The 70,828-nt window shown below is 44.1% G+C and overlaps 1 protein-coding gene and 1 long non-coding RNA gene across 2 annotated transcripts; one reads left to right on the top strand and one right to left on the bottom strand.

Moving 5' to 3' along the window:
• Positions 1-16,665: 16,665 nt before the first annotated feature.
• On the bottom strand, positions 16,666-60,326 carry LOC135517702 (zinc finger SWIM domain-containing protein 6-like). Its single transcript, XM_064942229.1, has 14 exons — positions 59,820-60,326; positions 31,130-31,486; positions 30,595-30,743; positions 30,118-30,268; positions 25,286-25,456; positions 24,355-24,546; positions 24,072-24,218; positions 23,840-23,986; positions 21,632-21,892; positions 21,116-21,251; positions 20,358-20,515; positions 20,039-20,202; positions 19,877-19,958; positions 16,666-19,757 (listed from the first exon to the last, which is right to left on the bottom strand). Exons 1-14 carry the CDS (start codon positions 60,244-60,246, stop codon positions 18,895-18,897), a joined length of 3,405 nt encoding a protein of 1,134 aa, XP_064798301.1. The 5' UTR covers positions 60,247-60,326; the 3' UTR covers positions 16,666-18,894.
• On the top strand, positions 42,664-46,314 carry LOC135518595 (uncharacterized). The gene is made up of 3 exons (XR_010452181.1): positions 42,664-43,112; positions 43,272-43,337; positions 45,532-46,314. It is a non-coding gene; the product is annotated as an uncharacterized LOC135518595 (long non-coding RNA).
• Positions 60,327-70,828: the final 10,502 nt, after the last annotated feature.

Here is a 70,828-nt window from a genome sequence, read left to right as displayed (position 1 = left end):
GTGATAAAACCAAGGTGTGGTGGAATGTATTCTGCCACTGTGTCTTCTTATTGTCTCGGCCTCAGGCCTATATATCATGGTCGGTAGGCACATGAAATAACAGGTTATAGAGCAGAGCAAACAATGCAATTATCACAACACATACACAAAAGAATGTGGACACCTGCTCATCGAATATCTCATTCCAAAAATGATGGGCATTAATATGGAGTTGATTCCCCCCCCTTTGCTGCTATAACAACCTCGACTCTTCTGGGAGGCTTTTCACTAGATGCTCTAACATTGCTGCGGGACTTGCTTCCATTTAGCCACAATAGCATTAGTGAGGTGAGGCCACTGGTGTTGGACGATTAGGCCTGGCTCACAGTCGGCATTCCAATTCCTCCCAAAGGTGTTCAATGGGGTTATGGTCAGGGCTCTGTTTAGGCCAGTCAAATTCTTCCACACCGATCTCGACAAACCATTTCTGTATGGACATCACATTGTGCACGAAGGCATTGTCATGCTGAAACTGTTGCAACAAAGTTGGAAGCTCAGAATCGTCTGGAATGTCATTGTATGCTGTAGCGTTAAGATTTCCCTTCACTGGAACTAAGGAGCCTGAACCATGAAAAACAGCCCCAGACCATTATTCCTCCTCCACCAAACTTTACAATTGGCACTATGCATCTCCTGGCATCCAACAAACCCAGATTCGTCCGTTGGACTGCCAGATATTGAAGCATATTCATCACTCCAGAGAATGCGTTTCCACTGCTCCAGAGTCCAATGGCGCCAAGCTTTACACCACTCCAGCATCTTGTGATGCTTGCTGTTGCACATGGTGATCTTATTCTTGTGTGCGTCTGCTCGGCCATGGAAACCCATTTCATGAAGCTCCCGATGAACAGTTCTTGTGCTGATGTTGCTTCCAGAACTCGGCAGTGAGTGTTGCAACCGAGGACAGCGGTCCCGTTCTGTGAGCTTGTGTGGCCTACCACTTCACGGCTGAGCCGCTGTTGCTCCTAGATGTTTCCACTTCACAATAATAGCACTTACAGATGACCAGGGCAGCTCTAGCAGGGCATAAATTTGACAAACAGTTGTTAGAAAGGTGCCATTCTATAACGGTGCCACGTTGAAAGTCACTGAGCTCTTCAGTAAGGCCATTCTACTACCAATGTTTGTCTATGGAGATTGCATGTCAGTGTGCTCAATTTTATACACCTGTCAGCAACGTGTGTGGCTGAAATAGACAAATCCACTAATTTTAAGGGGTGTCCACATGCTTTTGTATACAGTGCCTTTGAAAAGTATTCAGACCCCTTGACATTTTCCACATTTTGTTACGTTACAGCCTTATTCTAAAATAGATTACAAAAAAATCCTCATCAATCTACACACATGACAAAGCAAAAACAGGTTTTTATAGATTTTTGCAAATCTACAGTACCAGTACCATTTTTGCAAATCTACAGTACCAGTACACCTACTCATTCCATGGTTTTCTTTATTTTTACTATTTTCTACATTGTAGAATACTAGTGAAGACTTCAAAATTATGAAAAAACATATGGAATCATGGAGTAACCAAAAAAGTGTTAAAGAAATACAAATATATTTTATATTTGAGATTCTTCAAAGTAGCCACCCTTTGCCTTGATGACAGCTTTGCACACTCAGGAATGTGACCAAGAACCTGAAGGCCACTCTGACAAAGTTCCTCTGTGGAGATGGGAGAACCTTCCAGAAAGACAACCATCTCTGCAGCACTCCACCAATCAGGCCTTTATCGTAGTGGCCAGATGGAAGCTACTCCTCAATAAAAGGCACACGACAGCTTGCTTGGAGTTTGCCAAAATGCACCTGAAGGACAAGATTCTCTGGTCTGATGAAACCAAGATTGAACTATTTGGCATGAATGCCAAGCGTCACGTCTGGAGGAAACCTGGCACCATCCCTACGGTGAAGGATGGTGGTGGCAGCATCATGCTGTAGGGATGTTTTTCAGCAGCAGGGACTGGGAGACTAGTCAGGATCGAGGGAAAGATGAATGGAGCAAAGTACCAAGAGATCCTTTGTAAAAATCTGCTCCAGAGCACTCAGGACCTCAGACTGGGACAAAAGTTCACGTTCCAACAGGACAAGGACCCTAAGCACACAGCAAAGACAATGCAGGAGTGGTCTCTGAATGTCCTTGAGTTCCCAGCCAGAGCCGCAGCAACACTCCCCATCCAACATAACGGAGCTTGAGAGGAGCTGCACAGAATAATAGGAGAAACTCCCCAAACACAGGTGTGCCAAGCTTGTATCCTCGTACCCAAGAAGACTCAAGGCTGTATTCGTTGCCAAAGGTGCTTCAACAAAGTTCTGAGTTAAGGGTCTGAATACTTATGTAAATATGATATTTTCATTTTAAATAATAATGCAAAAAAAATATGCTTTTGCTTTGTCATTATGTGGTAATGTGAGTGTAAAACCGATTTAATCAATTTTAGAATAAGGCTGTAACGTATCAAAATGTGGAAAAAGTCAAGGTATCTGAATACTTTCTGAATGCACTCTATATAGCGTAGGTTGTAATATTATTAGCCCGAGCCACTTAGTTATCACTTTTGCCTTATGGCAAGGTGCTCCATTATGCTGGAAAAGGCATTGTTCGTCACCAAACTTTTCCTGGATGGTTGGGAGAAGTTGCTCTCAGAGGATGTGTTGGTACCATTCTTTATTCATGGCTGTGTTCTTAGGCAAAATTGTGAGTGAGCCCACTCCCTTGGCTGAGAAGCAACTCCAGACATGAATGGTCTCAGGATCAGGACCATTTACTGTTGGCATGACACAGGACTGATGGTAGCGCTCACCCTGTCTCCTCCGGACAAGCGTTTTTCCAGATGTCCCAAACAATCGGAAAGGGAATTCATCATAGAAAATGTCTTTAGTCCTCAGCAGTCCAATCCTTGTAACTTTTGCAGAATATCAGTCTGCCCCTGATGTTTTTCCTGGAGAGAAGTGGCTTCTTGCTGCCCTTCTTGACACCAGGCCATCCTCCAAAAGTCATCGCCTCACTGTGCGTGCAGATGCACTCACACCTGCCTGTTGCCATTCTTGTGCAAGCTCTGCACTGGTGATGCCCCGATCCCGCAGCAGGTCCTGGTGCTTGCTGGACTTTCTTGGGCGCCCTGAAGCCTTCTTCACAACAATTGAACCGCTCTCCTTGAAGTTCTTGATGATCCGATAAATGGTTGATTTTGGTAAAATCATACTGGCAGCAATATCCTTGCCTGTGAAGCCCTTTTTGTGCAAAGCAATGGTGACGGCACGTGTTTCCTTGCAGGTAACCATGATTGACAGAGGAAGAACAATGATTCCAAGCACCACCCTCCATTTGAAGCTTCTAGTCTGTTATTCAAACTCAATCAGCATGACAGAGTGATCTCCAGCCTTGTCCTCCTCAACACTCACACCTGTGTTAAGGAGAGAATCACTGACATGATGTCAGCTGGTCCTTTTGTGGCAGGGCTGAAATGCAGTGGAAATGTTGTTTGGGGATTCAGTTAATGTGCATGGCAAAGAGGGACTTTGCAATTAATTGCAATTCATCTGATCCCGCTTCATAACATTCTGGAGTATATGCAAATTGCCATCATACAAACTGAGGCAGCAGACTTTGTGAAAATTAATGTTTGTGTCATTCTCAAAACTTTTGGCCACGACTGCACACCTGCCTCATCTAAGCCTATTATTTTAGGGTGTTGCTATAGGCCAGCAAGTGCTAACAAGTTAGTATTTAGATAATGTGTGTGAAATGCTTAATAGTGTGTGATGTTAACATAAAGGTCTATTTTGTGGGTGACCTGAACATTGACTGCTTAGCAACTGTCCTCTGAAGATGAAGCTTCTAACTGTGACTAATGGCTGTAATATGACCCAGATTATCTCTCAACCAACTAGAGTGGATACCAATTGTCAGGACCCGGTTACGAACCTGGGTCTTCGGAGTGAGAAACAGTCACTTAACCAACTGAGCCACGAATAGTCAGCAGAACCCAGAAGATGAGGCAGACACAGCAGTACTTAAGACGGTGTATTTAATAAAGTAAAAAGGAGAAGTCCTTCAATACAAAAATGGTAAATCCAAAAGGTGGTAGGAATAGCACAAAAAAGCCTTAAGAGATACTCAAAAACAAAAACAGAATTCCACAAGAGCATCCACCGGAATCGACAAGAATACACAGAACACTAGGGCTGGGTGCTAACATACAAACACAGAGCACAAAACTGAGGGAAACTAAGGGTTTAAATACAATCAGGGTAAACGAGGCACAGGTGCAAATAATAATGGGGAACAAGGGAAAAAACATAAGGTCAAAAAGCACAATGGGGGCATCTAGTGACCAAAACCCGGAACAACCCTGGCCAAATCCTGACACCAATAGTGTTGGATTTGTGCCAAAACAATAGCAATTCCCATTGGCTGTAGTGATCATAACAATGAGGCAATATCAAGGAAAGTCAAAGTGCCAAAGGTTGGGTCCAAAGTCATTTATAAGAGGTCATACAAAATGTTCTCAGGACTTTTGTATAAGGTGTAAAAAATGTATGTTGGTGTGATGTGTATGAGGAAGTGAATACAGATGTAAAATGATTCATGCCAATTGTTGACAAGCATGCACCAGGTAACTGTGAGAACTGTTCGAGCCCTCTGAATTGATGATTCATTTAAACATTTTATGGTTCAAGCAAATTATGCAAAACAGGAGCGCGATGAGCCAAGTAAAGCCCCCCCCGGCCAAACCCTCCCCTAACCCGGACGATGCGGGGCCAATTGTGCGCCGCCCTATGGGACTCCCGTTCACGGTCGGTTGTGACGCAGCCTGGGATCAAACCCAGGTCTGTACTGATGCCTCAAGCACTGCGATGTAGTGCTTTAGACTGCTGCGCCTCTTGAGAGGCTAGAAACTGGCTACCCTATATTTAACTGATATCGCAGTGTAATAGGTAACTGCTGTTTGACATAACAAAAAATATATATATATTCCCAGTGCTGAGTTAGTAGTGTAACTGACATGTAACTTAACTAATGCATTACATGTTTCATCCCCTCTCGACTGAAGTTCTGTCTGAAGTGAAAAAACTAGCTAGCTAAACTAGTAGCTACCATAACCTGTTCTACTCTAGCCTCTAGCTATCTGTCAGGTAGCAGTGTCTAACAGCTCTTGTGTGCATGAAAATGTTTTGTAGCCTTTGTTTTGTCCCGTTTCAACAGAAGTAAATTAACTTGGCTAGTTTTTACTAACTTTAGTTATTATTTTTGCCTCAATCACACTAGACATGAGTCAAACGATGAAACCAGCGGCCATACAGCACATTGTGAGTTTGTATTATTTAGTATAGCAATGTAACATTATTGATCTGTTATATCCCTAGCTAATTCCCTACTTTCCCCACTGAGACGGTATAAACAGCTCTACAGGCTTCACTGTCATAGTGCACAGTCAATACACAACATTATGCAGGAACAGATGGTGACAGGTGTCCCTGCAGGGTCAGACAGCCAGGGAAGACCAGTCTATGGAGCGCAGGTGAATTTTGCAGTATATTATAACAACCAGTGAATGGATACAAAGTTCCAATCTTGAGTTGATGGGTAGGCTACTGGGATCTGGGAATTATTTCAAATATCGAACCATTGATTCTATTCTTAGATAATGTAATGTAAAAACATGGATGTCATAAGGTGAATTCACCAATTTGTAAGTCGCTCTGGATAAGAGCGTCTGCCAAATGACTTAAATGTAAATGTAAATATACACCAAAGTAATGCTTTGTCATGCATCATCTGAGCAGGAGCAGATGGTAACAGGGGTCTCATCAGGGTCAGGCAGCCACAGAAGAGCAGTCTGTGACGGAGCTGAGGTGAACTTTTGTAGATGCAACACTTTATTCTCTCTGTGTGGTGAACACAGGACAAGTCAGAAGCTTCAAAGATTGAAACGATTTCAAGACAGTCTAACAAACCTCTAAAGTTGACTTCAAAACTGTATTAAGGGTTGATAGAGGCTTCCCCCGATGACACAAAACATGTAAAAGAAAGGGGCAGGGCTGGGCGATCCAGCAATATTGTGTGCAAGTAAAAAGAGCTCTAAAGTCTTGCCGAGACTCATAATGTCTTGCCAAGACCAGCGGAGTAAAAAACTCATCATTATCAGATTCCATTCAGTCAGCGAATAAAACTGCTTCGCCAGGCCAAATATATACACTCCTTTCTTGAAACATTAATATTGTAATGACCTGGCTAGATCATAAAGGAATAATTGTCCAGACAGAGGGTTGAGTTTACGAATTTCCGGTTTGTTAATAACCTCTTGAAACTAGGGGGCACTATTTTCATTTTTGGAAAAATAACATTCCCAAAGTAAACCGCCTATTTCTCAGGACCAGATGCTAGAATATGCATATAATTGACAGCTTAGGATAGAAAACACTCTAAAGTTTCCAAAACTGTCAAAATATTGTCTGTGAGTAATAACAGAACTGATATTGCAGGCGAAAACCTAAGAAAAATCCAATCAGGAAGTGACTCATGTTTTGAAACCTATGCACCCCTATTGGCCACTGAAAGGGATATCAACCAAATTCCTTTTTCTACCTATTCCCTAAGGTGTCTACAGCATTGTGACGTAGTTTCACGCCTTTATGTTGAAGAATGAGCGTAAACGACTACATTGCGTAAGTGGCCAGCTGAGGGCTCTCAGAGTGATTCTTGCGTAAAAGACAGAGGTAGTCATTTTTCCTCTCGCTCCTACTGAAAAGCCAATTTTCCCGGTTGATATATTATCGAATAGATATTTGAAAAACACTGAGGATTGATTATAAAAAACGTTTGCCATGTTTCTATCGATATTATGGATATAATTTGAATTTTTTGGGGCATTGTCGTGACCGCTATTTCCGGTGGATTTCTCAACACAGCGTGACAAACAAACGGAGGAATTTTGGGTATAAAATTATCTTTATGGAACAAAAGGAACATTTGCTGTTTAACTGGGAGTCTCGTCAGTGAAAACCTCCGAAGATCATGAAAGGTAAACGGTTAATTTGATTGCTTTTCTGATTTTTGTGACCAAGCTTCCTGCTGCTAGCTGGACATAATGCTATGCTAGGCTATCGATAAACTTACACAAACGCTTGTCTTGCTTTGGCTGTAAAGCATAATTTCAAAATCTGAGATGACAGGGTGATTAACAAAAGGCTAAGCTGTGTTTCACTATATTTCACTAGTGATTTCATGAATATGAATATTTTCTAGTAATATTTTTTGACCGTTGCGCTGTGCTAATTAGTGTAGTTGATGACAATTCTCCCGGATCCGGGATGGGTAGTTCTAAGATTAACCCAACTCCACACAGGCTATGGTTTGGCCGTAGCCCACGCCAAATAAATGAAAGACACCCTATAAAACAACTGTGACCTTGTCTTGTGGAGACCAGATGTAAGAGACAGAACAATGGATAAACATTGTCTTAACTTGCAATGCTCCACCCCACACACGCCACTCCACCAACCACCATGACGCCCGGCATCAGAACATTCCAGGCATTCCCGTGATTGGCAGATAGCAGGTTGATTGGCATGTTGGACCCCATGAACACTGGGCACTGGTAAGTACAACACAACCAACTAATAGCATAACACATAACACACAGCCCTCCCACCACAAAGGGAACAAACATAGTCTCTGAAGCAACCCGGCTGTCTGGAGCCTTGTCTGCGGCACCCGGGAGGGGGTCCTGGAGAATGTCATTGCTAGAGAGGGGAATTGTGGGGGTCCCTGGGATTTGGGGAGAAGAGGCCCATCTGTATGGGGTTAACCTGTCCCGGTGCAGTGCCACTTTTCTTCCCCTGGGAGAAAGCTGCACCAGGTAAACAACCTCCCCTACCCTCTCCAGAACGCTGCAGGGCCCCACCCAGTAGCTGTCCAACATCGGGCATCTGCCTTTCTTTCTTAGGGGGCTGTAGACCCAGACCAGCTCCCCAGCCACAAAGTGCCTTTCCCGGGTGTGCACATCATAGTTTCTCTTCTGCCTCACACCTGCATTCACCAGCTGCTCTCTGGCGAAGGTGTGGGCTGTCTCCAGGCGGTCCTGGAGTCACCTGGCATACTCCGTCCCCGGGGAAACATGAGGGCTATCTAAAGCATGAGAGCTGCCTGAAGGGCCCTTTCTCGCTGTGCAGTTGTCACAGTGGCGGCAAAAGTCCTCCACATCCCTCTTGTGCTGCCCCCAGTAAAAGCTCAGACGGAGGCAGCGGAGTGTTCTTGTGACCCAAAAGTGTCCCACCCCCCCATGAGTGCTCTGGAGCACAACCTCCCACAGTGCTTTTGGGACCACCACCTGCCACCTCTCCTCTCCCGTAGCTGACTCTAATCATTTAAGGTTCGCTGTTGCAATTGCCTGTAAACACACAGTCCAGTTCAAGGAGAATGATGGCAGGATCGTGTGGCAAATACTTGTAGCTCTGATTGGCTATTGCGCACCGGTCTGTGACAGACTCCGTTCCTGGACAAGACAGATGTTTTCATTCGGTTTTATTTACTGCAGTGTCTAATTGTCCAAAATGCATGGCCGCTTTCCCGCTCTATATTGCTAAAGAATTTTCACACATTTCTATTAACCTTTATTTAACTAGGCAAGTCAGTTAAGAACAAATTCTTATTTACAATGACGGCCTAGGAACAAATGCCTTAGTATACGTAATTCCTAAACATTCTAAGAATTTATGAAAATGTGAAAATGACCATAAGTGGTTGCTTGTCAGAGACTTTTTTTTAAATGTCATATTCTTCCTGGATGTGTATATGAACAGATTTGAATAAAATGGCATGTTTCTAAAATGCTGTCAGTTCCACTTTAAATGCAACAATGTTTCACGCACATAAGTTATTTTCAAAAAGATGGCTAACAACAGCAAGCAAAGCTGCAATAAAAAAAAACAGTTTCACTCACCATATGTTGATCATTTGAAACTTGACTTCTTTTTCAAAGTTATTCTTGAAAAGGGAGAAGCTAACAAATTAGCAACAACATCCTCTTTGATAACACCTGCTGCAGCGGCTGCAAACTAGCCGACAACCAAAGCTAGCTAACTAGACCGTGGGGAAACTACTGCTCGCTGTTGCTCAGTTGGCCTTTAAGGCAGAAGTTTCCAAATGTTTTTGTAAAAAAAACGGTCCCGTTCATTAAGTCAAAATTTGATTGGTTGATTCCATTGTCACTCCCAAGATTTTGCCCTAATACAGTTGAATGGCAGATGTCTTTATCTAGCTTCTGATGGCCTAGCCAATGGCTGATCCAGCTAGCTAGATTTATCTTCCCAGAGACCCGTAAAGAAAAATCCTGACTGGATTTTTTTCTCCCTTTAGTGTAAATCAGAATATCATTGAAAATAATAATAATAAAATAATTATGTTATAATAACTATTTCATAAATCCTTAGTCCTCTGAAGGCGTAGTAGGCCCTCATTGTCCCCCACTGTGTTTGGGTTAGTAATCATGAAAGTCTAAATCCATATGTTGTCCTGAAATATGAACACAGAAATACTGGACATTTTGAACTCTTATTATGGTGGTGATTTGACAAAATTACAATCATGGTCTTGAAATGGACTATGGATAATCCTGAATAAATCGTGAATAATGATGAGTGAGAAAGTTAGACGCACAAATATCATACCCCCAAGACGTGCTGACCTCTCAACAATACAATGGCAGGGGAGGTTAGCGTTTTTGTGGAGGTATGATATTTGTGCACCTATAACTTTCTCACTCATCATTATTCACGATTTATTCAGGATTATCCGTAAGCATGGTAGCGTCCACAGTAATTTAGAAGTGTTTCGAAACATATTCTATTCTTATTTACAATAAGTGACCCCAAAATGAACCTAAAAATGTCATTAACCCCCGCCAGGTTATATCCCCTCCACTTCTAAAACCAAAGTTGCACCCCTGACTATTTTACTCGTAAAGTGGAAAATCTCAAGTGAAATGACAACATTGAACCATCATATTTTTGTATTAAAGATCTAATAATGAAAGTGAAGGATTGCTGTTTTGAATTTGGTCAAGTTTGTGTGGGAGAGGTGAATTTTTTTGTTTGTTATAGACCACCTTGTAGTGGCTTGATAGACCACCTTGTAGGCCACCTTGATGGGAAACTATTGAGAATGATATCAGACTGTATTTCCACCGCTATTTGCTAGATCCTTAACCAAAGCCTAAAGGAGTCTGGGTCCACAGGCGTGGAAGGAAGCTAAAGTAATTCCAATACCTAAAAATAGTAAAGCACCCTTTGCCGGATCTAAAAGCCGCCCAATCAGTTTGCCACCTGTTCTTAGTAATCTGATGGAGAGAATTGTGTTTGACCAAATACAATGCTATTTGTCAGAGAACAAATTAACTACTGACTTTCAGCATGCATTTAGAGAAGGCCACTCACTCAGACAGATGATTGGTTACTGCACTGACTCATACAGAAGATTGATTAAAGAATAACACCAATAAGATGATAGTGTGAGCTGTATTGTTAGATTTCAGGGCAGCCTTTGATGCTACTGATTATAAATTGTTGTCGAAGAAACTCACTTGCTATGGCTTTTCAGCACCTGCCATCACAGGGTTGGATAGGTATTTATCCAATAGAACCCTGAGAGTGTTTTTCAATGGAAGCTTCTCTAACATCAGATATGTACAGTGTGGTGTCCCTCAGAGCAGTTGCTTTGCAAAGTTCCTCTTCTCTATTTTTACTAATGATTTGCCACTGGTCTGACACAAAGCTAGAATGACTATGGACTGCGGATGATTTCACACTTCATGTCAGCACCCAAAGCCAGTGAGCTCACGGATAAGGAGTTACCGTCAGTATCCGAATGGGTGATTAATAATAAACGGGTCTTAAGTTCATCTAAAATGAAAGCATTGTATTGGGTTGAAAACATTCTCTAAGGCCTAAACCTCAGCTGGAGTTGTGCATAAAGGGTGTGGCCATTGAGCAGGTTGAGGAAGCTAAACTCCGAGGTAAAACATTGGATGGTCAATTATCACGGTCTAGTCACATTGACAAAGTTGTTGCGTGTTTTTGACACAAATATCAACCGTACTGGTTGTTCAGGCTCTGGTCTTGTCAATTGCAGACTTAGCCAAACTAACTAACATCAACAAGATGCCAGTCTTTCCTGGTTGACGGGAGATGAACTGCTTCGCCTAACACTATTTTTGTTGTTGTATTGTATGTACTATTTATGTATTTGATTGTTTGTATATAGTTGTATTTGAAATTGACTGTCCTTGTTGTTGAAAAAACATGTATGTTATGGCTTTTCAACCTCTGCCATATAGTGGATTCAGAACTATCTATCTAAAAGAACAGAGGGGTTTCTTTAATGGAAGCTTCTCTAATGTCAAACATGTCAAGTGGGGTGTACCTGTAGGCCCTCTACTCGTTTCTATTTATACCAATGACCTGCCACTGGCATTAAACAAGCATGTGTGTCCATGTATGCTGATGATTCAACCATTTATGCATCAGCAACCACAGCTAATGAAGTCACTGAAACCCTTAACAAAGAGTTGCAGTCTGTTTTGGAATAGATGGCCAGTAATAAACTGGTCTTGAACATCTCTGAAATAAGAGCAATGTATTTGGTACAAATCGTTCCTTAATTAAGTTCTAGACCTCAGCTGAATCTGGTAATGAATGGTGTGGCTGTTGAACAAGTTGAGGAGACTAAATTACTTGGCGTTACCTTAGATTGTTAACTGTCATGGTCAAAACATATAGATTCAATGGTTGCACAGATGGGGAGAGGTCTAGTCGTAATAAGGAGATGCTCTACTTTTTTGACACCACATTCCAAAAAGAAAGTCCTGCAGGCTCTAGTTTTGTCTAATCTTGATTATTGTCCAGTCATGTGGTCCAGTGATGCAAGTAAAGACCTAGTTAAGCTGCAGCTGGCCCAGAACAGAGCGACACGTTCTGCTCTTCACTGTAATCAGATGACTGATATAAATACTATGCATGCCAGTCTCTCTTGGCTAAGAGTTGAGGAGAGTCTGACTGCATCACTTCTTCTTTTTATAAGAGACATTAATAGTCAACTTACACACACACACTTATCCCACCAGACATGCCACCAGGGGTCTTTCCACAGTCCCCAAATCCAGAACAAATTCAAGAAAACATACAGTATTATATAGAGCCCTTATTACATGGAACTTCCATCTCATATTGCTCAAATAAACAGCAAACCTGGTTGCAAAAACCCAGATAAAGCAACACCTCGCGGCACAACGCCTCTCCCCGTTGTTCTGTATTATGTCATTCTGTATTATGTTTCATGTTTTTTGTGGACCCCCAGAAGAATAGCTGCTCCTTCTGCAAACGCGAATGTGGATCTGAATAAACCAATCCTCTCATGTTCTCTCACTGGTTCTTTGTTTACATACTGTGTCTGATGGTGAGGTGTGTGTGTGTGTGTGTGTGTGTCTGTGAAGACTTAACACAGCCTAGTACCACCGCATCTAATGACATAAATTAGCATGACGGACACGGTGCATTAAGCCAATGGGATTGTGAATAGGATGGCGTCGCTCCCGGCTCTGACGCGGATTATAAGGAAGGCTGCAGAAACATTACGTCTCTCTATTCAACACATACACACTAAACAGCAGTATGTAGACTCTGCCGCTCACCACTGATACAGGGTCAGATGTCCCCCCCCCCCCCATCTACCTAATGGTTAGGGTTGTGGGTAAGGGAATCTGATCCTAGATCTGCGGTTAAGGCCAATGTCAATCTTGAGCCACCCTACAAATAATGGGGGTACTAAGGACAGGAGGGGAATTCTGCAGCATCGTTCATTGACATGCACAATCAGATTATCAGGACATAATATATTCCAAGGACCGGCCCGGAGTGTGATGGATGGTTGGTGCAGTCTAATCTCCACCAAGGTGCTTTGTCCAGCGCCATATTTCTTCCCTCCCTTCTGGGAGAGAAGGATGGGAGGAAGGGAAGTACAACTCAACTCATTACTTCAGGGGCTTGTGGGTTTAAGTACTTTTTTCAGGGTTGAATCCTAACCTCAGTTATGTACCAAAACTAAACTACTTAAAACTTTTGTGTAACTAAGTGGGAAAATGGGACATCCACACCGGACCAGAAATTGATTGACCTTGTGACCATTCTCCTGTACCATGACAAGAACACTCTTAGAAATGAATGAATAAAGGAAGCTCAAATCCATCCTTCGAAGGAGCGAGACATTGATTAGAGAGTAAGCCGTGTTGTCGTTGTACCAGGAGAACTATGAAGGTTTAAGCTACAGGAACAGAGAAGGAGCTCTACCCAAGCATTCACGAATGTAAAGAGTTCACAAGATTGGTCTATGTTCACTAAAATCAAACACAATGCAGATCCTTTTATACACACAGACAGGAATCACGCTCTAAAGCGAGTGCGTCAATCGGACAATACCACTTTAGAATATTGAGGTGAGAATTGTGGGAATAACATAGGTAGAATCAATTGGGTCAAGCAAACTAAGCCCATTGATAAAAAATAAATAGATCCATATTAAATGACAAAAGATCACACTTTTGAACAATCATCAAATATGCTGCTTTTAATGTTGTTTTTTTGGCTGGTATGTAAAATTGCTCTAAGCTCCTAGTGGTGCATGCAAGATTAGAACAGCTTCTCTTTTCTACCTGCAGTATCCTATAAGAACGGTCAAGGTCAAATAATGCCTTTGTTGGGAGGGATTATTGAAAGAAGGTAACATACCAACAGCCACGTTGTACAAACAAACAACTGTCTGAACATGCAGCACAGCTCCAGTAACGGAGGTACCAGTCTAGCAGTCGAGGCTCCATTTCACCTTTGCTAATATGCTCTTCGACCTCCTTCTAGAATGTTGTGTGTTTAAGGGCCTGCTGCCTGTCTCCCGATAAAGGATCAAAGTCTACCACCCGTACAACAAATCACAGAGCAAGAGATGTCTATCCACACAGGACTTTTACAAGATAGGAAGTGGAATGCAGACATCCACCAGTGCTGTGGCCGTTGGACTGAAATGGATACCGAGTCTCTTTCCTCTGGCGTCTGGACAGTCTCTGTGGTGTGGTAAAGGTGTAGTATAAAGTTGTCCCTTGACAGACTGATCTCTCTGACCAGCTGTTGCTGGAGCAGGAAGGAGACGCGTCGCTATGAGAGACAGGATGGGGAGTGATTGATGGGTGTGATGGCAAACACAGTATATTAACCAATTGGATGAGATTAATTAGTGCTGGGCTGGAACACAAATGTGGGCTCCTTCAGGATCCCCCAGAAATAGATTGTGAAACAGATTAGTTCTCAGTACTGAGGAGGTGGGTGGTGATATTACCTTAGCTGTAAAACACAGACTTCTCTCTGGTCGAGGCTTTAACAGTTTGTTCTTCCAGAGGTAATGAGAGAACAGAAATCTGGAAAGAAAACGAGAAAGAGGAAAAAGAGGAGAGAGAAAGAGCAAAATAATAGGAGAGAGGGCGAGACGAGAGAGATAAAGAAAGACAGACTGGAGAAGAGAGAACATTCCCGTACCAGATGGACTGGGAATCTGGGAACGAGAACAGGATAGTGGTCTGGTTCAGCCAGGATGTGTTTGTGTGTGTGTGTGTGTGTCCCAGCTGTGTGATCCAGTTTATCTTTGGAGCCAGGTACACCGATGGGGTTACAGAAACTCCCCACTGCCAGGCTATTTATACAGGAGATACTGTACCATTCAAGGTGTGTATGTGTGTACATGAGAGAGAGAGAGAGAGAGTGTGTGTGTGTGCAGGCAATTTTCAGATGTTGGCATGAGAACACCCAGTCTCAGTTTCTCTAACATTCTTCTAGAAGCTGAGTGTTGGGGCGATCATGCAGTGTACAAGTAACAACCCCAAATAGACTCCAGGGAACACTATCTCTTGGAATAAATCTATATAATATTGCGTGTTAGGGGGTCTTATCTTGCTTCCCAAATACAAACGAAGGCAGAGATATACAGGCTTAATCTCAACCCCTTAACTCTGACCGTTTTACCTGGTTCCTGTTTAGTATGGGTCATTGTTAGCTTGGGGATTTACTGTGGTCTGTTCTGTTAAAAACACTTCACATGTAGTAAATTCAAACAGCGCAGGTTGACTTGTTATGGAACGGCTAATCGGGGGGCCAAAACATTGTCAAAAGTAATGTTTGGAATCATCTGGGGCTGTTCCTGTTCCTCCACCCCCCTCCTTCTGTGGTTCCAACTAGAATTTCCTGTCCAGTCTACAGTCACCCTGGTTGCCGTTGATGATAAGAGATAGGAAGAGGAAGGAATACCCAACTTGCTATAGTCATCTAACCAAGGAAACTAAAAGGGGGACTTTGCGTCTGCCTGTAAAAAAAAAAAAAAAAAAAAGATCTCGGGGAAATACTGCTTTTGTAATTTAATGAAACAAGCAGACAACAAGAAAATTGTGTTTGAAAAAAGTTAAAGTTGTTGCTGTGAGACAATTGGGTAACCTAGATAGCCACAGTTTGTTTGATCCTAAAACCGACCGGGAATGTAGAGGGATGTAAACGTTACAGTCCAGATGATTCTGTGGAATTCAAAGTCCAGACCTGAATCCAATCGAGAATCTGTGGAAAGAACTGAAAACTGCTGTTCACAAATGCTCTCCATCCAACCTCACTGAGCTCGAGCTGTTTTGCAAGGAGGAATGGGAAAAAAAATTCAGTCTCTCGATGTGTAAAACTGATAGAGACATACCCCAAGCGACTTACAGCTGTAATCGCAGCAAAAGGTGGCGCTACAAAGTATTAACTTAAGGGGGCTGAATAATTTTGTACGCCCAATTTTTCAGTTTTTGATTTGTTAAAAAAGTTTGAAATATCCAATAAATGTCGTTCCACTTCATGATTGTGTCCCACTTGTTGTTGATTCTTCACAAAAAAATACAGTTTTATATCTTTATGTTTGAAGCCTGAAATGTGGCAAAAGGTCGCAAAGTTCAAGGGGGGCGAATACTTTCGCAAGGCACTGTAGCTACTTGGACTCCGGGTCCCCACGTCCCACACGGAATAGCCTGAAGCCACATGGCTCTTCTCGCAGAATCTATTTCCCTACGTGGAACTGTGAACTCTATAGTCTGATTTTTGAACTGGTTACATGTAGATTGAACAACACAACAGCTTTTTGGAATATTTTTTGTATAACTAAACACTGATGATGAAGTTGGCTCTTTTACAATTGGGGTCAAAGAAAAATTGTTGTTTGTTTTCACGAATTTGTGGGTTTGGTCGAGGGGAATTCCTTCGTATGGATGGTCTGAATATCGACTCTTGAGTATTATAAACATCTCGAGAATACCAGGAATGATAAAGAACAGAACACTTGGAACACAACGACTATAAGACTGTTTCTGGGAAACAGACGAGCAGGGGGGAAAAAAACTTGACTTCCTTTTTACTACTACTCTCAATGGATTCATTATTTTCCAGACGCGCTCCAGGGTTTACATTCTTGGATAAAAGAAAGTAAAAACCCAAACATAACGTTTTTCAACTTATGACGCAGCATAAAAATAGCAGAACTAGAAAAAACAAACACCACACAAGGTCTCCTCTCAAAAAACTAATTTTAATTAAAACAACAAAAAAAAGTTGAATCATTAACAAGTTTATAAAACAGTGATTTAGTTACATAAATAAATTGATATCGGTGTATCAAATCTGAATTTCAACTTCATGAGCAATGCTGACACTGTTGAAGAAGTACAATCGTTTACCTATCATAATAAATAAAATGGAATATGAATTATATTTGCGCCTCTGGACAAAGGAACTACGGACAAACCTCTAGGGGAGGAGGGGACATGAGACACTAGACAACGTTTCTGCACCCCAAAAACAACAGAGGAAAAGGGATTTTCAAAGCACTGAACACAAAACCATTCAGCTAAAAATTAAAGACACTAAAAGTTGTAACCAAAGTTGGTTGGCTTTAAATTTAATGAACGAAGTTTGGTAGTTAGAACTCCCGTTTGGTTGTTTTAAAGCATTAAGACAAGGCAAGAAAGAAGGCTGTTCTCGTTGAGGAATTCTAGAGAGAAATTTTAAAAATTCAAAAAGAGAGAAACATAAATAACAAAAAGCGTTAAAAAAAAAAAGTTGGAACAGTCAAGACCTACATAGCAACTATCTGTCCTGCACAATGTCAGGGAGTCAGCAGAAGAGGCATGTTGTACATGTTGGTTGGTTGTGGAGGCATGTACATGTTGTTGGTTGTTGTTGTGCATATAATGGAGCTTCTTTTTTGTAACTTGATCACTGCGGAAGGAGACACGAGGCGTGGTCAGGCCAAATTTCTACGCTGATTATTAGTAAAGAGTCAGGGGATTTGTCAGATCTACATTTGACGGCTTCATAGGCACTGGGCCCTTGTTCTACATCTGTAACGCTAAGGCTCACTGATCTGGCTCCTGGGAAGTCTCTCTCTTTCCTCTTCTTCTGCAGTGCCCAATGAAACTGTGTCTACAACTGGAGGATATATATATATTTTGCTGGTCCATACAAAATACAACATCCATGTCCTGTTTTGCAAACAGCCAGTTCCTGTCAAGCAGTCCAGTGGGTGTCAGTCTGTCTGTCTCGGCAGGGGTCACCCAGCTAACAGTCCTACTGAAGTGACCCCTAACCTTTGACCTTTGTCCTGGCCCCTGATGATGCAACGCAAGGCGACACATTTTAATTGTCCTTCTGATATGTTTTTGCTATAAAAACCAAGGTACTGCAGCTTCAAGTATTTTGCATTACATAGAATATTATTTATAAATTAGTTAACGTATACATTTGTTTTTCACTATTCAGACATATACTATTATATATACACAGTACAATAAAATGCTCTCACTCTCTTTTTTTCACTTTCCTTTTTTTTTAGAGAAATCCCTGAGAATGTATGTTGACAGTTGCTAAGTTTCCACAAGCGCAAGCACTATGACAGTATAAGTGTGTGTTTTCTGCAAGGGTGTGTTTACAGTGTTTCTGAGTGTGGGTGTGTTTTTCTGTGTTTATTTGCTTGTTTAGTGTGTGTGTGTGTGTGTGTGTGTGTGTGTGTAGCATCAGGGTGAACAACACTGCAAAGCCATGGCAGACAGTCAGACTGGAGTTGGTGATCACTGTTACTCAAGAAACAAAAACAGTAAATAAAAGGAAAAACAAGAAATGTGAACTGAACTGTTTGTTTGTGTTGTTCTTTTACTTCTACCGTTTGCACACGTTGACTACACTGTGTGGGAGGGGAGGGGTGAGGACAAGGGGGGAGTAAAGCTGGGTCCGTACGAGGTACTTGTCACGTCTGATGGAGTTGCTCCGTTTGGTTTAAGCCGTGTTTGTCTCTGTGAGCTTTCAACAGAAGGGGAACAGGAGTGCTATGAGGACATCTCGCCACTGGACAACATATACTCAGTGGAAACCAAAAGATTGTATTTTTAGTTCTCTCTCTCTCTCTCTCTCTCACACACTCTCCTTCATACATATAAAGGGACACACACACACACACACACACTTCCTCAACAAATGTTATTTTTTTGTTTGTTTGTGAACTAAATAGGGTCTATATACACATTAATACCGATGTGGCTTTTTTATTGTTTGTTTTTAGTCGTTTCGTTTTTCTTGTTTTCTGTTTTTTCTTTCCGTTTTCCATTTTTTCCATCACTTTTTAAGTTACAAAAGGATACAAAGGCGGGATCAAGTAAAAGGGGGCGTGATCGCTCTCCATCTCTTCACATCAATAGATCCGTCGTCGACCAATCACAATAGTTTTTGTTAACGTTTAGTCTTTCGTCAACCGAACCTCTCCCGTACGAGCATCATGAGTTTCTTCTTGCCCTTGTAGATCTGTTTAAGGTTGTCTATGAACTGGGTAAACTGGATGTGTCCGTCCTGGGCCATGAGGAACGTCTCTCTGGCCTTACTGAGGAACTCTATAAACTCGCTATAGTGGCGCGGGCTGATGTGCGTGAGGCGAGAGTGCGTGGTGTTGATGTAGGCCCCGATAGTGGCGTCCAGCAGCTGCCTGAGCGGCGCCTTGTCCAGCGACATCAGCTTCCCAGAGTTCCTGCGGCTGTGCAGCGCCACCATGCCCGGCGTGGTCAACGTGCACCGTCTCAAAATGTCTGACAGTACAGTGGCGCACTTCACGCTCTTCACCACCAGGGGGATGACAGCAGTCAGCTCGTTCTTCCCCAGAGAGTGGCTCAGAGCGCAGGCCCACAGCACGTCGTTGATAGCCGGGTGGGTGTCCTGGTTGTAGCTGAGGTTAAGGTGGGCCATGGCTAGCGTGGCCAGCTTGTAAGCCCTCATGGGATATCCTCTGTGCTCCATGTACCTGGCTATAGTAAAGAGCTGTGTGTAGCTCATCCCCGTGACGGCCGCGTCCAGGACGATCTGGTAGGCTGTCTCGAAGGCGATGTGGTCCTTCTCGCAGAGCGTGAGGGCGGAGAGGGCACAGTTCTGGGGGTCCTTCATGGTACACTGCAGGGCCAGGGTCCGGGCGGAGGAGGCCAGGTTCTCCTGCTGGTGACAGTCCAGGTGCAGGCGGACGATGGTGGTGTTGGACATGACGGTGGTGGCAACGATGCTTGTGGCCTCGGTCGGGGTGAACAGGGTGAACCAACTCTGCATGATGCTATCCAACGCATACACACCTACAGCAGGGGAGAGGGTGGTTAGTTTGTGGAAATATATATTCGACACACACATGCAGTACATCACTCATACACCCCGACACACATTACGCAAAAACGTCCTTAGAGGAATAACTCACCAACTTCTGTTGCACAGGTGACAAGCCACCGTACCATCTCTCTCCTCCTCCAGTTCAACGTGGACAGAGTCATTCTCATCACCTTCAGGGGAGAGAGGAGCAGGTTCAGGTTAGGGAGGTGTGTGTGAGTGTGTGCGTGTTTACTGTGGACGCGTGTGTTACCTGAAGACCCAGCTCCAGTGAGACCTTGAGCAGTGTGATGTCCGGTAGACTGTCCATCAGAGTAGCGATCTTGAAGGCGTCCTGAGCCAGTTTGAAGATGTGAGACGAGGAGTGGATGTTCTTCTGGATGGACTCTAACACCGTTTCTAACTTACGCCCGTCGCCTGAGAAGACAAAAACAACAACATTTAAAACAACCTATTTGCAAAAAATATCAGAAACATTAATTGTTTGAGCATGTGTGTGTATGTGAGTGTGCGTTTGTAGTGTGTGTGTGCTCGTACATACAGTATGTGTGTGTGTGTGTATGTGTGTTTACCTTTGGCTGCGGTGAGCATGGTGGAGGCCAGTTCACATTGTTGTGACTCTATGTGAGACAGAGTGAACCAGCGAGGGTAGCGATTAGGGACCATTGACACTATATGGTGAGGTCTGGACAGATCACCTGATGGAGCCATGGATTCCAGGACCGGTAACCTAAAGACACATATTTAATATACCGATATTGACCCTTTATTTATTGCTTTGATAAGGATGTATGGGCCTTTAAGATGTCTTCTAAGGCTTATGAAAGTATTCCGTGCCTCTGTTAAAGCGGAGATGAGTAAAATCGATTTAGAATAGAACATTGTAATGCCAGTATATATGAGGCTGGTTGAAGACAGAGTTTCAAAAAAAAAGAAAAAAAAAAAAGAAAAAAGATTTCAATATATTAAAAATCTGAGGAGTTTAATTTGGGCAGAATGAAATGAAGTTCCAAAGGTTTCATAAGCCTCTCAGCAGTCAGAAAGAAACTCAACGTCATAAAATATATATATATAACACTCTCCAAAGCTAATTTTCAATGCTGTTGAAGTATTTAACAAGGATTCCAGCAAAAGGCAGCATTATGATTAAACAGCACCCAGGACAGCTCCACGCCTCCATACCTCACACACACATACATAATTTCAGTCTCAAAAGGAGACTGACCTCCCATTTTTATCTGATCTTACCTGATGTTCTTTCTGGGCATAAACTATTTACTGAAGTGCAAAGAAAATAAGTTATGTGAGATATGTTTGTGTGTGTACTTACCTCATGGCTCTCAGTGCAATTTTGTACGCCAGTTCTGTGTCGTGAGGTAGTAGGGAGGTGAAGAGATACTTGGCAAAGGTATGCATGGGAACACTCTCTCTGTAGAGCAACTCCCCTAGACCACTGTATGGACCAGCTACGGGAGACAGAGAATACAGGCTTAGATATATTAGATAGATAGATTAGAAAAAGAGAGATGAGAAAGATAAAGATTAGCGAGAGCGACGGATGTGTGTGTAGATATGTTTAACTATACTTGTGGTGACCAGAATATACTGGCATTAAAACGTTAGATTTCTAAATCATTAGTAAATAGTAATTAGACTAACAGAGAAAAAGGGCTATTCAGGGTTAAGGTTAGAATTAGGGTTCAAGGTTAGGTTTAGGAGTTAGGATTAGGTTTTGGTGTTATGGTTAGGGTTTAGGGAAAATAGGACTTTGAAAGGGAATCAATTGTGAGTCCCCACAAAGTTAGTTAAACAAGACTGTGTGTGTGTGTGTGCATCTACCCCTCACCCTCTAACAGGAAGATTGCTTGCTTGCGGAAGATCTTGACCAGTGCGTCGTCCAGTTCCACTTCCTGGAGCTTGGCCAATAGCTGCTCTTCGTTGCGACACACCTTCTCCTGGGCATATAGGCCGTCGGGCATCACCCTCTGTTGCCCTAAGCCGATCAGAGCCGTCTCTACGGCTAATGCTACGAACGATTGGCCATCGTCCAGTAAGCGCTGTGCTGGGAAGAGGTGGGGCTCCGACCTTTTGGCTGAACTCACAGAGCCTGGAGAGAGAACGGGGAAACAGAGAGAGAGAGAGAGGAAGAAAATAAGAGAGATCACATTAAAAACAGCATGTCTTTGAAATGTTGTCACCAAAGCTAATAGCGAGTGAAACAGCAAGGCTGTGGCTCAATCTGTGTCAGAACCAATACGGTCACTCAACCCTCATTATCATGACAATAGCTCTGTGCTGCCCCAGGAAACTACAGCATTCAATTCAGTCATGCAGAGCTACTGTGTGTCCAGGTGTTAGTTCCACCCCAGCACTAACCCACCTGACTCAAATAGTCAATGGATTATGGTCCACAGTCCGTACCAAAATTACTGCTATTTCAAACCAGGCCTTCAAAGTAGGCTATTTATACAAAAGTAAGTGGACACCCCTCAAATTAGTGGATTCGGCTATTTCAGCCACACCCTTTGCTGACAGGTGTATAAAATCGAGCACACAGCCATGCAATCTCCATAGACAAACATTGGCAGTAGAATGGCCCGTACTGAAGAGCACAGTGACTTTCAACGTGGCACCGTCATAGGATGCCATGTTTCTAACAAGTCAGTTCATCAAATGTCTGTCCTGCTAGAGCTGCCCCGGTCAACTGTAAGTGCTGTTATTGTGAAGTGGAAATGTCTAGGAGCAATAACGGCTCAGCCGCGAAGTGGTAGGCCACACAAGCTCACAGAACGGGACCACCGAGTGCTGAACCGCATAAAAACCGTCTGTCCTCGGTTGCAACACTCACTAACCGAGTTCCAAACTGCCTCTGGAAGCAACGTCAGCACAAGAACTGTTTGTCGGGAGCTTCATGAAATGGGTTTCCATGGCAGAGCAGCCGCACACAAGCCCACGATAACCATGCGCAATGCCAAGCGTCAGCTGGAGTGGTGTAAAGCTTGGCGCCATTGGACTCTGGAGCAGTGGAAATGCCTTCCCTGGAATGATGAATCACGTTTCACCATCTGGCAGTCCGGCAGACGAATCAGGGTTTGGCGGATGCCAGGAGAACGCTACCTCCCCCAATGCACAGTGCAAACTGTAAAGTTTGGTGGATGAGGAATAATGGTCTTGGGCTGTTTTTCATGGTTCGGGCTAGGCCCCTTAGTTCCAGTGGAGGGAAATCTTAAAGCTACAGCATACAATGACATTCCAGACGATTCTGAGCTTCCAACTTTGTGGCAACAGTTTGGGGAAGGCCCTTTCTTGTTTCAGCAATGCACTGCCTCCGTGCACAAAGCGAGGTCCATACAGAAATGGTTTGTCGAGATCGGTGTGGAAGAACTTGACCGGCCTGCACAGAGCGCTGACCTCAAACCCATAGAACACCTTTGGGATGAATTGGAATGGCGACTGCCAGCCAGGCCTAATCGCCCAACATTAGTGCCCTACCTCACTAAATGCTATTGTGGCCTAGTGGAAGCAAATCCCGCAACAATTTCCCAACATCTAGTAGAAAGCCTTCCCAGAAGAGTGGAGGCTGTTATAGCAGCAAAAAGGGATCAATTATTTTGGTCATGTAGTGTATCTTAAGGTTTCACAATCAATGTATAGATGCGCTATTTCCTTTATTGACTTATGTGTTGATCTATTAGCATGTTCCGTCTCTCTGGGTGTGTGTTCTCCAGGCAGAGGTCATCATTTATTCTAATAGCTTAATGATGTCTCTATGGGCCCACAGACATAACCCCAGGAGGATTATCACTTCCCCACACACACACACACACACACACACACAGTTTCCAAGGCCATGGTACGCAAGTATCTATTTGACAGAACCAATCACACCCAATCATCACTGATGACATCACTAATTGTTCCTCAGCCATCCTCCAATCACAGCTCATGAATAAAAGATGGCGCAGGGGGAAAAAAACGATCCAATTAAAATGCAGAAAATATGCAGAAAAGGGAGAGAGAGAGAGGGAGAGAGCGAGAGTGTGAGTGCATTTACCTGAGAAGTCTAGGAAGGCGTTGCGCCCCTCCTCGTCTCCCCGTCCCGTGTCCAGTAAGGTGCTGAACAGAGTGCCTATAGGGTCCAGGGGGTGTCCCACCCAGCCCTCCATGTTGGTGACAGATGTCATGCCTTTATGGAGCAGCTCTGGAGAGGATAAAACCACACGCTGGTATTAATCTGCACTTATCCACTTAATACCCAATTAAGACAGATGCAAATTCAAACAGACCTTTTTTGTGGCTGCGGAAGAGCTCAAGATGTTTCTGTTGCTGCCGTATGAGAGTGTTGACGATAGCGATGGCCAACAGCAAGGCCTCCCTGGGATAACCATGTGACCGCAGCGCATCCACCCTCGCACAGGCTGTAGGGATGTGCTCTGCGAGAGGGAGGCGGGGCGGGAGGCTGTTACTTCCAACGCTACTCTAAATCTTTTTTTCTTCTTCTAAAAACGGGTCTTAGAAATCTAGCCCTCCTTTGCATTCGTCACTGCCAACACAAACACACACACTCACCGTGCCAGAGGGGCCAGCCACGGGCGTCGAACAGTGCCCCTGCACTGCCATGGTTGTCGTGGTGACAGTGTGCGTGTGAGTGCGTGTAGAGGTCATGTGTGATGATGCGCTGCAGGTGCGTGTCCTGCCAGTGCAGGTCGCAGGCCTCGATAGCCCTCGTAAACACTGTCCTGTGAGGACGAGACGATGAGTCTGGGAGAGAGGGAGAAAGAGGGAGTACAGAGGGGAGGTGGTGAGGGAGGGAGGGAAAGAAGAGGACAATGTTCCGTTGAAAACATTTCTCTGATCGCCACCTAAATCTACCGGGATGAAATGCTCATTCACTGCACTGTTCCTATTCAGAAGCCTGATAGACATTTTTTAAGGGCTTATATTTTCTAATTTAGCTCAGGCACAGACAAGGGGAGCAGAGGGCAGCCGTAGCTGGAGGAACCCTCATGGGTTATTGGGCTTATTCCATCAGTCACACAGAAAGTAATAAGAACAGCTCGCAGGGCAGAGACATGGAGCGAGAGAAAGTTGATTAAAAGGCATGTAGACAGATGGAGAAACAGAAAAAGAGATCAACAGGGAGAAAATAGAGAAATAGTTGATGAAAAGAAAGTGGCTTTTCTCACACAAACTTAGTGTGGTGGTCCCACTTGGGTTGGCCCTGAGGCACTGTGTTGGTCAGGTGTGTGTGTCTCTGTGTCTGTGTTTTCCCACTTGGGTTGACCCTGAGGCTCTGTGTTGGTCAGGTGTGTATGTCTGTGTTTTCCCACTTGGGTTGGCCCTGAGGCACTGTGTTGGTCAGGTGTGTGTGTGTGTGTGTGTGTGTGTGTGTGTGTGTGTGTGTGTGTGTGTGTGTGTGTGTGTGTGTGTTTTCTCACTTAGGTTGGCCCTGAGGCACTGTGTTGGTCAGGTGTGTGTGTGTGTCTCTGTGTTTTCTCACCTGGGTTGCCGTGCGGCAGTGCGTGTGTGAGGTTGGGCAGTTCGTTGCCGTGATTTCCGTCCTCCCAGGGACACACGTCAACACCGTTCCACCGTCTCAGCTGTCTCAGCCACACACACTTCTGCTCCGACTTACAGTGGGGGTTGAGCACAATACACATCCACAGGGCACCTACACACACACACACACACACACACACACAATGTTTCTGTTATTGTTGTTCATCCTTGAATCATATAATTTGATTCTGTAAAAAGGGAAAAATAGATGCCATTAAAATGTTCCGGAGCATCAACAGTCTGACTGTTATCTATTCAATAAACACATGCCTGCCGCACTCACACTCACAGATACTCTAGTGACACACTGTGATTACCTGAAGCCTGAGCTGAAAGGGAGATTGGGTATGGATGAAGGGAGTGAGGGAAGGAGAGAGAGCTGGAGAGTGGGGGACTGAAGGCATGAAAAGAAATATGTCTCGAAAAACAGGGGTAAAGAGAAAAATGATGGAAAATGAACACAGAACAGAAAAGGGGGACAGATGACAGAACGAGACAGGAGGAGGCAGAGAGAGGTGAAGCGAGAGAACAGGAGGAGGAGGAGAGGGGGATGAGAACAGGAGGAGGGAAGGAAGACGGGGGTGGGGATAGGAGTCGTTTTATCCTCTGTCTTTGTTTGGACGGCCTCAAGGACAAAAGAGGGACGAGAGAAGAGAGGGAAGAGAGAGGAGAAGGGAGCAACAGCCTGGCGATGAGATGGGAAGAGAACGGTGGGGAGTAAAGGAAAATAAAAGAGAAATAATAAATAAGGGGAGATTTTAGAAAGGAGAGGAGAAGGTGCATCCAGCAAGCAGGGCAAACGTGGAAAACATTCAAAACGTGAAAATGCGTTCAAATTATACAGAAATAAGAGATGTACTTCCCTTAAAACAGAAAGAGAGAAAAACAACCAGCAAAACAGACAAAGAGACTGGGGGGGGATATATAATACAGTTCCAACAATCAACTACCATGACAACAGGGTTGTGGTTATGGGATTTTGTTGCTTGGGTAGGTTACTATTGAATGTTGTTGCTAGGGTAGGTTACTATTGGATGTCGTTGCTAGGCTAGGGTCTAGAGTCTCCCCCAATTACACAATTACATGGAATAATCCCGAAAGCTGCAGTTTCGCTTTCCTGCTTATCCTGAATATGGACAGTGCACTGTTCAGTGTTCACACACACAGTGGTGCTTCAATTATGACAGGATATAGATAACCCAAGGAAAGGAGGAGAGGACAGAGAACACAGAACAAACACATTCAACACAAATAAACGACAAGCATGTTCTACTGTTCATCACTTGCTCGCTGGCTGACGCCATTTGAAGATGGAAGTTTCAAGTTTTAATGCCTTGCCTCAAAACCCAACAATGCAATCATCAATAACAATGTAATACTCGGGGGAAAAACAGACGAGAAATCAGAAATACACAATAAGTAAGTCAGCAAGGATACAATATACAGGGTCAGTTCCAATACAGTGTTTACAATGTGCAGGGATAACGGAGTTATGGAGGTAGATATCTATAGGGGTAAGGGGACTAGGCAACAGCATATAAGATAAACAGAGTAGCAGCATCTTGTATGTGAGTGGGGGTGTGAAGAGTCAGTATAAATGAATGGGCATGTGTGTGAGTGAGCAAATTATGGCCTTGTGAGCTTACACACATGCACACACACACCCGTCAGTAGTGAGAAAGCGTGGCCTATATTTCTCCCTCTCCAACCAAAGCCAGATGGGAACCGCTGTCTCAGACTACAAAGGATCAAACACACACATTCATTAAAACAATATTGGGCTCATCAAGATGGATTTAGCTCCTGACACACACACACACACACACACACACACACACACACACACACACACACACACCCCCTCCCTTTATTTTCTTTGATGGGCCTACTCTGAGCCTTCAGTCCACATCTAATCTGAGAGAGAGTAAGAGAGAGTGAGAGTGAGAGTGAGAGTGAGAATGAGAGAGAGAGAGAGAGAGAGAGAAATACCCAGCTCACAATCTCCGATTGGCTGTAGAAAGCATATATTTCACAAACCATCCAGTCCACACCCTACAGATAATGCCCAAACCATAACAGACTGACTAGGTCTGTTCAATGCTGGTACGACCAATCTTATTCCACGCTTCAAGACTGCTTCGATCACGTGAATTGGGATATGTTCCGCATTGCGTCCGACAACAACATTGACGAATACGCTGATTCGGTGAGCGAGTTCATTAGAAAGTGCATTGACGATGTCGTACCCATAGCAATGATTAAAACATTCCCAAACCAGAATTGATTGCAGCATTCGCGTGAAACTGAAAGCGCGAACCATTGCTTTTAACCAGGGCAAGGTGACCGGAAACATGACCGAATACAAACAGTGTAGCTATTCCCTCCGTAAGGTAATCAAACAAGCTAAGCGTCAGTACAGAGACAAAGTAGAATCTCAATTCAACGGCTCAGACACAAGAGGCATGTGGCAGGGTCTACAGTCAATCACGGATTACAAAAGGAAAACCAGCCCCGTCGCGGACCAGGATGTCTTGCTCCCAGACAGACTAAATAACTTTTATGCCCGCTTTGAGGACAATACAGTGCCACTGACACGGCCCGCAACCAAAACCTGCGGACTCTCCTTCACTGCAGCCGACGTTAGTAAAACATTTAAACGTGTTAACCCTCGCAATGCTGCAGGCCCAGACGGCATCCCCAGCCGCGTCCTCAGAGCATGCGCAGACCAGCTGGCTGGTGTGTTTACGGACATATTCAATCAATCCTTATCCCAGTCTGCTGTTCCCACATGCTTCAAGAGGCCCACCATTGTCCCTGTTCCCAAGAAAGCTAAGGTAACTGAGCTAAACGACTACCGACCCGTAGCACTCACTTCCGTCATCATGAAGTGCTTTGAGAGACTAGTCAAGGACCATATCACCTCCACCCTACCTGACACCCTAGACCCACTCCAATGGGCTTACCGCCCAAATTGGTCCACAGACGACGCAATCGCAACCACACTGCACACTGCTCTAACCCATCTGGACAAGAGGAATACCTATGTGAGAATGCTGTTCATCGACTACAGCTCAGCATTTAAACCATAGTACCCTCCAAACTCATCACCAAGCTTGAGACGCTGGGTCTCAACCCCGCCCTGTGCAACTGGGTCCTGGACTTCCTGACGGGCCGCCCCCAGGTGGTGAGGGTAGGTAACAACATCTTCACCCCGCTGATCCTCAACACTGGGGCCCCACAAGGGTGCGTTCTGAGCCCTCTCCCGTACTCCCTGTTCACCCACGACTGCGTGGTCCATGCATGCCTCCAACTCAATCATCAAGTTTGCGGACGACACTACATTGGTAGGCTTGATTACCAACAATGACGAGACAGCCTACAGGGAGGAGGTGAGGACCCTCGGAGTGTGGCGTCAGGAAAATAACCTCATACTCAACGTCAACAAAACAAAGGAGATGATTGTGGACTTCAGGAAAGCAGAGGGAGCAACCCCCTATCCACACCGACGGGACAATAGTGGAGAGGGTAGTAAGTTTTAAGTTTCTCGGCGTACACATTACGGACAAACTGAATTGGTCCACCCACACAGACAGCGTCGTGAAGAAGGCACAGCAGCGCCTCTTCAACCTCAGGAGGCTGAAGAAATTCGGCTTGTCACCAAAAGCACTCACAAACTTCTACAGATGCACAATCGAGAGCATCCTGTCGGGCTGTATCACCGCCTGGTACGGCAAATGCTCCGCCCACAACCGTAATGCTCTCCAGAGGGTAGTGAGGTCTGCACAACGCATTACCGGGGGCAAACTACCTGCCCTCCAAGACACCTACACCACCCGATGTCACAGGAAGGCCATAAAGATCATCAAGGACAACAACCACCCGAGCCACTGCCTGTTCACCCCGCTATCATCCAGAAGGCGAGGTCAGTACAGGTGCATCAAAGCAGGGACCGAGAGACTGAAAAACAGCTTCTATCTCAACGGCCATCACACTGTTAAACAGCCACCACTAACATTGAGTGGCTGCTGCCAACACAGTGACTCAACTCCAGCCACTTTAATAATGGAAATTGATGGAAATTGATGTAAAAACATATCACTAGCCACTTTAAACAATGCTACTTAATATAATGTTTACATACCCTACATTACTCATCTCATATGTATATGTATATACTGTACTCTATATCATCTACTGCATCTTTATGTAATACATGTTTCACTAGCCACTTTAAACTATGCCACTTTGTTTACATACCCTACATTACTCATCGCATATGTATATACTGTACTCTATACCATCTACTGCATCTTGTCTATGCCATTCTGTACCATCACTCATTCATATATCTTTATGTACATATTCTTTATCCCTTTACACTTGCGTGTATAAGGTAGTAGTTTTGGAATTGTTAGTTAGATCGCTCGTTGGTTATTACTGCATTGTCGGAACTAGAAGCACAAGCATTTCGCTACACTCGCATTAACATCTGCTAACCATGTGTATGTGACAAATACATTTGATTTGATACAATACACTCCTGATATATACACACACATACACACACCGGCATACAAGCAGCCATAATATCAGAAAGCATAGGGAGACATGGGTCTAACACAGCCGACCAACACACAAATCAAACAGTCATCATAGCAGCACTTGAGTGACCGTCATATGTGTGCTTGTTTACTCTCTCTTGAATGGCTAGTCCGTCCAAGTGGTGTCTGTCCTTGTGCACACGCTTGTGTGACTGTGTGTGTTGTCTCTTACCTAGCTCATCCCACAGCTGTCTGTATTTGTCAGTCATGGTGGTTCCCTGTTGTCTCCACAGAGCCAGGCGAGGGTCGCCCATAAACTGTTCTGTGATCAGCGTTAACATTCGGGCACCGTTGGAGTCACGCATCTTCAACATCTCTCTCACCTAGAGGAGAAAGAGAGAGGGGGAGGGAGGGAGAGAGATCATCAAAGGTGTGTGTGTGTGTGTGTGTGTGTGTGTGTGTGTGTGTGTGTGTGGTGTAAGAGTGACCGGGTAGGGGTCAATTCAGGAAAGGATTTGAATTTAAAATACAAAAAATTAAAACACATTTTGAAATACATATATCTTCTACTTTTCAATGTATTAAGAAGTCATTGGGGGAAAAAAAAAACTTTTTTCAATTATTGAATTAGAATGTCAGTTTACTCTGCTTCCTGAATTGACTCACTTCAACTAAAATTGACCCCAACCTTAGTGTGCGTATGCGTTACCTTGCTGAAGAGAAGGTTGAGTTGTTTCCCAGAGCCGTGGTAACCTCCCTGTGAGAGGAAGAGTTTCACCTGCTCCTGAACCTGCTCCTCATCCAGGTGCCAACAGTTCTCATCATCTACACTGGCCCCTGCCGTGGGGTCCGGAGCCCCTGCGCACACACACACACACACACAGGTTAGTTGAGACATACGCAGTGCTCATCGTTTAGGTTGAGAAATGGAAAATGGTTGAATGAAAGCACTGGGCTCTGTGTCACAAACAAAAACAGAACAAGATGAACACAATGATATCGGCTTAAGTAAAGTGGGTCTAAAGTATCATCACACACTCTTCCCCACATCCTACATTACCGTTGAGCTGTCACACAGACGTGACCTGATCAAAGTGTTTCCCTCTCCAGTGATCTGCTTTACTGGAGCCAGACAGGGGGAAATCATTTCCAGGCACACACACTCACGCAAAAACACACACACACACACTTTTTCTTCCTCACACAATCTCTCTCTCGTCTACACATCATCAACCCCCACTCACCGTGGACCTGATTGATCTCAGAGTTGGTAGACAGAATCTCATCAGCTAGTTTCTGAGCAGTGGGCAGCACCTCCGTGTGGTGTACTGTTATCAGGTACTGGACAAACTTCTGCAGCTGGTCTCTATTCATCTGGAACAGAGTCTCTGAGATGGGCAGGTGTAGTTTGACCTGCTCGGGCTTCCGTACACGGTACAGGGCCAGCGCTACAACGTGGGCGCAGTAGAAGATGTCCTTGTTGCCGCAGCCGCACGTTACTGCGGTGATCTTGCAGCGGTCGAAGCTGACGCTCACACTGCAGATGAGCTCGGGTTCCGACGCTGTGGCCGGTTCTGTTACCGTTCCACTGAGGTGGAACCCTGCAAGGAGAAAAACAAGAACCATTAGGCAATCAATCAAATTGTAACAGTTTTACACAAAAGTACTTGACAGAAGCTTACGTTCGAAATATTTTAACAGTACAATGGCATTAATGTTCTTGTCATAACAACTCTGTGAGTGTGTGGCTCACTAGCCTATAGCTTACTACAAGCTCTTTGCAGAAGCAAGATTCTGTTTTGCAATTTCGATTTTCGTCACAAAAGGGGCGACTCCCTGTAATTACAATCGAGCATTTGATGTACTTTTTTGAGTACTTTTTGAGACGCGGGTATCGTTCTTCCGCAGCCGTGGGGGCAGTGTTGTCACTATTCATCAAAGTAGCCAATTTTGCATTGATAACCAAATACAATCTCAATGACTGTTCAAACAGTAAACCAAACATCAAGAATCCACCCCAGTTGGTTGATATGTAATATCTAGTGATTACGAGGGCTGTGAATTGCCAGGGACCTCACGATACTATATTATCACGATACTTAGATGCAGATACGAGATTCTTACGATTCGGTCGCACCTCAGTCACGTCATGATTGTTCTCCAAGCCGCGCTCTACCCGCGACGCAATAGTGGTGCATTAAAGTCTTGATAAACCCATAAATTCTGGATGGAGGCTCACGACTGTTTTGTCTAAATTACACTATAGTGCCTGAAAATACGATTAAATTGCTAAAATAGTCAAATGTTTAGTAGGAAACAACTTTGCCAGCATTATCATGGCAAATGTATTTTAGACAGATGGCAATGTTGTCATTAGCTAGCAAAGTTTGTAAAAAAAAAAACGCTAGCAATGCTAACTTTAGCTAATTCAAATCCAATTTCCTCTCAATCTTAACTAGCTAACGATATACCGTAGAATGAACAACGAGACAGATATTTCACTGGACATATAAAATGTGAAACATCCGCTAGGCGTTTCCACTCACTACGAAATATGGTAGTGAGATGAAGCCCAGTGGCCGGCAGCGGGAGAAGATGGAACGAGATGGATTTTGGCCTACATTCTGCAAATGTTCTCATTAATGAAACATTTGATCTCAATACAGTTCTGTTCACAAAACTAAAATCTGTTTCGAGCAGAGTGAATAAAGTTTTGTAGACTTTACCCTTTGTCAAAGTTTTAAAAAATAGCATTGTTTAGAAGGAGTGCAAAGGCGAATTGAGTCATTGCACACAAGCACTTCACAGAGTACGCGTTGACTAACGGAAATATGCAAATGAATGCTAGAACTCACCAATAGGATCTACCTAGCTTGTGCTTGGCTCTGCCCACCTCCTTGCTTGTTCTGCCCACTATGACTCATTTGTTCCCATTGGAAACGACAGGCTGTGGTCTATCTTAGTTTTACAAATCTTTGGTTATACTGCACCTAAAGTCAATAAGGCGACCCCGAAATGGTGACAAAAGGTTTTCCTTCGAATTATTTGCCTGCTCATTGACAATGCATTGAGTAGAATTCTCAGTTGGGCATCAGTCCAAAACGAACGTTCAAAACAATATTGTGACTGAAACATGCAATCTATCAATATGTATTGCGATTCGTTGTTTTGATCAGTCATCATGGAAATAAAAGTGTTGAAAACAAATGTGCTCCTGATTTAAAAATCTGGAGTTAACTATGATGGAAAAACACTGGAGTTTTGGTGCAGGTGTAACGGATGTGAAATTGCTAGCTAGTTAGCGGTGGTGCGGGCTAAATAGCGTTTCAATTGGTGACGTCACTTGCTCTGAAACCTTGAAGTAGTGGTTCCCCTTGCTCTGCGAGGCCCGTGGCTTTTGTGGAGCGATGGGTAACGATGCTTCGTTGGTGACTGTTGTTGATGCGTGCAGAGGGTCCCTGGTTCGCGCCCGGGTATTGGCGAGGGGATGGTCTAAAGTTATACTGTTACACAGGTACAGCCAACTAGTGCAAAAATGATATTGCGAAATTGTCCCCAAAAGTAACATCTGTATATGTAACTATCTATTTCCCCCCATCCCTAGTGATTACAGGCTTTTCTGAAATGGTAGAACCTGTTGTAGCCAACTAGCTAGCCATGTACTTTTTTCCCTCCATGACCAAAACATTATTTTAGCTGATATGGGCATGAATACACAAGCAGCATATCAAACTGGGATAATATTTTAGGTTACACCCGCAAGTATAAGAATATTTGTCAGGGCATGTTTTTTAGAATAAATCTGATTATTTCAGATGGAGATGTGGGAAGTTAAAAAGGCTAGTTAGCTTGCTATGTTTTTAGCTAGGCTGCCACCAAGGTACTTCAAGCAAGGGAAGGTGACTCTTCCTTACTTTCACAAAACTAAGACAATTAAAAAAAAAAACTTTGCTATCGCCCCCTAGTGAATGGGAGTGGGACCGGCGAGGATATCATGTCATCAAAAGATGTCTGCTACTCCAACAATCCCACTTCACCCACCTGCACGTAGATCAACAGAGTTATGCTTGTTGTAACCTTAAGTGTGAAGAAGACCCATTGTACCAGCTAGCTACTAGTCAGACTATAACAGCAAGAGTGAGAGGAAGAGAAGGAGCAGTCTCTGAAGATGTCTCTCCTTTCTCTCTCTGGGGAAAAGGGCAAACTGCTGATCTCTAGAGGCCCTCAATGTGTCAACCTCCTAATGCAAAAGAGCTCAGCCTTCACACACACACACACACACACACACACACACACACACACACGACCCCATGCAGTCCTGCGCGCACACATACACGGCCCCCCACGCAGCCCTGCACACACACGGCCCCTCACAGCCCTGCACACACACACACTGCACGCGCACACACACCCTATTCTCCACTAGTTAGCACCAGTCTTCTATTTTCTAAAAACATGAAACATGAAATTCTCTGGTCACTCACTGGTCACACACACGCAGACACTTTCAGTCAGGCAGGAGAGCCAGCGAGATGGAAGAGTGAAACATTCTCATTTCCTTTCCACAACACGTCCCAATGCTTACCTGGTAATGCCTGGGTCAGTAAACCTCCTCACAAACACACACCACCATACATACAGTGGCAAGAAAAAGTGTGAACATTTTGGAATGAACTATTTCTGCATAAATTGGTCATCAAATTTGATCTGATCTTCATCTAAGTCACAACAATAGACAAACATAGTGCGCTTAAACTAATAACACAAATTATTGTATTTTTTTTATTGTATTTTTCTTGTATATATTGAATACATCATTTAAACATTCACAGTGTAGGTTGGAAAAAGTATGTGAACCCCTAGGCTAATGACTTCTCCCAAAGCTAATAGGAGTCAGGAGTCAGCTAACCTGGAGTCCAATCAATGAGAGGAGACTGGAGATGTTGGTTAGAGCTGCCTTGCCCTATAAAAACACTCACAAAATTTGAGTATGCTATTCACAAGAAGCATTGCCTGATGTGAACCGTGCCTCGAACAAAAGAGATCTCAGAAGACCTAAAATTAAGAATTGTTGACTTGCATAAAGCTGGAAAGGGTTACAAAATATTCTCTAAAAGCCTTGATGTTCATCAGTCCACAATAAAACAAATTGTCTATAAATTGAGAAAGTTCAGCACTGTTGCTACTCTCCCTAGGAGTGGCTGTCCTGCAAAGATGACTGCAAGAGCCCCGTGCAGAACGCTCAATGAGGTTAAGAAGAATCCTAGAGTGTCAGCTAAAGACTTACAGAAATCTCTGGAACATGCTAACATCTCTATTGACGAGTCTACGATACGCAAAACACTAAACAAGAATGGTGTTCATGGGAGGACACCACAGAAGAAGCCACTGCTGTCCAAAAGAAACATTGCTGCACGTCTGAAGTTTGCAAAAGTGCACCTGGATGTTCTACTGGCAAAATATTCTGTGGACAGCTGAAACTACAGTTGAGTTGTTTGGAAGGAACACACAACACTATGTGTGGAGAAAAAAAGGCACAGCACACCAACATCAAAACCTCATACCAACTGTAAAGTATGGTGGAGGGAGCATCGGGGTTTGGGGCTGCCTTGCTGCCTCAGGGCCTGGACAGCTTGCTATCATCGACGGAATATGAATTCCCAAGTTTATCAAGACATTTTGCAGCGGAATGTTAGGCGAATCTGTCCGCCAATTGAAGCTCAACAGAAGTTGGGTGATGCAACAGGACAAAGACCCAAAACACAGATGTAAATCAACAACAGAATGGCTTCAACAGAAGAAAATAAAGCTTCTGGAGTGGCCCAGTCAGAATCCTGACCTCAACCCTATTGAGATGCTGTGGCATGACCTCAAGAGAGCAGTTCACACCAGACATCTCAAGAATATTGCTGAACTGAAACAGTTTTGTAAAGAGGAACGGTCCAAAATTCCTTCTGACCAGACACACATGGAAAATGAAGAAAAATGTCCGGGAGGAAGTCTTTTCCTGCTGATAATGCAGCAGGCCTCTGAAAACCACACTGAGAGCCAAAACTTATGGGATATGGACATCACTGAGAAACCCTCAAAATGGCCACCACAAATCCTGTCTGGTTGGGCCCAGGATCAGATCAGTTAACTCCAGAGAGGACAGAAGACAAACTGGATATAAAATGGCCATGTTAGAGAGAACATGAGACCAATAGGCTCTAGATCAGGGAGGGGCAACTTTGAAGGGGGTGGGGGCCAAAATAAAAGAAGGAACTCATCATGAGGGGCTGCAGTGGCTCCTGGTTCTGCATACCCCCCCCCACCATTAGCAGTTTTACAGTGGCTAGGCAATCAGGATAGATAATAAACAGAGCGGGAGCAGCGTATGTGTAGTGTGAAAGTGTCACAGTGTTGTATTTGTGATTATTTGGGAGTCCAAGTGGTGACTGTGAAGATTTTTTTTTTAAATAAATAATTGTATACAATTCCCAAGGCCTGCATACTCATTTCCTGCAATTATACACATTTTGCCATAGGGCAGAGAGAAAAATGTGCAGTTTTACAGCAAATTCCCTGTAATTTTACACATTTTACCATAAGGTGGAGGCAAATGTTTGCAGTTTTTTATATGATAACTGATGATCAATGGGCCCCACCCCGGTTGGTAATTCAACCATGCTTACTACAATTTTAGATAGCAAGCCACTAGACTAATTTATCAATCTGAAAAAAATAGCTAACATGGGCTAATTAAGTGACTGCTGATGCACAACTGGATTTCAAACTTGCACCTTGTGTATTCTAGTATTCTAACTCTCAACAGTAAGTTAAGACCATGATTGAGCCCCTCCCCCCAAAAAAGAAAACCTGATACGCAGGCCTACCAAAGTGGCCCCGTTGGCCACCAGTTGCCAATCCCTGCTCTAGATAGCCATGCTAATACTTGTACTTGACCACCCCCCCACTACCTCGGACTTTGCTGCTAGCTACATAATTGAGGAAAAATGTACTTTTCTATGCCTGTGATATGTGGTTGTCCTACCTAGCAATCTTAAGATGAATGCACTAACTGTAAGTCGTTCTGGATAAGAGCATCTACTAAATGACAAATGTAAAATGTAGAGAGGACAGGAGACCAATAGGATCTAGATAGCCATAGAAATAGAGGATTTAAAAAGATTCTCCGGTACTTTTGTATACCTTGTAGCCAGTAGTTCTGAAAGTAGCGCTCAGGAGCCAAAAGTGGTCCCTGAAAATGGCTTACTATGTCACATCTCTCTCTCTCCGACACTCTCACACACACATCGCACACACACACACACACACACAACAGTAAAACAACCAATCCATATATTGTACCAATCCATGCGTTTTCCCTCCACTGTATTCAGGTTTCAAATACATTTTTATTTGTCACATGCGCCGAATATAACAGGTGTAGACTTTACCGTGAAATGCTTACTTATTATGAGCCCTTTCCCAGCAATGCAGAGTAAAAAATAAAATGTTGTGTTTGTGAGTGTGAGTGTGAGCGTTTTGTGTGTGTAAGCGTATGTGGTGTGTGTTTTGGAGTGTCAGTGCAGTATGTGGGTGGAGTCCAGTGAGTGTGCATAGAGTCAGTGCAAATAATAAGGGGATCAATGATTAACTGTTCAGCAGTCTTACGGCTTGTGGATAGAAGCCGTTCAGGAGCCTTTTGGTCCCAGACTTGGCCCTCCTGCACCGCTTGCCACCCACTCAACTACAGCTCCGTGGATGTGAATGGGGGAGTGCTCGGCCCTCCGTTTTCGATAGTCCACGATGCGGTCACGCAGTCGTGGGTGGCACTCGGGGTGGTCTACAGCTTATCATGAGGTATTGTAACTCAGGTGAGCAGGACCTCAATACTTACTTAATATTAGAGATAGCACACCAGCTGTTGTAACACCCCCCCCCTCAGAATTTGCCCAACGCTGCCATTCTGTCCTGCTGATGTACAGAAGAAAAAAAAGATAGATTTGTCCTTGTTCAGCCACGACTCGGAGAAACATAGGATATTACAGTTCTTCAGATCAAGTTGATAGGCTGGTCTCCAGTTTATTCTCCAGTGATTGCATGTTCGCCAATAGAAGAGAGGGTAGAGGCGGTTGATGTAGTCTCGTCAGGTATCCTGCCCCGCCGACCTCAATAACGGCGCCTCTTCCTTCTTCGGGTGTCCGGGATGAGCAGTATGTCATTCGCCTCTGACTTATTGAAGTAAAAATCCTCATCCAAATCGATGTTAGCTGTTCTGATGTCCAGATGCTCTTTTCAGTCATAGGAAATAATGGCGGAAACATTATGCACAAAATAGCGCCAAAAAACCCCACAAAATAGCACAATCAGACAGGCGACTGTAAAACGGATGCTATTCCTTCCAACACCATTATTCCCTGAGGTGAAGAAGAGAAAGGAGAACACCGAATTAAGTATTTCGTTGTATTTTGGGCTTTCTCAAAGAACACACACATACTGTACACCAGGAGGAGAGCGGGTCTGCTTCCCAGTACTAGAGGGTCTATCTCAGGTTCTTCTGTGTAGTGGGGCTCCCCTGGCCCCCTATGATATTGTGGCAGTCTATAATGCTACAGTATCACATTGCTACTTTCATGACTCTCAACCGAGAATCCTTGACGAGCCTCATATTGCCGAAATGGTACCTCTATACGATTGACCGTCCATAGCTTAGTGTGAAAAGCCTCAGATGGTCCTACAGCGTGGATCTAAGGTCAATTTTGCCTTAAATCTCTTAAGGGTTCAGGTTAGGCCTTGATCTGGCTAAGCTGATCCTAAATCAGTCCTTAAGCAGGGGACTTGAGCCTGGAGCAATGTTAAGATGGTTAGCCAGATACTTCAACTACAGCCCAATGGGAAACAAATAGTCCTAATGGTCTGAGATAGATTGAGCGAGTGAGATTTTACAAGAATTCAGTAACGGTCTCAAGGGAGGTCTAGGAGACAGCACACACATACACTACATGTGTGTGCAATGAAAATACACACGCAGAAGAAAACAACACACACATAGATTTTGGTTCTCTCAACAGGCTTTTGCTCAATCAGAATGCTGGAAAGTCACACTGACAAACTGGAAGAACTGACTAACAAGACGGGGGGGAAGAGAGATAGGAAATCATGTGACAGTTTCAAAGAGAGCAGAGAGCAAAGAGAGACAGCGGCTGCAGTCCAAACATGTTATTTTTTACCCCCTCGCACTAGCCCCTTTCCCTTGGGGGAATCCCCGGCGAAACCGGATGCAGTTTGATTGCTATCTTAAGTGGAGGTCCAATTCACAAACTTTGGCCCCCTCGGCCCTCGATTTAGTTTGAGGGAGCGAGTGAAGAACTTTGATCACTTGTGGGTTGATATGACCTACAATTCAATGCAAGTCTATAAAACGTAGCTAGCTTCGTAAGTATATTTTTGTGAATTCTGAAATAAATTACCAAAACTATAAAACTAGCTGGCCAGCTATGCATAAATGTAACTAGCTAGCTACCTGTCAGGAGTGCTAGCTAGCTACATTAGCTTGCTAGGTACAATAATAGCTTAATAATAACCAATAATAGTTGGTTGTTTTTAAGTTCAACTTCAAGACTTCCACCAAGGATGTTGCCTCTCCGATCATCACTCTCCCTCACTTGGGCAAGGGACATTTAAGGTACACTCGGATATGACGATGTAAAACGTTATTCGAGGGCTGAGGGTTGAGGGCCGAGGGCTGTCTACTTTGAGTTTGGACTGCAGCCAGAGAGAGGTTTAGAGTGAAAGAGAACCCGCCTTCTTTATTTTACTCCATTTCCTGCCTAGCAGTCAGCTGACACAACACCACAGTGGATCACATTTCACACACAAACAAATCCACCCGCTCTCTCACACACTACACCACATCACATCTGCTTGTGTAACACACACCCACACAGGCACATACTGTACATCCCCGGTTGGCAGTTGCTCCACAATGTAACAGTTTGCGCGCCACACACACACACACACACACACGGTAGTCCCCTGTACTGTATGGCCCAACCCAAGTCCTACATGGCCCACAGCTGAACTACTGACATCAGAGAGAGAAGAGGGAGAGGAAGGGAAAGACATAGGGAGGGAGCGGTAGGAGGGAGAACGAGAGAAAGACATAGGGAGGGAGAAATGTAAGAGGGAGAAAGAGAAAGAGGGAGAGGCAGAGATAATTCCTAAACAAGGGAGGAGACCGCAGGGCTGGTGGGAAGCTTGGAAAGCCCTCAGCTGAGTGTGTGTGTGTGTGTGTGGAGAGGCCTGGCAGAGTGCCAGAGCCCTGAGCTCAGCATTCTGTAATGCACTTCCACTCTTCCTCTCTCTCTCTCTGCAGCTTGCATAATACTGCTAACCAGACTTAACCCTTAACTACCTACCACGGAAACCAGACTTAACCCTTAGCTACCACTACAGACCATAATACTGCCTAGTGCTGCACGGAAACCAGACTTAACCCTCACATGCTATCTGGCACTGCATTAACCCGTAACTGCCTACCACAGATACCTTTTTTTTATTTTTTAAGTAAAGGGCGTGGATCAGAAAACCAGTCTGTATTTGGTGTGACAGATCTCCTTTACATAGAGGTGATCAGGCTGTTGATTGTGACCGGTGGAAAGTTGTTCCCCTCCTTTTCAATGTCTGTGTCCGAAGTTGCTGGATATTGGGGGAGAACTGGAACTTGCTGTCGTAAACGTTGATACAGAGCATCTGGTGACTATGCAGGCCATGGGAATTGTGTACAGATCCTTTGCGAAATGGGGCAGTGCATTATCATGCTGAAACATGAGGTGATGGCGGTGATGAATGGCACGACAATGGGCCTCAAGATCTTGTCACGGTATCTCTGTGCATTCAAATTGCCATGGATAAGATGCAATTGTGTTCGTTGTCTGTAGCTTATGCCTGCCCATACCATAATCCCACTGCCATCATGGGGCACTCTGTTCACAACGTTGACATCAGTAAACGCCTCGCCCACACGATGCCATACACGTGGTCTACGGTGAGGCCGGTTGGACGTCTAAAACAACGTTGGAGACAGCTTATGGGTAGAAAAATTAACATTTAATTTTCTGGTAACAGCTCTGGTGGACATTCCTGCAGTCAGCATGCCAATTGCACGCTCCCTCAACTTGAGACATCTGAAGCATTGTGTTGTGTGACAAAACTGCACATTTTAGAGATGGCCTTTTATTGTCCTCAGCACAAGGTGCACCTGTGTAATGATCATACCCTTTAATCAGCTTCTTGATATGCACCTGTCAGCTGGATGGATTATCTTGGCAAAGGAGAAATGCTCACTAACGGGGATATAGACAAATTTGGTCACATCATTTGAGAGAAATAAGCTTTTTGTGCGTGTGGAACATTTCTGGGATCTTTTATTTCGGCTCATGAAACCAACTCTTTACATGTTGCGTTTAGATTTTTGTTCAGTTTCCGATGTTATATCTGAATCATTTAGTTATGATTGGAGAATCATCAACATTATAACTCTACATACAATGCAAGTCAACGGATGGTTAACTATAGCTCCAGTAAATGGAAAACTGAGAAGGGTTTTTATTCTGGCATAATAAGGGTCACCCCGTGGCCTGTGAGAAGTCAGTGGCACCCTATGGGGCGGTCTGTAAGGACCGTGTCATGCCAGAGGTTGTCCAGTTGGTTGCCCGTCGAGACGGCTGGCTAGAGTCATTCTGGTTCTCACAGCATTGTAACAAAGACCGCCTTTAACTGTGTATTTATTAGACAATGGCCAGCTACCCTTCCATTCCTTACTTCTGCCACACAGCCAATAGGAGTAGAGCATGCTCCGCCAAGCTTCAAATTGGGTCAATAAGGATTGGAGTAGAGTAGGCCAATCCGTGTCCCCTTGAAGACATCTCCTGGTGCTCCTCACTGTGCCAACCAATCAACAAACACACACACACACCAATTAACAGAAAGTCATCTCTGACAGAGCTTCTGCAGTCGCTAAGTGTGTCATATTCAACCACTCCACCGAGCATTTTCTCTTGAGGCATTTGTTTTCCTTTACACTGCTCGTCGCGAGTGGACTAGTCTGCAAACCCCACCGTTTGATAGACCTCAGAGAAGAAGAGATTCTTCACAACCAACCGGACAGAAATCCTGAAGCTCCATCTGAAAACCTCAGAAACAAACAGGAGGAAGTGAAGATAGACACCTGAAAATGACCTCAGGAAAATGGAGGAGAAACACCGTATTCAACAAGCTCGACTCAAACCCCACACAGCGCTGGTTTAAAACCACCTCAGAAAAGGAGAGACACCGTGGAGAAAAGAGAGAAAGAGAGAGAAAGGTCCTCAACAACAGTGGAGGAGGTGTAAAGCGTTTGGCAGCTCAGAATGGACAAGTGTAGCTGTGTTTTTATGGCGTCCATTTCACTGGCCAGAAAAGGGACCTAAAGGGTGACATTTTGTGTCTAATTGAGAGAGGCCATTGGGGCTCTAGTGAACCCTGCCAGGTCTCTCTCACACACACACACACTTTGATGAAGGAGCACACACACAGCTCACTTAAAAAGTGCTTCCCACGTCCCACTCGGACTGTTGCCCAACCCTGACACACACACACACGCACGCACACACACACACACACACACACACACACACACACGCACACACACACGCACGCACACACACACACGCACATGCACACACACACGCACAAGTTAACAAACAGTGAGTGCACTTCTCTCTCCAAGTTTCACTAGACAAGGACAATGGTCCTAAAGAGCCGAGGACAACAGACACTCAAGACTGCATCTCAATAGAGCGCTAGCGGGACAGAAAGCAGCCGGGACAGAGAGCAGCCGGGACAGAGAGCAGCCGGGACAGAAAGCAGCCGGGACAGAAAGCAGCCCGGACAGAAAGCAGCCCGGACAGAAAGCAGCCCGGACAGAGAGCAGCCGGGACAAAGAGCAGCCGGGACAGAGAGCAGCCGGGACAGAGAGCAGCCGGGATAGAGAGCAGCCGGGACAGAGAGCAGCCGGGACAGAGAGCAGCCGGGACAGAGAGCAGCCGGGACAGAGAGCAGCCGGGATAGAGAGCGAGAGAGGAGAAGGAAATCAAGGAAAACAGACAGAAAATGACAGAGAGGGAAAGGAGGGACAGATGAAGAATTGATGAACGAGCGCTTCAGCTAACCAACCCTCAACTGAGAACAGCACAACGACATGTAAATCAGATCTGTCACACACATACACACGGACTGCACTGATTACCAGTCCAAATCCCAGAAACAACCAACTGCTGAAACATTCAACTGTCAGTGGATCAGGTGGAAGAGGGGAACAATAAAAGTCCGCCATTCATTTTTCCTTCTCTTTTTATTCAGTACCGCCTCCGTTCCCTGACCTACGCTGTCCAAGTAATTTGTTCAGCCTTCGAGGACCTTCACCAGGCAAGGCAACACACCCACACACTGTGCAGGGAGTACAAATGCGTCTCTTCCCCAAAATGTCTCATTCCCACCACTCACCTAAAAAAAAACAGTCAATAGATCCTTTCTGGTGGTGTTGGCAGGGGGAGCATGTTAAAGAATCTAAACTAGCTAAAGCGTTTTGACACAATAACAGATGAATGGCACCACAGAACCACACAGAACCATACAGCGACCAAACAGTAACTACGCAGCCAAGAAGTTTTAATGAGGCTGGGAAACATTATATTCCGGAATCTGAATGAATTACACGAAGGTGTGACAGAAAGTGCAAGAGAGAGAATGTAGAGAGAGTGTAGAGAGAGTAGGGAGAAAGAGAGTAGGGAGAGGGAGAATAGGGAGGGTAGAGAGAGAGAGGGTAGGGAGAGAGAGGGTAGGGAGAGAGAGAGGATAGGGAGAGAAGAGAGAGAGAGAATAGGGAGAGAGAGGGTAGAGAGAGTAAGGGAGAGAGAGAGGGTAGAGAGAGAGAGTAGAGAGGGAGAGAGTAGGGAGAGGGTATGGAGAGAGAGAGAGTAAAGAAAATTGGGAGAGATAGATGGTAGAGAGGGAGAGAGTAGGGAGAGGGTAGGGAGAGAGAGAGGATAGGGAGAGATAGAGGGTAGAGAGGGAGAGAGTAGGGAGAGGGTGGAGAGAGAGGGTAGAGAGAGAGGGGGTAGGGAGAGAGAGGGTAGGGAGAGAGAGGGTAGGGAGAGAGAGAGGGTTGGGAGAGGGTAGAGAGAGGATAGGGAGAGGGTGGAGAGAGAGAGTAGGGAGAGAGAATATGGTGAGATAGAGGGTAGAGGGGGAGAGTAGGGAGAGGGTAGAGAGAGATAGAGAGTAGAGAGGGAGAGAGTAGGGAGAGGGTAGAGAGAGAGAGGGTAGGGAGAGAGAAAGGGCATGGAGAGAGTAGAGAGAGTGGGCAGGGAGAGAGAGGGTAGGAAGAGGGTAGAGAGAGAGGGTAGGGAGAGAGAATAGGGAGAGATAGAGGGTAGAGAGAGAGGGTAGGGAGAGAGAGAGGGTAGGGAGAGAGTAGAGAGAGGGGGTAGGGAGAGGGTAGAGAGTGGGTAGGGAGAGAGAGGGTAGGGAGAGAGTAGAGAGAGGGTAGGGAGAGGGTAGAGAGAGAGTGTAGGGAGAGAGATAGGGTAGGGAGAGAGATAGGGTAGGGAGGGAGAGAGGGTAGAGATAGTGGGTAGGGAGAGAGAGAGGGTAGGGAGAGAGTAGAGAGAGGGTAGGGAGAGAGTAGAGAGAGGATAGAGAGAGGGGGTAGGGAGAGAGTAGAGAGAGAGGTGGTAGGGAGAGAGTAGAGAGTGAGTAGGGAGAGAGTGGAGAGAGGGTAGAGAGAGAGAGGGTAGAGAGAGAGTAGAGAGTGGGTAGGGAGAGAGAGGGTAGGGAGAATGGGTAGGGAGAGAGAGGGTAGGTAGAGAGGGAGAGGGTGGAGAGAGAGAGGGTAGAGAGAGGGGGTAGGGAGAGAGAGGGTAGAGAGAGAGTAGAGAGTGGGTAGGGAGAGAGAGGGTAGGGAGAGAGAGGGTAGGTAGAGAGGGAGAGGGTGGAGAGAGAGAGGGTAGAGGTAGAGAGAGTGGGTAGGGAGAGAGACTATTGGCACACTGTTACAACACGGTACAAAGCAATAATATGACATTAGAAATGTCTCTATTCCTTTGAAACTTTTGTGAGTGCAACGTTTACGGTTCATTTTTTAAAATTGTTTATTTCACTTTTGTTCATTATCCATTTCACTTGCTTTGGCAATGTAAACATATGTTTCCCAGGCCAAAACGGCCCTTGAATTGAATTGAGAGAGTGAGAGAGAAATAGAAAGAGAGAGATAGGGAAAGGCTGCAGGTCTGGGCTCTATAACAGAGATGTGTTTGCTAAACCACTCCAGTGTTGAGCTCTGGGACATGGAGCTCCCACAGCCTCTCAGAGCACAGCAGAGCAGCCTCCCAGGGAGCCGTGTTTGATCAGCTGTTATAATGGCCAACTGCAGAGAGGGGTCAATGTGTGTCTGAGTGTGCATATGTTACTGTCCATAACCTCGGGTTCTGTCCTAAAGTTGAGAAAAGTTAGGAACACACACACACCACCAAACACACACGCACATACACATCTGCTGCACTGCATTTGAGGGGGGGGGGGGGGTCGCCCACATTAACTTTAACCTTTTCAACTTCAACAGGTGTTCATAAACAGATAATGGCGAATCCATCCCAGTGGAGGGGTGTGTGTGCATGTATTCGCCTGTGTGTGTGAGATGAGGGTAGCACCTGTGGCCTCTTTCCATGATACCACGACCCCACCAGTCAGTTGACACAGAGCACCGGTGTCACGTCATTCCCCCCCCCCCCGTTTGTTCCTGCCACCATGCAAGCTTCCACATGCATCCTTCAGTGTTAGGGTCTAGCCGTAACAACGACAAATGTAATAACTCTGGCAAGAGTAATAACTTCTAGATGTGTTATGTAATAAACCCAGTAAATGTAATAACACTGGCAAGAGTAATAACTTCTAGATTTGTTATGTAATAAACCCAGTAAATGTAATAACACTGGCAAGAGTAATAACTTCTAGATTTGTTATGTAATAAACCCAGTAAATGTAATAACTTGACGGTAAAGGTAATATCCTTTCTCTGCTAAATGTAACAAGTTGATACATTTAGCAGTGGTTATTACATTAACAGGTGAGTAACAACTTTTTTCATGAATAATGTAATAAACGGCAACAAATCATGCAATACATTTCTTTCTTTTTTTAAATGTTATGTATTACTTTGCTCTATTTGATGAACATACATCCCCCCCAATCGTACATAATCTAGACAGTCACAAGCACACATTGATATGCAGTCACACACAGGCACACACAAAAGAAAGACCTGAACAATCCCCGGGGAGTGTGCACATTTCAATGTGTGCTTGTGAGTGCCTAAATGAGTATTTCTGTATGATGTGCATGTGTTTGGCTGTGTTGTAACTGGCAGTGGGTGGCGGGTGGTTTTGTGCAGAAAAACATTGATTTTGGTATGCTACTACATGATTGGTGGAAGTCATTACATTTGGTCAGAAAAACATATTGCGTTTACCGTTCAACATTAGATTGCGTTTAACCGGCAGGCTATTACAGTCAGCGGGTTTATGAGATACAACGTGAATAAATAGAAAAGCTATGACCGTTGTTTACAAGCCTCTTCCTCCTACTTGTCTAACATTACACCAACATCCTGGTACTTACCGCTGGTAGCAGAAACCCCTAACTAAACCGTCTCATGTTTCAACAAGTCGGAAATGAATGAGTAACTTATTTTTATGGCAATGACAAACCCCTACCCACAAGCATATCGGCTTTTGTTGATCTAATGCAAACGCACACAAGGGAGGGCCAGAACCGTACGGTACGCGACAGGGAGAAAACAGAGCGAGGCGATAAGCCACACGTGATGACAACACCCGAACACTTCCTCTGTGTCTCTGTCGTGTCATTTCGTGACTCAGATATGCTGACTTCCGTGTGTGTGCGTGCGTGCCCGCGCGTGTGTATATGTTCTAACAGTGCGAGCGGGGGTGTGTATTCGTTAGTGATAACTCAGGCAGTTTATACAGTAGTGTTCAGTGGAACAATAACTGCCTGTCAGCCAGATGCCATTATAATGTAACAGAAAGCAGGCATGGAAACACTATGGCTTTTGAGTATGACTAAGAATAACCGGTTCAACTGTGTGTGTGTGTGTGTGTGTGTGTGTGTGTGTGTGTGTGTGTGTGTGTGTGTGTGTGTGTGTGTGTGTGTGTGTGTGTGTGTGTGTGTGTGTCATCAGAAAGTCCAATGACACACCCAAAGATAACACCTTCCTAAACCATCATCATGCCCACCCCCACAAATACACAGGTGGGAGGGGTACAATCTGTCACCATTAAAGTGGGTCACATGGTTTCTCAATTGTACTAACCCCTAAACCATATCACCAGCTCAGCACTTCCCCTCCTTTCTGCTTTACTCAGTTTCGCTTCGGGCTGCTCTGGTTCTTTGATTCATGCATTCAGTTGACGATATGCATTCAAGCTAAGGGTGTGTGTGCGCGCTCCTAATCTCCAATGTATCCGTCATTAGTCAGAGAGAGAGAAAGAGAGAGAGAGAGAGAGAAACCCAATCCAGACAGGGGTCCCAGGCGGAAGTGATGCGTTAAAGCAGGAAGCAGGATATGATTGCTAATCGGTAACTGGGGGTTAAGGGGGTCAGTGAGCACACACACGCTGGTGTGTTTGACGAGGTAAAGTCGGCCATCAGGTCTCTCCATAGGCTCAGTAGACGTGTTCTATAAATAAAGAGCAGGAACAGACGGAGTCATACACAGCCAACACCAGAGTCGAAGTACGGTCCAAACACAGGGTACCACCCGAGGCACCTACCTGGTACCTACCATCCTCTATGGCCATCCCCTGTCCTTCCCCCAGGATGCTGGCTAAACACACCGGTCATACGGCTGACATCCTGACGTGTGTGACGCACAAAGTGTCCACACACACACACACACACACACACACACAGAGAGAAGGGACACAGTGGGGTAGAGATCTGGCACCTAAACATGCCAGCACTGTTTCTATTCCGAGAGAGGAGAGGAGAGCTAGGGATGTGTGCGAAACGAGAGGATGGAAAACCCAGGGTGACATTCTAAAATAGGTGTTGGGCAGATAGAGGTGAGAGGAGAGGGGGGACGGAAAAAGGGAGTAGTTGTTTGAGGGTGGTATTTACTCATTCCGCTCCCTCCTCGACACACACCCCTCTCTCCCCCTCCCTCCCTGCAATAGTGATAAGGCCATCAGTCTTCATTAGGAAGAGCAGCAGCGGTAACATGCCTGTGATGGATCACTCTGCTAAGCTCCCATTAACAGGTAAGTATTGCTCATAAGCACCTTCTGATTAACAATCAGAGAGAGAGAGAGAGAGAGAGAGAGAGAGAGAGAGTGCAACACATCTCATTAAAAAGGTAAGCATTGCTCATGGAAGATCTCATCTGCATAGGTATAGGAGCTATTCTGCATCCCAAACTGTGGGGCGAGGGGTAAGGGACTCAGTCCGGCTTTAAACTAACTCTTGGATGTCGTAATAGTAGCATGTACAAGGTGCAATTTGGAAACGAGGTAGTGCATCATCAGTTCCTCTTGTCATGTTAGTCAGTACATACAGTGGCAAGAAAAAGTGAACCCTTTGGAATTACCTGGATTTCTGCATAAATTGGTCATCAAATTTGATCTGATCTAAGTCACTACCATAGACAAACACAGTGTGCTTAAACTAATAACACACACATGATTGTATTTTTCTTGTCTATATTGAATACATAATTTAAACATTGTCAGTCCAAAAGCTAATTGGAGTCAGGAGTCAGCTAACCTGGAGACCAATCAATGAGAGGAGAATGGAGATGTTGGTTAGAGCTGCCTTGCCCTATAAAACCACTCACAAAATTTGAGCTTGCTATTCACAATTATGATGTGAACCGTGCCTCGAACAAAAGAGATCTCAGAAGACCGAAAATTAAGAATTGTTGGCTTGCATATAAAGCTGAAAAGGGTTACAAAAGTATCTCTAAAACCCCTGATGTTCATCAGTCCACGGGTAAAACAAATTGTCTATAAATTGAGAAAGTTCAGCACTGTTGCTACTCTCCCTATGAGTAGCTGTTCTGCAAAGATGACTGCAAGAACACCGTGCAGAACGCTCAATGAGGTTAAGAAGAATCCTAGAGTGTCAGCTAAAGACTTACAGAAATCTCTGGAACATGCTAACATCTCTATTGACGAGTCTACAATACGTAAAACACTAAACAAGAATGGTGTTCATGGGAGGACACCACAGAAGAAGCCACTGCTGTCCAAAAGAAACATTGTAGCACGTCTGAAGTTTACAAAAGTGCACCATGATGTTCTACTGGTAAAATATTCTGTGGACAGCTGAAACTACAGTTGAGTTGTTTGGAAGAAACACACCACACTATGTGTGGAGAAAAAATGTCACAGCACACCAACATCAAAACCTCATACCAACTGTAAAGTATGGTGGAGGGAGCATCATGGTTTGGGACTGCTTTGCTGCCTCAGGGCCTGGACAGCTTGCTATCATCGACAGAAAAATGAATTCCTAAGTTTATCAAGCCATTTTGCAGGGGAATGTTAGGCCAATCTGTCCACCAATTGAAGCTCAACAGAAGTTGGGTGATGCAACAGGACAACTACCCAAAACAAAGAAGTAAATGAACAACAGAATGGCTTCAACAAAATACGCCTTCTGGAGTGGCCCAGTCAGAGTCCTGACCTCAACCCGATTGAGATGCTGTGGCATGACCTCAAGAGAACAGTTCACACCAGACATCCCAAGAATATTGCTGAACTGAAACAGTTTTGTAAAGAGGAATGGTCCAAAATTCCTCCTGATCGTTGTGTAGGAACTACAGAAAACGTTTGGTTGAGGTTATTGCTTCCAAAGGGGGGTCAACCAGTTATTAAATTCAAGGGTTCACATACTTGTTCCACCCTGCATTGTGAATGTTTACACAGTGTGTTCAATAAAGACATCAAAACATATAATTGTTTGGGCGTTATTAGTTTAAACATACTTTGTTTTGTTGTGACCTAAATGAAGATCAGATACAATTTTATGAAATCCAGGTATTTCCAAAGGGTTCACATACTTTGTCTTACCACTGTACCTTAGAGAGCTATTTTTAACTTGTCAGAAATGTTCAGATCAACTAGCCCAAGTCAGCTAATATTTTTATTTTATTTAGGTTTTTTAGCCCATCGATATTGTTGTAATTTTTTTGTCACTCAAATATCGCATGAATACACAGACGTGGCAAAATGTATAGAATGTAACATTCTCTCCATCAACAAGGGGGTGTGAAGAGTTTGTGTCATGAACAGTGCTTGTGCCCATAAAAATACATGTGGGATGTTCCCCAATGCTGGAAGGGAGGACCCTGTTCCGGAATAGTGTCATGCATGGTGTGCTTGGAATGTTGCAGGCAGGCAGGTAGTTGTTGGCCCAGATAGGGGTTCGCGTTCCATAGTCCCAGAGTTCCATGCTGCCAGAGTTGGTTGGGTGTTGCGTTTGTTGTTCTTTGGAGACCATTCCATGGGGCCCAGTATTCCCATGATGCTTTAGGAACGGCAGGCTTTGACTTGCTCAGCGCTCTGTGGGAACAAATAATCCTCTACAGACACACATTCCCTTTAAGGGAGGCCAATGGGTGACCGTGTGTTTACTAGTTGTCAGTAGCAGCACCCGTGTGTGTGTGTATGTGTGTGTGAGAGATTTTATCTCTCACTTCTTATCAGATGTACAGACCCCATCTATTACCCCATTATTACACACACACACGATCTCTGGATGTGTGTGTGTGTGTGTGTGTGTGTGTGTGTGTGTGTGTGTGTGTGTGTGTGTGTGTGTGTGTGTGTGTGTGTGTGTGTGTGTGTGTGTGTGTGTGTGTGTGTGTGTAATAATGGGGTAATAGATGGGGTCTGTACATCTGATAATAAGTGAGAGATAAAATCTAGACTGGGGTACATCTGCTTTCCCCTCTCCCATCCTCCCCTCTGTTGAAGGTTAACGATGGACAGAGTTATGGTGGAGGGATACAGGTCAGGATGAGAGGGATGGAGAGATAGAGAGGAAAACAAACCTTCAGGTCTATGAGATTGATCAAACAGTAGCCTAACAAAAGAGAAGAAACCCTACCACACACACAGCTAAAACACACATACACACACACCTGCTGACTGCAAAGACAAACATTCACCTACCATTATGCATTGTGTGTGTGTGTGTGTGTGTGTGTGTGTGTGTGTGTGTGTGTGTGTGTGTGTGTGTTTGCTTTCGCTCTCATCTGTACTTTTCCTCCTGAATCCAGGACGCAGGGGGTAAATTGTGTTGTTTGGGAATTTCAGCCACATTCCACACAGAGTCTGACACAGAGATGGAAAATACCTAGGCAGAACTCCAAAACTCAGAACGAAACAACAGGAAAACTAGACAGGATTTACACACGGGACACAATACCAGAGGAAACTTTTCACCTCCACCTCTATTCAACAGAATAAGATGGCGCTGACGGATGGTGCCTCCCCTCCAGCTCCTACAAAACATTGCGGGTTTCTACTTTTTCTAGTGTTGATCTACATGTTCTTACTCAGTTTGTTTTTGTGCATTACTTCATGCACCCAAGGTAGAACTATTGGAATATGCATCAATGGGTGCTATGGTCTACCCGACCTTCCCAGAGACGGCGGAGCAATGGTCTAGCTGGTCTGACCAATTAGAATCCATGCTCCAAGACTGTTTTCATCACGTGGGCTAGAATATGTTCCAGGTCGCCTCTGGGGATAACATCAATGAATACACCAACCCAGTTACCAGATTCGTTTAAAAAAATGCATAGATGACATGATAGCGACAGTGTCTTTCAAAACATACCCGAATCAAAAACCATGGATTGATGGCAAACTTGTCAGGGAACTGAAGCAGAGAGATGCTGCTCATAAACATAGCAAGCTGACCGGGGACAATTGTATGGTTAAACAGTAAAAATACGACCTGCGCAGATCGATCGAGATGGCGAGACACAAGTACAGGGACAAAGGGGACGAGCAATTCAGAGGGACGGATACGAGGCGTATGTGGCAGGTGCTTCTAACGATCACAGATTGCAAAAAAAAGACAGTCCCGCCGGACACCAACGCCACCCTTACCAAACAAGCTAAACACCTTTTTAATCGACGAGACGGTCGACAGGGAGGAGGTAGGCACTCTTGATGGTGTGGTGCCAGGTAAACAACCTCCCCTTCAACATCAGCGAAACAAAAGGAGCTGATTGTGGAGTTCAGGGGGTACCAGGCTAGTAACCATCCTCCTCAACGGGTCAGCCATGGAGACACGTCTCTGAGGAGCTGAAATGGTCAACCCACATGCCCACACCCCAATGGACATGTACATGTATCATTATCAGTTGTAAACATGTATATATTGTTATTATTTGTATTTTTGGTTAATTCACACCTAAACTGTTGGAGCTCAGATTTCACTGTACACTGCAACTACAGCTCTGTGCATGTGACTAAATAAAAATCTATCCTGGCAGCCTCTCTTCCTCCCCCTCTCCTTTCTATACCTCTTTTCCCACTCGCTTTTACTGTAATCCCTCCCTCTCATTGGCCCCTCTCTCTCTTTCATCCTCCCACTTGAACTAGCACTACTGCAGAACCACTACAATACTACAATACTAGCACATACAGTATTTTCTTTGCCACAATCTTATGAAATATTTATCTATCTAAGAAAAGCCTAAATAGGTCTACATCTCCACCTCTGCCTGTTGGTAATGTATTTCAGACTAACTTGGAGGTCTCGAAAATGCTTCATATTTATGTAGGTTGTCCAGATCTATACTTTTCTGCTATAATGTGAGTGATGCCCCTTTCTGTGTGGTGCAGTTATGCCTCGGTTCACTGCCTATTCCTACTGCAGCTTCAATACAAATTGATCATATGAGGCACAAACAAAAGTCTCCATTTGCTCTCTCTCTCTGTGTGTGTGTGTGTGTGTGTGTGTGTGTGTGTGTGTGTGTGTGTGTGTGTGTGTGTGTGTGTGTGTGTGTGTGTGTGTGTGTGTGTGTGTGTGTGTGTGTGTGTGTGTGTGTGTGTGTGTGTGTGTGTGTGTGTGTGTGTGTGTGTGTGTGTGTGTGTGTGTTCGTTCGGAGGATGCACTCCAGAACATTGATTGGGCAGATAATTATAGCCAGGATTAAATCGGTGCATATACTGTATCTGGTAGGGCCGCGGGGTTCACGTGCACTGCAGTGTGTGAATGTAGGTGTGTGCGTGAGAGAGAGAGGGGAAATGTGTGTATATCACTACTACCATTCTGGTCTTCTGAAAACCTATCCAAACAATAGCCTCATTAAACAAGTCTGTCTAGACGATCTGCATTATCCTATCTACATTCTATTGAGTGTACACTATTCTCTAGTCTCCATTCTGTTATGTACATTCTATTGAGTGTACACTATTCTCTAGTCTCCATTCTGTTATGTACATTCTATTGAGTGTACACTATTCTCTAGTCTCCATTCTGTTATGTACATTCTATTGAGTGTACACTATTCTCTAGTCTCCATTCTGTTATGTACATTCTATTGAGTGTACACTATTCTCTAGTCTCCATTCTGTTATGTACATTCTATTGAGTGTACACTATTCTCTAGTCTCCATTCTGTTATGTACATTCTATTGAGTGTACACTATTATCTCGTCTCCATTCTGTTATGTACATTCTATTGAGTGTACACTATTATTTAGTCTCCATTCTGTTATGTACATTCTATTCAGTGTGCACTATTCTCTAGTCTCCATTCTGTTATGTACATTCTATTGAGTGTACACTATTCTCTAGTCTCCATTCTGTTATGTACATTCTATTGAGTGTACACTATTATCTAGTCTCCATTCTGTTATGTGGATTCTATTCAGTGTACACTATTATCTCGTCTCCATTCTGTTATGTACATTCTATTGAGTGTACACTATTATCTAGTCTCCATTCTGTTATGTACATTCTATTCAGTGTACACTATTCTCTAGTCTCCATTCTGTTATGTACATTCTATTGAGTGTACACTATTATCTAGTCTCCATTCTGTTATGTGGATTCTATTCAGTGTACACTATTCTCTAGTCTCCATTCTGTTATGTACATTCTATTCATGTATTCTATTGTGTGTTCAACGCCATCATTTCAAAATCAAACTCCCCCCTCTACCACAGTGGAATTCACCAACAGGCTGGGCCACATCTCTCACATAACAATCAGACACACACTACTAAAGCCTAGCCAGCCTCCCCCACTCATACCGTACATATCCCCATAAGGCATTGTCTGGTGTGTGAGCCATAACCGGCTGTATAGAACTCTGCCATATGTACAGGTGTGTGTTATATAGATTCCATATGACACGCCACACTTCAAAGCACTTGGGTTGGGGGTCAGGTAGCGTGCGCGCGCGTGTGTGTGTGTGTGTGTGTGTGTGTGCAGACCTCTTAACTGAGGTACTTAGCTGCTAATGAGTGTGAACAGGAGCAGCCATAATGATAGGAAGGGAAAGGTCAACACTGGTCTGACTGAGACACGATGGAGGATATGAACGTGTCATTATTAAACAATGTGACATTGTTCTACCATTATAGCATTATTACTCTGAACACTGGTCTGGTAGCTGGAGATCATATCAAGCCTGTTCTGCCATCCTGGTCTTCCTTTACTACTAAACCTTGTCTGGATCAAAGTGTTAGCCTTCTGGCACACTGAACATTGGCCTTCTGGCTAACACTACAATGAACATAGGGTTCTATGTGCCAGTAGCAAAATGTCATTCTAAATAAACGCATGGGATAAATAAAGGCTGATCTGTGTACAGAAAAAAGGCATCCTTTAGGTCAGGCTACGAGTCTTAGGTCCAGAAGGAGACGTCGGGGGTCCTTTCAAGAGGAACAAGGAAGGTAGCTGTAGGAGCTCCAATCTAAACGAGTGCGAGTGTACCGCCCTGTAGTCTGGCTTTAGCTAGATGTAGCAGGGGGACATCGATGCCCTGTGTGAGAGTCTGTGGTCTGAAGACGCGAGGTGAGATTTCACTGTGGGGTGACACTCCGCCATCCTCCACGCCAGGACCCGACCACAGCTCCCAGCTCGAACCACTGACCAACAGGATGCACTGAAGCCTCACATGTCAGGATGAAAAGGGAACAATGAGGCAGGCTGGGTCTATCTATATCTGCACCAGTGTGCCTTCCTCTTTCCCGTGTCTATGAAACATCAGAGGACTACCAGCTATAACAGCTCCGGCTTTGATACTGAGTTCCCCCTAAGTATGCCCTTCATACCTTGCCTGTCCTCTCCTCTCCTCCCCTCAACCCCATCAGCCCAGTGCCCCTACAGCCTCTACCTCAACAGTCCCATGCCAGATTTAAGTGCCAAGTATTAAATTCTGCACTTCTGTGTACGAAATGTCAGAAATGTTCACGCATGCCTATCCAGGGCCTTCTGGAGGGGTAGCGCACTGGGTTAGTCAGGGTAGAGTCAGGGTAGAGACTGGGTAGAGTCAGGGTAGAGCCGGCACACACACACTCCTTTTAAATGAAGCCACGTCTTCCTCACAGCGAAGCGCTGTAATATAATATTGAATGAGTGATGATAACCTCAGTAATCTCAGTGATGTTCTCATGACGTTAGCCTGGGGTGAACAGAACAGAAAGTAGCTGAATAAGGCCTGAATAAGTGAGATGTACAGAATAGAAGCTCTAAATAAAGAAGTATCTAACAGAAACACACAAGACAGAGTGGTTTTATTATGAGTCGCCAAACGCACTATTCTTAGCTTGGTGAAGCAGGGAGGGACAGTAGGAGCGGCACAGCTGACTCATTTATCTCACACACACACACACACCCTCTGTGTCCTCTCCAACTGTACGGACCTGAAAAGAGTTGACGGGTCAAAGCGGCACGGCGGAGGCCCATCATGCCTTTCACCGGCTCATCTCTCTCAGATCAGCACAGAAGGAGGGCGGGAAACAGAAATGAAGTCACTTCAGAGGACAGACAAACAGCCAGGCAGTTAGGTTCAAGCCTGTAGACCTTGGCCCTGATATGTGGATTCAGTCATTTCTGGGCTTAAAATGGCAGTGTGCTATGCTGCCATGCATGACTAGCGGTGCGTAGGGCCTGCATGGTTATAAAGAGCTCAGCCCACTGACAGAGAAAAGTGTAAATGCTGCTGGGGTTTACACAACAAACAAAAAAAACAGGCCCGGCTCCCTGTCTGATGATAGGCTGGGTCTACATCACTCGCATATCTTATGTTGGACAGCCTTAATGCCAATCATTTTTGGATGAAGTTGCAACCCCAACGTTCGCTTTTCTGGCCCTGTGTCATATCGTCAGAGGCAACGTTGTCGCACGCACGTCGTCGTGTAATGCTTGTATCTTTATCTAGGAACATATTCACCTGTAATGTCAGGTCATGTTAAATCTCCAAACAACACTATAGATACTGGTCAATGAAGAACTGAGAGCGAGTCACAGGTACACGCACTTCCCACTAGCCTGCAATCTGTCGACAAAAAATTCACACCGACTTCACTAAGAGTAAAACTTCCCTATAAAACCTCTCTAGAATGTGGTAATCATAACCAGAAGACGACATCACCCCCCCCCAAACACGCACACCACAACATCTTTCTCGAATCCCCCAATGTTTTGACTCAGCAGTAGATGAGTAAGGAGTAGGGGGGAGGAGCTAGAGGCCATATTTCCCATCAATAAGACAGACACTCGCAGCTAATAGGATCAGTGTTGACAAACCCTGGCCTCCTAGAACAGATGGAAACAGAGAGAGAGAGAGAGAGTGCGGGAGACAGTGAGAGCAAGACGGGGTAATGGAGGTAAAGGAGAGGGGGAGGGGTTTAACGCAGCCCTGTGGGGTGTTGTGGGAGGGGCGTAAGAGCTGCTCTACAAGCTGAATAAATGTTGACGAGACATATGCTCAGAGAGGAGGCCAGGATCATGTATTTATAAAAGGGGATAATGAACATCAACTTCTAATAATGAGGTTATAAATGTTTGATCAATGATATACACCACAGACATTAATAATGTATTTGTGAATAGAAAGACAATGGTGTATTACACGCTTATAATATTTCTAGCCCGTTATTGGAGGATGACAAGATAATGCATAATAATAACCTTTGTAGGCCTGTATGAATTCATTGGTTATCAATAGGCTAATAGTTCTCTCATCATATTCTTTCTTTTCCGTCCACCTTCCTTTTCTATTCTCGATCCGTCTTATCACTGTACTGTGTGTCACATGCCCATATGGAAAAGGCCTCTGGTTGGCCTGCACGTGCTTGCATAGCGAACACACAGACACACGTGTATTTATTCACACAGACACACACTGCAACGTGTCGGTGTTCATAAGACTGCTAACCGCACTGATAGATCTCTGAGAGAGAGAGAAGCACCGGGCAGCCATATCCTGTCGGGTGTGTGTGGTGTGTGTGGTGTGTGTGCGCGCGTGCGTCGAGGCAATCGTGTTCATGACATGTTTACTATGGGTTGGCTATCAGATAAGCAGCTTTCCAATCAGCAGGACCTGAGCAGGCCAGATAGGTAGAGCCTCTGCTATGGCCTTGGGATGAACCATACTGCTTGGGACACCTGACAGTGACCGTCAGGGTGTTTAGCGGAGTCATATATACCATAGAATGCAGTATGTCCTTTTTTCATCCTAAACCATGTTAAGGAATAATGTAATAATAATAATATGGTTGTTAAGCAGGCAGTTAACCTACACATATACTGTGTGTGTGTGTTTCCTGTGTAGAGAGGTTGTGTACTGTATACTATACTGTACATATGGACGTGTGCCAAACAGATGTGTAACTGATCTTCTCTCCCAGGTCTGATCACAGCGACCCAGTCTTTTCTTCTCTCCTTCGCTCTCTTCTCCCATCCCTAGCTGCAGCCCGCGAGGAAAGATTGAATCTTTTATTTATCACTTCCTGGCACAATTTCTGCTGTCATTCTCCATTGCTAGCATGCAGATTGAGCACTATGTGCTATCGTGTGCAAGCTCACACACACAGAGAATATGTTTAGGTTAACTGCCTGCTTAACCACCATATTATTATTACATTATTGGCAGGCAAAATCATATTCCTTAACCTGGTTTTGGGTGGACAAAAATGGCACACTGCATTCTAATGTGTATATATACACCTTATTATTTCTTCCCCAATAAAGAGTAGAGAGACTAGAGTAGATACTGTAGCTGTGCTTTGCCTATTTATTCATTTGTATTTTATTTAGCATATATACTAGACAAAGACACAGGCCTGCCTGGGCCTATAGTATGTGTTATATAGTCAGCAGCCTGGCGCCCTGTTGGCACTGTGGCTAGGGCACAAAGCCCAGCCAAGCCACTGCGACACGTTCAGAGGGAGGAGGGGACAGAGAGGGATGGATGGCCATGCAGAAAATTACGTTTGCAGATTGCATTACAATTCAGATTAACCACATAGAGTAATGGGATTAGAACGCTGAACGCTTTCCCAGGGCGGGGACGGAGAGCACTAATGAACTAACTAAGGTGGCATATGAGTTAGAATACAGAGGGAGCCCCGCAGGTAGCTTACCGTCAGTCAGGGGGTAAAATACATGGCCATGCGTTCATTTGAGTACATATGCTACGTTTTGGTAGGTAGGGCCTGCTGGTGATTATTACAATTACGTGTCGGTGTATTCCTGGTGCCAGAACATTTAGTAAAACAACAGTGAAAGAAAGAAACACACTTGACCCAATTAGCTGCAAATTGGTGCATATCAATGTCCATTTAAAAATAGTCTATGTGGCTTTAAATCGCCATTCCTCCCACCCTTTTCCCAAATAGCAGTAAAAATAAATTAAAAGACGCGTTTGTTGTTTGCCTTCCCTTTGGAGAATGACAGGAAGCTGAAAAGACACAAATGAACATGAAAATGGGAACAAAGTACCAATGCTTTCATTCGGAATGCCTCACGGCTGTTTGATATGCGCACTGGGTAAATACGACACCCAGTCAAGGCTGTGTTACGAAAACAACATGAAATACTGCTATTTCGCAGATACTCAAATAGAAAATGCTTTGAATGCACGACAGGTTGCTGTGTTATTGTTTCACTAAACATATTTCTAGTTATGAAATAGTTTGGCATATATGTAGAAAGAACTGTCAATTCAGCTGAGAGCTCTATGTTCTAGCTGGCTTAGCCAGAAAACCTCCCCCATGCCTTTCACTTCGGAAAATAAACACAGTCGACAAGGCTCAGCCCTGAACGTCTTCTCGACACACAGTGCCCAGAAAAGCATCGCCCCTTTCACTTGAAAGTATATATTAAAAAAAACTATTTGAGGCTGGCTAAATGCGTATATGAACCAAATGTTCGAATGCGAGCCAAGTAATACGGGCACATTTATTAAATCCCACCGTTTACTTCCGTAATGGTTATTTTTCACCCAAGCAACAACAACAAAAAAATCCCGTCATGCATAAGCAAACACATGTATTATGCTACATAGACATTTGGGCTAAATGTATCGGCATAGAACATAGACAACTGTGCATAGGCTAATAATAGCTCTTTCTATTGTTAGAGGAATGCATTTTGGTTTTAGTAAAAAAAAGCCTCGCCAACGTATCCGCGATGTAAAAACTCCCTTTGTCGCCTCATTCAATCCTTTGTTGAAACCTAATTCAACACACTTCCTTTTTCATTTCTTGGTGCTTTTGAAAAATATTTCAAACTCGGGTTATTTGCCATGAAAACTCAATAAATAAAATAACGTTATTTTTCATACGCTTGGGTCCATCCACTCACCGACTTGCAATACGTTGTCCACACAGCCGCTCTCCAACAGAGCGATACCTCGTCTGAAAGGCAGCCGCGTCTCATCACTATTTTCCCCGCTAGTTCCACTGTCCTCTCCCCCCGTATTGAACGAAGAATACATGCAGATCTCCCGTTCACTCCTGGGGAACGACCAGTAAACGATCCTTCTCTGTACAGGCTCCGGGATCCGTTCAAAACGCTCCTCTACCCGTTGAAACGGCCACTTCTCGGCCACTTTCCGGGCCGAGATATCCAACAGAGACTCCGGACTCAGGGTTTTGCTCGACCCACCTTGGGCCGCACCCGAACCGCCACATAACGTACCCCCGGCCCGTTGTCCCTGTCTACAATTCGTATTATAACCCGGTCTACAGCAGAGCCGTTTGGCTGGGGGCTGCTGAACGCGCTCCGCCATGATAGCACTGCTTTAACATCAACGGCGGAAGTGAACCTACCATATAAACGGGATAAGGAAGGGAAAATGTTACACTCGAATCGATTGTTTGCCGTGTATGGGCAAATGAACCTTATTTGGGCATGATGGGCGGTCCTTTAGCAGTGTTGTCAAATCCTCTTTGTGTTGACAAATGAAGAAAGGGGAGGGCCTATCCTGCTCTAAAAAAAGGAATGAAACGCGGAATTCCCGAACGTCGGCAAATCCTTTGTGAGGCGGACGGCTCGGACAGGAGCTGAGAGGGGGCCGGGAAAATGTAGCTTTTTCGTTCAGGATTTAAAGGCGGTGTAGTGAAATTGGTTGGCGCCCATGGATATTTCCCTCGTGATTGACGGACGGAGAAGGCATTCGTGGCCGCAAAACACGACAAAACGGAGGTGAAGGGGGGGATTAAAGCGGGTGAAGCCGTTGGGTGAAGACAGTGATTGTAACTGTCAGTTGGCCAGGCCTCGTGGAGAGGGGGCGGGCGTGCTTGGAACACAGAGACGCCCTCTGTGACGTAGGCTACAGTTCCAAAGGAATGTGGTTATCAGGCCTGAAGGCTGGAAGGAGACGTTCCTTGTTGGGAAACAAAAGCTGTGTATTTGGATCATGGCACAGCTGATGGGTCTCTCGCCTCCTTGAACCATAATGCATGTTTCTGGGGGGGAAAAGACTGGAACTTGGCCCGTGACAAGATTTATAACAGCTTAATTATTAGTGGATACACCTAATATAATTACCCTGTGAAGTAGTCCTAGCCATTTGCTTAGGCTACAATATATCACAAATTGATTCTGGGACATGTTTTTGGCCTGTTATCAGTGTATGGAAATTAAGAAAAGGTGAAGAGGGGAAGAGAGGGAGAGAGGGAAAGTGAGAGAAATGAAAAAGAGGGAAAGGGAGGAGTTTGTGCAGAGAGGGGGGGGGACATGGAAAGATGGAAAGGTAGAGAGAGAGAGAGAAAGAAGCATGAAAAGAGGGAAGGGTAGAGTGAGAGAGAGATGCATAGCGGGGTTAATCTAATCTGGTGTGGGAGTCTCAGTGGTGTTCAGTAAAACCCTGCAACCAGGAGCCAGGCTTAATTGATTAGAAAATGTGATGTAACTAATTGCAACTGAAATGGGGAGTGTTGTAATCTTTGGACAATCAATGCAATGTCATTCGGTGCATCAGATTCAGACAAGTCTATTTTTCAGGTTTATTTACGGTTATCTGTAGGTTATTTACTGTATGTTTCACAATGAATATTGACACATCTGCATATCAGGGAAGGAGAATTCAGCTCTTTCTCCCTATATCTTAGATCTTGTTTTATTTTCTATGGTTTATCTTCAAATGTTTTATTATTTTAATAGTCTTATTCCAATCAACAGCAATGTTACACAAGGACAGATCCCCATGTTACCATTTCTCCCCTTACTGAGATGAGTAATTACACAGGAACAAGACAGACCAAGTCCCCCAGCTGCTGTCACTGGGCCTTAACGGACAGCCCTGCCCTGCCTCTCTACTCCCCTGAAGGCAGGCAGGAATCGACGGTGCAAAAGAGGTCATTTCTCATGGTTAACCTGCAGAAATGCCAAGGCATCTCCCAGTGTGATTCACAGCTCGATAGAGTGTGGAGAGAGCCAGGGGGAACCCAGAAGTGTCCTTCTGTTTTGTCCCCAGGGGAGAAATAAAGTTGTGTTGTACTGCATTGTTTGTGTGTTGGTGACACGGGTCAGCCAAGTGAAAGCCAAACAGAAAAGAAAATACATTTTTAACAAGGGGGACAGCGCGTGCATTTTTATGTGGTTTTGGATATTTCGAAAAGTGTGTGTGTGCTTGGGTCCAACTCGGGCCTCATAAACACCACCATGCGGGTAACTGCTGCCCTAATCAGGATAATTGATCTGAGTATTTCCAGCCAAAACAAACTCATCTGATCTGACAAGTCCTGAAAGCATTTAAATGAAGCAACAGGGAACTTCCTCCGAGCTGGCCACTGATGTGTTGACAAACCTCTGATCATAGTCGCGGGAAGTAGTTTGGGGGTGGGGGTGCTGCAAAAAAACTGCAGAAAAATAATGTCCGCACTGAAGACGTCTATATTGGTCTTCTAATGCAGGACTAGTAATGGCCCAGTTTTTTTTATTTTTGTGAAAAAATGTCAACTAAATATATTTGGGTGTTTACCAGTATTTGTAACTTGAGTCTGATAATTATCTGTACAAAATAGTTAATCTGATAATACATAAATACGTGCTTGATATGTTTTCCAGTTTCTTGACATACTTTGCTAGTGCAACGTATTTCTATGTGAAAGCTGAAAAGTTTATTCTTCTTCCATTTTAGTAGACACTCTTATACAGAGCTACTTCCAGTAGGGAGTGTATACATTTTCATACTGGTACCCTATGGGAATCAAACCCACAACCCTAGCATTGCAAGCACCATGCTCTACCAACTGAGCCACATCATATCATCACAAACCACTTGATGTCTCAATGTATTCAATGACTTTATTGGTCATTGTTTTTCTTCATGGTAATGGAAAGTCTACAGGTACAACCATAGATGACCAGCCTATGTACAGTGCAGTAATGCACATTTTCATTAAGTGTTGTTTTAAGGATGGTAAATTACTACTGCACAAAAAAGTGGTTGTTTTCCATGTTATTTGATCAAGAAAAATATTTAATTTGATGTGGATGTTTTGTGTCTGCCCATAACTTTGCATCTTTAAATGTTTGAGGACAGGGTTTTGTTCTTTCTGGATTCCATTAGAATGACAATAATAGAGAAATGGACAGGCACAGCCATCCTTGGCGTTTTTCCGCCATAGGCCAGACCAAAAAAAATATGCCCCTGCAAAAATCTTAGTAAGCAAAACGACTTCAGATGTTGAAGTTAGGTTCAATTTAGGTTCTGAATGAAAGGTGCACTACTTTTGTGTTATTTAATACATTTTTTGTTTTTATTCAGATTTTTCAGGGAGGGCTGCAGCACCCCTCAGCACCCCTACTTCCCGTGGCTATGCCTCTGATCAGCTTAGTATTGTTTGATTTCTTCATTGTGAGACAGGCAGCCATTAACGGGACTATGTTTGTTTACAGACCCTACTCTGGCTTTTCTGTGTCATCGGCCATTTTGATTCTCTGTTTTGACTTTACTGTTTTATTTCAGCTCTGCTGGTTCTTCCTTCAAATAATTGAGTATACCTGGCACAAAATGGTGCATAGTGATGTTTATACAGTAGTTATTATCATCATCAATGCCCACAGAGCTAGCCTTGTGCTGTATTGGTGTTGGCATACCTCTGGTATACCTCTGTATGTTTCTTCTCTTATCAGCTTTGTTTTTTTCTCATAAGTCTACCATCAGTGACAATAAAAACCCTTCAAAATTCTTATGTTCCATCTAATGATTTTCCTCTCATATATGTTGACATCCACTTATAGTTACATTACCGTCTGCCAATGCTTGCACACTGCAGTTTCTCCACGCTGGGTGAGTGATATGAGCCTGGTGTCTGAATATTTTCCCATTGTCTCATCTCACCCTGCAATGACAGGCAGACACAGCCAGGCAGGCTCTGGGATGACTGAGCCTATTCTCTCAGCATGGGAGGAGCAGTGGGGTGCTGGGGAGAAATATACAGTGATCCACACATACAGATAAATGCACGTGCGCACAGACACATGCAAACACACACACACACACTTTATAATAAATGCACAAATACACATATTACGGATATCTTTTCTCAGAAATACAGCCGGTCATGTTTTAAATATGATTCTGTATATTCATGTCATTGTACAGTCTCTCAATTTAAATTTTAATAACTAATTATGGTAATGTGGTCCTTACAATCTTTTTTCCACCCTGTATCTTTTCATCAGGCTGAAATTCCATTGAATAAACCATGCCCTGTCCTCTCTTTCTCCCTCCAAGAATCTCACATGCAATGAGAACATGGCTGACATGAATCTGGAAATTCTGCATAAAATAAATATATGTTTCAGTACTAGTCTAAAGTTTGAACACATATACTCATTCAAGGCTTTTTCTTTATTTTTTACTATTTTCTACATTGTAGAATAATAGTGAAGACATCAAAACTATGAAATAACACGTATGGAATTATGTAGTAACCAAAAAAGTGTTAAACAAATCAAAATATATTGTATATTTGAGATTCTTCAAAGTAGCCATCCTTTTCCTTAATGACAGCTTTGCACACTCTTGGCATTCTCTCAACCAGCTTCATGAGATAGTCACCTGAAATGCTTTTAAATTAATGGGTGTGCCTTGTTAAAAGTTAATTTATGGAATTTCTTTCCTTCTTAATGCGTTTGAAGCCAATCAGTTGTGTTGTGACAAGGTAGGGGGGTATACAGAAGATGGCTCTATTTGGTAAAATACCAAGTTCATATTATGGCAAGAACAGCTCAAATAAGCAAAGAGAAACGACAGTCCATCATTACTTTAAGACATGATGGTCAGTCAATCCGGAACATTTCAAGAGCTTTGAAAGTTTCTTCAAGTGCAGTCGCAAAAACCATCAAGCGCTATGATGAAACTGGCTTTCATGAGGACCGCCACAGGAAAGGAAGACCCAGGAAGACCCTCTGCTGCAGAGGTAAAGTTCATTAGAGTTAACTGCACCTCAAATTGTAGCCCATATAAATGCTTCACTGAGTTCAAGTAACAGACACATCTCCACATCAAGGACGAGACTGAGTGAATCAGGCCTTCATGGTTGAATTGCTGCAAAGAAACCACTACTAAAGAACACCAATAAGAAGAAGAGACTTGCTTGGGCCAAGAAACAAGATCAATGGACATTAGACCAGGGGAAATCTGTCTTTTGGTCTGATCCGCCGTGTCTTTGTGAGATGCAGAGGAGGTGAACGGATGATCTCTGCATGCGTGGTTCCCACCGTGAAACATGGAGGAGGAGGTGTGGGGGTGCTTTGCTGGTGACACTATCTGTGATTTATTTAGAATTCAAGGCACACTTAACCAGCATGGCTACCACAACATTCTTCAGCGATACGCCATCCCATGTGGTTTGAGCTTAGTGAGACTATCATGACCCAACACACCTCCAGGCTCTGGAAGGGCTATTTGACCAAGAAGGAGAGTGATGGAGTGCTGCATCAGATGACCTGGCCTCCACAATCACCCGACCTCAACCCAATTGAGATGGTTTGGGATGAGTTGGACCGCAGATTGGAGGAAGAGCAGCCAACAAGTGCTCAGCATATGTGGGATCTCATTCAAGACTGTTGGAAAAGCATTCGAGGTGAAGCTGGTTGAGCGAATGATGTCCTCAAAGCAAAGGGTGGCTACTTTGAAGAATCTAAAATCTAAAATATATTTTTATTTGTTTAAAACTTTTTTGGTTACGACATGATTCCATTTGTGTTATTTCATAGTTTTGATGTCTTCACTCTTATTCTACAAAGTAGAAAATAATACAAATAAAGAAAAAGCCTTGAACGAGTAGGTGTGTCCAAATATTTGACTGGTTCTAGTTCTAGTCCTATGACTTTGACTGACTTAATTCATTAAAGGATTTGACTTGATTTGGTAGATTCCTTTTCCTTCCCGACACTGTTGCCCCTTATTGAATAAGGACATATACAGTATTTTCCGAAGAGCATATCAGCATTTTAAGCTTATTCAGTCATCAAGGCTCCTCGCAAAGCTACATTAGAGATTTTTTCAATCACTTTGGTGCTATTCTCTCAAGTATGTGGTGAATTTCAAAAACTCCAACCCAGCAAGGCTCATATTCAAAGCGTATTATTGTGCATTTATTTAGTTTGAAGACATCTTTCACCCCACAACCATTGATTAAAAATATAAGTTTAGAGTGAAATGTCATGAGATCATTGATTTAATAACCAAATATTTTCAATTGAGTTATTTTAACAACCAGTTCACCCAATCGCAAAAAAAAACATACAAGGTTCTACCAGCATATTTTGTGTTATTGACATAGCCCTGTTCTGTTCAACATTCTCTACATACATAGTACTCCAAATTATCCAAATTCATGTTAAGTTCAAAAGAAGACAAGGAAAACAATTCTGACACCAAACAAATCAACAAGGGTTTGGAACTTTAAAGCCAATTATTTCAGAATCATCTTTTTTCAGATAGAACCTTATAGTCCTGAGCGCTCGATGATTGAAAATTGCCCTTTGAATGTAACACACCGTAGTATTGTAAATTACAGTACATTATACTGTTTTGACATTAGGCAATACACTTGCACTAACCATTCAACTTGACTGAACATCAAATGTCCATCATTCTATGGCATTGTGATCAAAGGTTTGATAATTGATGCAAAAAAAAATATATTGTTCAGATATAATTACAACATAGGTGCACTGTAATCAAATGAAATGTATGAAAGAAACAACGTTCAGCAAACAGTAGTTTGCATCAAGCCTGTCTTGAGCATTTGGCCATAGGTTCTCATCAACAGCACATGAGATACTGCAGGTCTGGACTGATGTCATTGCATGTCTCATCATGGCCTGAAGGAGGGTGGTATGCTCATGGGGATGGCAATCGTGAAACTTTCCACCTGTATTGCAATCATCATGTATTGTATTTTACTGTATTGTATTGTACTTCCGTATTGTAGTGGTCCTATATGTGACTCAATTTGTATGGCAGTAGCAATGCCAGAGTTGTGGGTTCGAATGCCGCCCGAACAAGGAGAGGAACCGACTTCGGCGGAAGTCGTGACAACTATGGTTTGCAACTGCACATATCCTCTGGTCTGATGAAACAAAAATAGACTGTTTGGCCATAATGACCATCGTTATGTTTGGAGGATAAAGGCGGAGGCTTACAAGTCAAAGAACAACATCCTAACTGTGAAGCAAGGGGGTGGCAGCATCATGTTGTTAGGTGCTTTGCTTCAGGTGGGGATTAGTGCACTTCACAAAATAGATGGCATCATGAGGGAGGAAAATTATGATAAACGTCCGACATCAACTGTATAAACGTTTCAGGTAGCCTTCCACAAGCTTCCCACAATAAGTTGGGTGTATTTTGGCCCATTGCTCCTGACAGAGCTGGTGTAACTCAGTCAGGTTTGGAGGCCTCCTTGCTCGCACATGCTTTTTCAGTTCTGCCCACAAATGTTCTGTTGGATTCAGGGCTTTGTGATGGGCACTCAAATACCTTGACTTTGTTGTCCTTGAGCCATTTTGCCACAACTTTGGAAGTATGCTTGGGGTCATTGTCCATGTGGAAGACCCATTTGTGACCAAGTTTTAACATCCTGACTGATGTCTTGAGATGTTGCTTCAATATATCCACATAATTTTGATTCCTCATGATGCCATCCATTTTGTGAAGTGCACCAGTCCCTCCTGCAGCAAAGCACCCCACAACATGATGCTGCCACCCCCTTGCTTCACAGTTGGGATGGTGTCTTCGGCTTGCAAGCCTCCCCCTTTTTCCTCCAAACATAACAATGGTCATTATGGCCAAACAGTTCTATTTTTGTTTCATCAGACCAGAGGACATTTCTCCAAAAAGTACCATCTTTGTCCCCATGTGCAGTTGCAAACCGTAGTCTGGCTTTTTTATGGTGGTTTTGGAGCAGTGGCTTCTTCCTTGAAGAGCAGCCTTTCAGGTTATGTCAATATTGGACTCGTTTTACTGTGGATATAGATACTTTTGAACCTGTTTCCTCTAGCATCTTCACAAGATCCTTTGCTGTTGTTCTGGGATTGATTTGCACTATTCGCTCCAAAGTATGTTCATCTCTAGGAGACAGAACGCGTCTTTTTCCTGAGCGGTATGACCGCTGTGTGGTCCCATGGTGTTTATATTTGCGTACTATTGTTTGTAAAGATGAACATGGTTTTCTGGAATTTTCCAAGCTGTTTAAAGCCACAGTCAACTTAGTGTTTGTACATTTTTGACCCACTGGAATTGTGATACAGTGAATTATAAGTGAAATAATCTGTCTGTAAACAATTGTTGGAAAAATTATTTGTGTCATGCGCAAAGTTGATGTCCTAACTGACAAAACTATAGTTTGTTAACAAGAAATTTGTGGAGTGGTTGAAAAACAAGTTGTGTAGGTGTGTATGTAAACCTCTGTACATTTTCATTATGTAGGTCTCAAAATATTTATTAGACAAACCAGATTAAAATCTATAGGTTTAATAAATGGTTTAGTGATGATCAATTAAGAGGAGTCAGATTAAGTAATGGTAAAATGTATTTTTAACAAATGGCAAGAAAATCATATCAAAAGTAATGTGAGCATTGCATTGTGAAAGGCAATGACTTCATATGAATATGTACTGCAATGTAAAATATGTATTTCTAGATGAAGAAGTGACTGTATGATGTTGTGTGTTGTTTTGCTGCAACTGCCTAGTTGATGATTGGTTTTGAGTTTTGTACTAAGACTTGTGAAAATGTACCACATACAGTGCTTGTGGAAATTGCACCAAAGCGATTGAAAAAAAACTGTTACATGATTTCTATAGCCAGACCCCTCTTACACTGCGGCTGAGACGGCTACTGAGGGAAATAACAGACGACACTGCTGCTGGCTCCAGGGGATCACACACACACACACACACACACACACACACACACACACACACACACACACACACACACACACACACACACACACACACACACACACACACACACACACACACACACACACACACACACACACACACATCCAGAGATCCTTCCTTTCATGCCGGGCTCATTTGCATCCTCATCAGTATGCATGAAATCTCGGGCTGAACTTTAATACCCTAACTGATGCATAATACACTCTAATGAGCATAAAAGTGAGCATGACAATTAAAACTCACATTAATCACTAAACGCTACTCTCAAGGAAGAAGGGCGAGAGAGAGGGGGGGGGGGGGTAGCAGAGGAGCAGTAGAGGGCGGGGGAGAGGGAGATAGGAGAGAGGTAGAGATAGAAGGATGGAGGCAAGGGAGGATGCTGGGGATAGGGGATCGAACGCTCTCTGGAGAGGAGAGGGAAGGAGAGGAAAAGAGATATGGAAAGAAGGGGGGGGAAGATGGGAAGAAGGGAGGGAGAGAGAAGAAGTTTGGTAAGAGAGAGAGAGTAATAGAAGAATAAAGACAGGCCAGTGCTATGGAGGAGGAGGATGAGAAGGGGAGGAAGATTAAAGAAGGGATGCTGACAGAGTGGTCGCCACGGGAAAAGCGGGCTGTGTGTGTGTGTGTGTGTGTGTGTGTGTGTGTTTGTGTTTGTGCCTCCGAAGCAGAGACCAGTCAGCCGAGTTGAGAGAAAGACTCCATTCAAGCATAGCTTATACAGCATACTCTCTCCTCTTCTCCCCCTCCGCTCTTTTCCTCGATTACTGAACACGGCGTGAATCTCTCAGGATGCTTCTATCATGCTCTCCTCCTCTCTCTCCCTCAAGCTATCTTTCCCCGACCCGCACGGGTAAAATAGATACTCGAAAACGCCACAATTTCCTAATGAAACCATGAAAAGCTTTGCGTCTAAACTGAGATTTGAAGGGGGGTTTGAACGTAAGCCCAATGTTAGGCCTTGATTCAATCAGATCGAGCTTTGATCCAGCGTTGGCAGACATCTGCACAGCAGACGTGTTGGCGTGTTGTAGGTGTAAACGCGCTATAAGCTGACATGTCTGTGAGCGGCTGCTCTTGTGCGTGATAAACCACTCCTTTCCTCATCATCCCTACCGTGTCAGAAGTTGGAAAGTGGAGGCTAACGCGTGTCTTCCTGTTGATTTGGACGGTGGGATTTCAAGCCTATATCAGTCTAAGTCAGGTGTAGACAACAGAACATCACGCATTGTTTGAACTTGTGGGCTGCATTGGTTTTGTCAGAGTGGAATCTGGGGGTTTCGTTGTTTCCAGTGGCAGTGTCCGCGATAAATTAACGTGAGGAGCCGCTTGTGGATTTAACAGCTCTAACGCAGTTCTCTAACGCAGTTCCACCCACCGTGTTTATGAAGTACTCTGAAACATCCTAAATGGTTCCTCAATCTGACTTGGTACTTGAGTGTTGTGAAATCAATCCAAAAAACGATCTGAATATTGGTGATAAACAATCTGAATATTGGTGTTTGAGTGTTTGGAAAGGGCATTCTGTACTTACAAACAAAGGCGAGGGCGTCTTCTTGGCAAAGAGGATTTACTTCAGTTCAGATATGAGCTGTTTCACTGTGACTTCTGAGGAGAATTCGTTTTCCTACCTTGAGGATTTACCATAATATGTAAATATATATTAATGCTGAACACATTTCATCATTCTCACACCTCACACACACATCCCCACACACGCACACGCCGCTGTTATCTGCGTCGAGGAGCTCACTTGGCTGAATCTTTCATTTCATTTTCCTCTCTGGTCTTGTTGGATGCGTTCACACATTTGCATTTTGAGATTTGTGCCAAAATATGCAGTGCAGCCAGCAATGCATAAAAACACACTTACTCATTGCACACACACACACACACACACACACACACACACACACACACACACACACACACACACACACACACAC

Source organism: Oncorhynchus masou, chromosome 28 (genome assembly GCF_036934945.1).
Source record: "Oncorhynchus masou masou isolate Uvic2021 chromosome 28, UVic_Omas_1.1, whole genome shotgun sequence".
NCBI lineage: Eukaryota > Metazoa > Chordata > Actinopteri > Salmoniformes > Salmonidae > Oncorhynchus > Oncorhynchus masou.
This window is presented reverse-complemented; position numbering and strand designations above follow the sequence as displayed.

Coding starts and splice junctions, on each gene's coding strand:
- LOC135517702 (XM_064942229.1), bottom strand. CDS start 60,246: ATGGCGGAGCGCGTTCAGCAGCCCCCAGCCAAACGGCTCTGCTGTAGA. Junction 21,893..23,839: donor CGCCTTCCTAGACTTCTCAG/GTAAATGCACTC, acceptor TTCTCTCTCCAG/GCTCTGTGAGTTCAGCCAAA. Junction 21,252..21,631: donor AGCAATCTTCCTGTTAGAGG/GTGAGGGGTAGA, acceptor TGTCTCCCGTAG/CTGGTCCATACAGTGGTCTA.